This window comes from Astatotilapia calliptera, chromosome 18, assembly GCF_964374335.1.
Source record: "Astatotilapia calliptera chromosome 18, fAstCal68.1, whole genome shotgun sequence".
Taxonomy (NCBI): Eukaryota; Metazoa; Chordata; class Actinopteri; order Cichliformes; family Cichlidae; genus Astatotilapia; species Astatotilapia calliptera.
In genome coordinates, this window is record NC_137439.1 from 22555816 (window position 1) to 22610840 (window position 55025).

Here is a 55025-nt window from a genome sequence, read left to right on the forward strand (position 1 = left end):
TTGAATTTGAAATTGTATTCCATCCTTCTTTAAATTTAGCTCTTGAATGCTTTCAGTTTCACTTTGCACCATTCAATTTCAGTTCTTAAATTCAGTTTTTTGGGTCATACATCCTGGAAGCCGTGTGGAAAAGAGTACCAGATTCAGTAAAAAAAAAAAAAAAAAGTATCCATAACTCCAGATTTCGACTTATTTTCTCGACATTTCGACCTATTAACTCGAACAGTAATTCAAAATTTCGAGTTAGCTCTGTCAATCAGTAATCTACGTGAATGACGTAATTTTCCTGTTACCCGGAAGGATATGACTCAGAGGAACGCGCACGCAAAACCGGATGGCGAGCTACCAATGTATAGCAACAAATTGGCGCTTTCGAGAGTACCTTTGCTGGTGGTAACACCACGTGATTCAGCTAATAACACAAGGATTTCATTATTTGTGAAACCAAGCTGAAAATACTCAGCAATTTGTGCATTCATGACTGGCTGTAATACTGGTAGCTTAGCGCTTGTAGCTGAGGACTTCAGCTTCCGGGTAACAAGGAAATGACGCAATTCACGTAGATTACTGATTGTCAGTGCTAACTCGAAATTAAAGCTTTAAAATAAAGCTTTCGATACGGTAGAACATTATTTCTTATTTAAAGCACTCAAAACCTTTGGTTTTGGTCCAAACTTTGTGTCAACTATCGAAATGTTTTATAAAAATATTGACAGTTGTGTTATACTATATCCAAATACTACTAAAAGATTGCCAGTCATGAGATCTGTTTGCCAGGGTTGCCCAATTTCACCCTTTTTATTTTTGATTGTGGCTGAACTACTTTCATTACACATTTTAAATAGCCCAGTCATTAAAGGTTTATCTATTTTTGGTAAAGAAATCAGAGTGACTCAACTAGCAGATGACACCGTTTTATTCTTAAAAAACAAAGATCAGATTGAAAATGCTATTTCATTAATAAATGATTTCTCAATTGCCTCTGGATTAAAACTAAATAAATCTAAATGTGAAATTTTATGTTTGTACCAATCAAATGTCAAATCCTTACACAATATTCCTGTCAAAAACTGTGTTAGATACCTTGGTATTCATGTCTGTAAGAATGACACAGAGCGTCAACAACTCAACTTTTCTCCCAGGATGGAAAAAACTAAAACTATACTGAACTTATGGCTCCAAAGAGACCTATCAATTTTTGGTAGAATCCTTTTGACTAAAGCTGAAGGTGTTTCCAGATTTGTGTATCCAGCCCTTTCCCTTAATGTGTATGATTCCACATGTAAAAATGTTAATAACTTATTTGTTAACTTTGTATGGAAGAATAAGCACCATCATCTAAAAAAATCATTGCTTTGTGGACCTAAAGATAAAGGTGGTTTTGACCTTCTGGACTTCATGGACCTGAACTATACATTTAAGGTGAAATGGCTAAAAGAATGCTTAAAATCTCCTGGATCATTATGGCATTTCATTCCACATAACATTTTTAGAAATGTTGGAGGTTTACAGTTCCTATTGTCTTGTAGTTACAGTATATAAAAGTTACCAGTTAAAATGTCTGCATTTTATCAACAGGCATTGTTGGCTTGGAAATTATGTTATTCACATAACTTTTCTCCACATAGATCTATTATCTGGAATAACGAATGTATTACTAAGAGGAACAAATCACTATATTAGCAGAATTGGATTGATAAAAATATAATCTATTTAAAAGACTTATTTGACTCTGAAGGCCAGCTACTTAGTTACAATGACTTTATTACAGAAAAAACATTCCCTATCAAATTTAAAGATTTTAGCTCTGTAATAAAGTCCGTTCCCAGCGGACTGACTGAGTTGATGAAAAGCTACAAAAAACAGAACACACCACATGCATCCGTTAACACTCTTTATATAAATGGTATTGATTTCTTAAGCAAGAAATGCACCAATAAACATATTAGAGAATGTTTGTATAATGCGAAGAAAATAACTCCAAGAGGGAAGTTTTTTTGGAATGCTAGTTTTGATAATATCAACTGGGATAAAGCGTGGCTTGTTCCTTTTAGATTTTGTATTACAAACAAAGTTAGAGAATTACATTTGAAGTTATTACATAACATATATCCATCCAACATGTACATTTCAAGATTCTGTGACATTGATAGAAAATGTACCTTTTGTAAAACTGAACTTGAAAGTGTTACTCATTTGTTTTATGGCTGTTCATATAGTGCTACATTTTGGAGAGAGCTTGAAAATTATATACTGTGCAAGACAACATACGAAATCAAAATTGAAGGGAAGAACATTATCACTTATTTTGAAACTAAAGAAAAAAAATATGTGCCATTGTCATTCTTTATATCTTATTAGGGAAATTCCATATACATAAATGTAAATTTCAAAACTCAATCCTATCATTTAATTTGTTTTTGATTGAAATTGAATATTATTTAAACTCTCTTAAATTAACTTCCAATAAAAAAGGTTTATCATTGATTGAAATTCATTCTGAAATGTTTAACAAATGAGCTGTCACGACTTTCAAGTACTAAATTATGAAGTCTGTCACATTCCCCCCCCCCCCCCCCCCCCACCCCCCTTTATTTATTTGTCCTTATTTCATTGTACTGTATATTGTACTTTTATTTGCCTTGTATGTCTACTGTTCAGGCTGAACTGGAATGACTGGCTGTTCACTTTGTAATTTTAATAAAGTTTGAGAAAAAAAAGTGCTAACTCGAAATTTCGAGTTTCTTTTCTTTAAAACGTCAAAATTTTGAGCTACTTTAAAAAAAAAATTTCGAGTTAATAAGTTAAAATTTCCACAAATATGACTCGAAATTTCGAGTTATGGATACTTTTTTAGTGGCGGAAAGGGGCTTCCATAAAAAATATGGAAACCTTGCATGTTTGTAAAGTTGGATAAAATCAAAAGGAAAAATTTACAGTTTACTACGAAACCCATAGTCCTTTGCGCGCTATGCGTTCCTCTTGGTAGTTGTAGTCAGCAAATCCGTCTCGTTTCCGTGTGTCTTGCTTTAGGTGGAGGAATCTGCTCTGCAAAGACAAACACGTGAAATTATTGATCAGGTAGGGCAAACAGCTTATTTTGCTGGCTCTCGCCTAGTGAACTAGTCGACCACAGATGTAATATAAGCTATTTTTTCATGTTCAGCCCTTATTTTTTCCGGTAATCCAGAAGCTGCAGACAGGGTGCGAAATCAGCGCTTACATGGCGATGCATTTCCTTTTGTTCAGCTAGCTTACGTGCAGAAATACAGAAGCCAAAATCTTACAAATGTTTGTCGTTTAAAAAAATGAAAGGTGACTGAGGGGATTTCCTGGCGTTAACCACCTACGTGGTCCAATTTTAGACACACTGTTGCTTGGCATTTCCGACGGCACTCCGAACGGCGGCGTTTATTCAGCTAGCCTCGGCGAAGTTACACATTTATTAGCCATAAAAACTTAGCTTTGTAAATATGTAACCCGTAGTCGTGTTAGCATTCTTAGCGTTAGTAGCGGGCTTGTCGCAGTAATGTTGTTTACATCCGGTAATGCTTGTTCGCATGGATGTGGTTGATTGAGGTGAGGGCTGTAAACCTACCGGGGAACTTGAGTTTGCTCCTCTTTGCCAGAAATATTCTGATTATATGATCACATTTCATCAGGTCCTGTTACACTCATCAAATGACTTGTCTTGTTTCTCACAGGGTTGTGTGAATTTATGGAAACATGTCAAAGAAACGGGGCAGGTAGGCTCATTAAGCAAGTCAGATTTAACACCTTTGACCCTGCTGTTACAATGTGACACAGTACACACACACACACACACACACACACACTGTAGTAACATATGGTCAGATCATCAGTCAGCACTTAAATATAAGCTTAAACGTTTACTGACCTGGAAAAGATGGCCAGTGGTGACCAGTTGTCTGTAACCAGTCCATCCAGAGTGCTTAGATGCTAATTATAAATATTGTTATTTGAGCTTGTTTATCAGCATAGCAGGAGCTTTTAATTATTAACCTGGCATATTGTAATCTTGATAAGAAAGCATATGGGCCACTTAATTTTTTTTAAATGTTTTTGCTGTCTGTTTATGGTATAGATACAACAGCCAACCCTCTACATTATTTTCACACAATATCTGTGAAGTTAAAGGCTTTAAAGATTCAGTAGTGTAAAAGACGACAGCCCATGGCAGATTTTACTTTGAAGCTCGACTTTGAAGTGATGGCTTTGAATATTAAATTTAAAATAGTTTCACACTCATTTGTTTATGTAACATTTTGATAGTTCTCATTGTTTGGGTTGACTGAACTCTCTGTCATTAGAGGTAACGCAAACAATATACTGATGGAACAGCTTAAGTTCATCATACCCGCACTAACGTATGAATGCTAACGTGGCGCTTGCTCCATTCCTGTTTACAGGAAGCGCAGCAGTGGAGAGCTGAGTGAGAGCTCGGCGTCGACCCTGAGTCCGGACCCTGACAACCTACTGGGCCGCAGGATTCAGCACACCTGGAGGGAGAAGGGCAACGTAACCAAATGGAAGGGCACAGTTTTGGAGCGCCTGTCTGTGAACACCTCCCTCTACATGGTCAAATATGACGGCTTTGATTGCGTCTACGGAATCGAGCTCTTCAAAGACAGCCGGGTATCCAACCTGCAGGTCCTGGCAGAGAAAGTTGGTGAGTGTCATGATGAAGCTCTAATCACTGATACTTTGCTTGAGTTTAAATGTTTTATAGTCAATTATTGAAATTTAAATGAACTTTGTCATGTCTGCAGTGCATCACGCTGCATGTCACGTTTTTGTATGATTCCCTGTTGAATCTCGTGTTGGTGTTTATCTCATTTAGGTCTGAGGGGATACGCTGTGAAGCAAATTTGCCATAGCTGTGCATTAGCCGCCTCGATTAAACCTAAAATCCCAGTCGAGGATAATGCGCATCACGCTGGTAGACACGAACTTTGTTTCCCCTCTGAGGTTTATTGCACATTCTCACTAAGGGTGTGGATTGACGCATCATTTGACTCCACTTCTGCTTCAGTCAGAGAAATAGGCATCATCGAATGCTTAAAAATAAATAGCAAGAAAGAGTAGAGAGGAATACTGGAAGAAAACCTTTAATGGTTAAAATCCATGTATTTATTTTGCCAGTCGTACACTTACTGAGGCTCTTTGTTTCTGATGTGGCGGATGCACATTTGAGCCATTAAACTTGATTAATTTAAACACGATACATCATTCAGTGCACCTCTAACGTAACAGGTTGCTGAGAACATGTGCTGCTATGACAGGAGAAAGCTACATGATCCACTCCTGCCAAGAGTATGCTTTCAACATTTTATGGTGCCACGTTTTTGTCTGTTTGCACCGATATTTGCCTTGCTAAATGCAGGCTTGTTTGTGTGCAGCCTTCCAAAAAACCAGCAGGGCATAGCTATGAAGCTGTAGAAGGCTTATTGGTTGAAAAAAAAACACTCGGCTGGCTCCGTGTGTGTGTGTTATAATTTAGTGCTTTTCTTTGCTGCCTGAACACGAGCAAGAGTAGGCCACTCGTGGGTTTTAGTGGCACTGCCCTCTGGTGACATTACATAGCCACAGCATGCAGATGACCGTCTGTAAAGCTGTGCATAGGCTCTGCATAGGAGCCGTTATTTACCCTGGTGATCTAGTCAGGTAAAAAAGAAAAAAAAGAGCCACCTTTGTAATGTTGAAAACTCTGGCTTTAGGCTCTACATGACTCGCTAATCTCTATTCATAGCACACCCTCAGGTGTGGTGACGAACTTTGTGTATTTAATAGCAACATAACTACTGCTGGTTACACAAAATACACCTCTCTCTTTTTACTTGAGGACCGTATTAAACAGCATAATAATTTACCAGCATATAAAATGATTTAAATTTCAGTGGCTTATTGGTTTATATCAGGATACCTTATTTTACATGGTGAGATGTTAATATGTTATAACTGCACATTTAACCCCTGAGATATTTTAACACAAGAAAAAAAACAGTAAAATTTCTGCAGTACATCTCAGTTTTTATACATGAAATAAGAAATGCTGCTTAAAATATGTCTGCGAGCATGACTCTGGGCTTAAATTGTAAGAAATAATTGTGTAAAAGTTCTGGTTGCTCATTACCCAGACTGTCCTATAAATATAAAACAGAAACTTTCTGTTAATTCACAGAAATCTGACCATAGAGAAAACAGAAATTTCACCAATTGTTAGTGTGAACATTTTTTTCTGTCTTTTCATTGTTTATCCATTAATAAATTACTTTGGTGTATTATGAATGCCCACCAGGGAGTCTTTATCTGCAAGAAAACCTGTAAAACGTATAAAAATACGTCCAGTGAACCAGATTGGCATCTTGGGCACCCGGGGCCTTATTTTTGACACCCCGGCTGAACATGATGACAATCTTTGTCGTCCTTTACTAAGAAATAGTCTTTTATTATCTAATTGAAAATGTAAAGCTGGCAGCATCAGAATAAAGCATTGGGGGAATTATAATGTCATATAAAATAGATTTTAGTGTTTTCATTTATCCTGTCGTCTTGGGTCTGTAAATGTTTTGGATTGATGGACTCATTGAAGTGTCTTCTCATTTCCACAGTGAACAATAAGATCAAGGTGCCTCCTGGGGCGGAGGAGCTGGTGGGTCGAGCAGTGGAGCATCTGTTCGAGAAGGAGGACGGGGAGAAAAATGAGTGGCGAGGCATGGTGTTGTCCCGGGCCCCAATCATGACCCACTGGTATTACATCACCTACGAGAAGGACCCGGTGCTCTACATGTACCAGCTGTGGGACGACTATAAGGACGGGGACCTGCACGTCCTGCCGGAGTCAGGTATGGTAATGTGAGCTTCGCTGTCAGTGTGCATAAAACTGTCAGTGTTTTATATTTCCGATCCTCCTGGAAAAGTGGGAGGAAGAGAACAGGACAAATTTACATAGTCTGCATTGCAAAACACTCCAGCATCTCTGGCTCGTTCTTCTCCTCCTGAACATTTTGTTCAGAATTTCTGCTTAGTTAGGAGAGTATGATCTGCTGCTTTAGAGGAATTTATTCATGAATGAACTGTGGCAAGCACAGGTGGTGGGTTAAAGGTCATGTTCAAACGACAGGTAACAGGCTTGGAAGCCTGTTGCAAATAAACGTATGTGGCTGAGTAAATGCTGTCCAGCACGGCATCATGTGGTTTTTCTGTTTGCCATCCAGAGAACAAACACCTGCTGCCAGCGGACAGGAAGCCAGGTGAGGAGCCAGAGAGCCTCGTCGGGAAGCAGGTAGAGTACGTCACAGATAACGGTCTGAAGAGGACGGGTTTAGTCATCTACCAGGTCCCGGCGAAGCCCACCGTCTACTACATAAAGTATGACGACGATGTTCACATCCACGTCTACGACCTGGTGAAGACCACCTAGTACTGACTGTCTGGTTTCATCTTCAGCTGTTGGCTCAAGTTTTACCCCAACAAGTCGTTACCTGTTAAAGTGTTAAAGGTTTCAGCTTTCCTCCAGTGGGAGGCAACATGCCGAAAAGGCCATTTTTTTTCTCATCTTGTCCCATATGGGCCTGCGTCATTCTATGATAACAACACATCTTTGTTTTGATTCTGAATTTTAAGTCGAACTTAAAATATGGCACTTAAAGTCCTCTTCCGTGTAAATAAAGCAGATCTGAGATCAGCTGTGTAGCCCAGCAGGTGAAATCGTAGGCGTTGCTGTATGGTGCGACTCCCAAACTCAACAAAAGTTCATACAACACATCAAACTAATGTTTTTCTTTTCTCTTTCTGCTTGTGTTATTTATTTGAATCTGGAATATCTGGCTCTGCTGCTGGTAAGGAAACAAAAAACAACAAAGAAAACTGTGTCTGCTGTGTTTCATGTGTGTCACTTGGTAGGCCTCAGTTTGTTGAATATAGAAAACCATGTGTGTTGATTTCCCATCGCAGTGAACTCAGATTTCTGTTGACTTGTATAAGCATTAATGAGACTGGTGTCTCACGTGAATATAAAAACAGAATAAGTGAAAAATCCATGTATGATATTTCTGTTCCGTTTGATCATTCAAACTGTCAGTTTTTCTACATTAAAATATATCAGAAACACTGATGTTGATGTCAAGTTGTTTGAGACGGTGTTTGTGCTACGCACTATTTATGTAGTTCAAATTGGCGACCAACAATGTTTAGTATTTTGGACTGAAAGTCTTCATTAGTTGCCAAAAATGAATGAAATACTGTTCATTGTGACCCTAAATATGTTTTGTTCTGTAAATAAAAAAGACATTTTTATGAACGTACAACAAAGCTGGTTGTATTTTCTTTTCCAGATGTTTCCTATTAACACGTTCATCTTGAGCGCTGTTAATATTTATGTCCAGGGAGCATGATGCATGAGTTTAGCCAAACAGAAAACACTCACTACTCACTCATAAAACAAGTCAGACTTGAGATTTTAGAGATGAAAACTCTGGTTAAATAACCCGAGACACCAGAGCTTATAGATGGAGCGGTTGACTTTGCAGGTAGCCAGATTTTAGCTTTATTCATAAGGAGAAGCCTCTCTTTAACCCACAGTTCACTCTCATCCTGTTTATTGGAAAAACAGACTCAGTAGCTACTACACACTGGTGAATCAGCTGTACTTTATCCATTGAGTCACGTGGTTACCATGGCTGAAATAACAAATATCTGTGGATAAAGTTTAGTTCTCCTGAGCCAAATTCCTAATTAGCTTCTATTTAAAGGTCAGGAAATCAGGGAACAGTTATTGACCTACACAGCTGATCATTTAGGATGAATAGAATGTAAATATTCATTTATCTTACAGCTAAATGTTATTATAATCCCTAGTGTTTATCTTAAAAATGTTAGTTTTTTCCCCATAAATTGGACTTTTAAAGCTTCCTCTGATTTTCTGTGAATATACTGGGAATAACTGTCAGCAGACATTCACACACAGTCCCATCTGCATGTTTTAAATGCAAACATTGTTAAGACTACATGACTAGAAGATTACTTACAACTTATCAGTTAATCATCTTTTGCTGCTTGTGTTTCGTTACTTAAATGTATATCATGCTTGTAAATTTTTCATCACCACCAACAACAAGAGCATTAGAGAAGACCCTGCACAAATATTTGCACTTATTTAATTGCCAGACACAATTGTTCTGTGTCTGCTGATCAGTCGTCGGGCCCTGATCTTCTTGACCACACATGTAGCTCACTCTTCCTCCCCCGGAGTCTCTCCGAGGTGCCAGTTCTGTGGTGATGGGTGCCAGCACAGACATCGGGGAACAGTTGGCATACCATCACGCCAGGCTTGGTGCCCAGATAGTAATAACAACGAGGAGGGAGTACATGCATTGCGCAAGGTCTGTGCTCTTGAGAATGTGTCTAATGCAATTTGTCACCTGTTGTGCACTTCCTTTTACACATCCATCACTATTTTTGACCATTTTCTTTCCTCGTGAAACCATCTGCCTTAGTTGTTGGCAACAGTTTTTACTGTTTAGACATAATGATTACTCTCAAGTATCTTAGATCGTGACTCTGACTTTTCTCTGCTACAGTGTGCACTAAGTGCTTTCAGTCTTAACTCAGGAGAATGAGAAAGCATGAAGTGTCGTGGTATCGCTGCTGTGCCAGTTTCTGTCTGTGCTGTAGGTGTGAGATGTTTTTGAGGGGTTCATGGGCTCAATCAACGAGAAAGACCTTTAAATGTTGTTGTTATTTTTTAATCAGTAGGAATCAGACTTTTTTATTTCTCTGTCTCATGTAACCTACAATAGCGATCACACCAGAAATACAGCTAAAAAGCATTTAAAATAGCCACAGTTGCTGCTGAAAGCTGCCTCTTCCATTAGATTAATAAATATTTTTCTTTTTCATCATGGGCCTAAAATTAAGAGGCTGAAATGAGCTACATGAGGTTGCATAGCACTATCCATACACTCAGTGAATTATATGAAAGGCTGTTGTGAGAGAATCCTCCGATCTATTTTTTTTCTTCCTTTTATCATTATTGCAGTACCTTCCTCAAAAACCTTGAAACTTTGTCTGCATTCTTATTGGCCAATAAACAAATGCACTTGACTCTTTTGTGTTGCTTAGCAACACAAGCCAGACCCTGATTTTATATATGAAAAAGCAGGATTCAGCCAATCTGGAGACTACAGGGTGCAGAGTGATGGAGACCAGCCATGGTGCATTTTTAATTAAACCATTGCAAGCATTTATGAGTGAAAAGGGTGGAAGGCATTGTCTGTGGTCAAGATTATCAAAGCATGGTGACATGGTGACTAATTTCAGTTTCAGAGACAAAGATGAATGTAATCTGCATGACGGTTACATGTCAGCTTTGGATTTTAAGCAGTCCTTACTTTGTACTGATCTGATTCAAATAAAGTGAGTTTTAATTCATTTTAGGTGGGCTTGACCTTTCTGTCATAAGCACTTTGTTAGCAACGAATGGCAAAGATGGGGATTATTCAGGTCAACCGTGCAGGTAAAGAGAACAACAACAACAAAAAAAGATAAGTCTGTCTCTACGTTTTCATGTCTGTCTTGTCTTAATTGTTTTTACAATTTATTTAGTATAGATTTGTCTGCTCTTGCCCCTCTCTGCTTTTATTCAGCAACTGTATGCAGCTTCTCATGTTAGAATTTTACATAATGTGTGCTGGTTATTGTGATTAGTGTGACTTGATTATGTCTCTGTCTCTTATTTTCTCCCCTCTGCATTAGTTCAATTCTCCCATGTGTCTGAATATGACAAAAAGACCAAAGTGCAGTGGAGCACAGAGCAGGTCTGGTGTCTTCCGTGCTGTGTGAACACGCCTCTCAGTTTTCTTAGTGACTGTAGATATCTTACATTTGCTCAGGTCTGTTTGCTGATATTAATCCAAGCTCAGAAAAGGATCAGAGTCCACCTCATATACAGACCAAATACTGGCAGACAAAAAAAAGAAAAATCTTATTCTATAATTATTTTGGACCTACTGGGCCCAAAGAACTGCGAGTACGTTCACAAGTCAGCCTACCGACACTTGTTATAATATTTGATGTGTGATAACTATTAGAATTGGTTTTGTGGCGCTTTTACCCTCTGGAGTGCATTAGAAAGCACACACAAGGCTACACGACTGTAACGACCTCTTCTGGTGGATTCACTGTCTGGTCACTAAGTAGGAGCTCGTATTTTATTCAGTGGGTCACTCACAACTTTGATACATACTAAAAAAAACTACAGGAAGTAACAGCCTGTTCACAGAAGGATTTAGAGCCTCCTTGTTGATTGATTGGCTTATATTCATTCCTCTGTCTCAGCTGAAGACACTGTAGTTAATTGGACACAGTGATTCCTCAGGGATCTCCTCTGATCTTAGTGTGTGTGAGAGAAAGAGTGAGAGCCAACCTGTTCAGTGGTGCTGATGTGACAAAATACAGAAATACAAGGATCTTTTTTTAAAAAACAGGTTTTATTTTGCGGTGTAAATAAAAGAAGTGCCATTTATTCCCATGTGTACAGATTAATGATCAATAAACAGTATGAACAAAGCACAACGAGAATGAGCAAGCCCGAAAATAGACGTAGAAAAATAATACTGGGCAATTTTTTTATTTTTTTATTTTGTTTCTTGTACAAAGGGCTTTATAGCATTGTTATTACAGCATTTCCCTACGTGGCTTTTATAGTGTGTGATTCACTCGCTTAAATGATGCTTTTGATTGCAATTCTGCTGGAAATTAACATTACTGTGCAGCGAAACTCCTTCACACGGAGCGTGAATCAGAACATTTTACGTGATGTTTAAAGGGCAGGCTTCATATTGTTGCCTGCTGAATAAACAGGAAATTTCATCAACAGTGCCAACAATGAAACGTGAACGGCTCCTGAGCTGAAGAGCAGGTTCACATTGACGTGAAACTGAAGTTCACTGCTTGTGCTGAGAGGCAGACTGGGACTTGTTGTTCTTTGATCAGCGTCACAACAAAATCACTAGTCTTCCACTCAGCACCACCAGCACCTTCGACTCTTTTTTTTTTTTTTTTGGTCACATCCACATCCCCTGCTTCCGCCTGTAAAAGAAGAAAAAGAAACAGAGGGGGCCTTTAGATGCTTAAAAAACTTCCCCTTCACTCTACAATTGTTGAACATGAGGTATTGATTTGGCACCATTAGTGACACGGGCTTCAGAGCTGAAGAAGGTTTCAGGACATGCATGTGTCACAGGTGTTGCAGGACACCGGCGAGTGGCGTGCTGGTAGGTTGCGAACTTTAGATGTCGGAGATAGAAACACAACATGCATTTCCCATCTCTGTGTTTCCCCCCCAACCCATTTCTCTCTGAAGCCTGTTGACATTCCATCCTTCCTTTGTTGTTGTAATGCCAACCTTTCAGCTCCTCTCAAAAGAGGGAGACAGGAGAAGGGTGGGTGGGGGGCACAGAGAGAGAGGGGGGAGAAGAGCACAGCACTTAGAATAAACGCTGTTCAATGGAAATGTGAACGCAGGGCATCAACTCAGTGATTTGTGTGTATGTGTGCGTGTTTTCCCCCTTTCTAATAGGTCATATTTGGGGTGGAAGAATAAGAGCGAGAGAGAGAGACATACAGATTGTCCTGCATCCCCAGTATGTTTTTGAGCTGGTAGCTATGCAACAAGACTGGGAGTCAGTGGAGGAGGGGGATGGGAAGATGGGGACAGTTAGTGAGAGGAAGGAAGCACGGGAGGAGAGAAAGGGGGCTCCTTAAGTGCAAACTAGAGAAAAGAGGAGTGCTGAGCGGAGACAGCCCTCCATTTATACCCAGAGGAGACCCTGGAAGAGATTGTCAATAATGTTCATGGCACTAAATCACTTCATTTGCTGTTGCTCTTTGTTGCCCTGGCGTTCAAACCATTAAAAAAAAATCATGTATTTAGTTTCTAAACAGCGACTTAATTGAATGCACGCCGTCAGGTTGCGTTAATATTCAGCGAATGTGCCGACACGGTTTAAAATTAGCTCTAAAAGCCACAAATAAACCTGCTCTTCCTTCCAGATCGCAGCTAAATGGAAACGATTAGCCCTCGACGTGGGAGCTGTCCAGTGTCTCGGTGCTGAATGACGCCCTACTTTTTTTTCTTCTTCTTTTTTTCCCACGTCCATCTCTTCCTCAGCATCTCGCCTCGATTCCGGCCCGGGAAAAACATGCCACCTGTTGCTGCACCGAAGTTTTCTCTCTGGAGGTTATAAAGCCAAAAGACCTCTGATATCTGACTCATATAATCGCCAGCGATCCCAGTTTTGAAGTGTAGTAAGGTCACTTGTCTTCCCCCCACCTCTCAAATCACGGCAACATGACGGCATGATAAACATTTTCCCTCAGGCGAGGCAGGAAGAGGAGGAAGGGGTTGTCATTTAATTTCCCTTAAACGCAGTCGCTATTTTTTCTTTTTCTTTTTGTCTTTTGTTTGTTTCCCTTGTAAGCTACGACTTATAGGATTTCACATCATCTCATTTGCTTTTCAATCCTTCCAACTGAAGGTGGAGAGAGAGAGAAAAAAAAGACAGGCAGCTTAAATAAACGATAGCAAACAGCACAATAATTAATACCCAGCTAATAAGCATTGGTTTAAGAAATCCACTCACCGTTCATCGACGGGAACAACAGGTGATGCCGACATAACATTCGTGCAGCGTGTTCTGGATGAGTAGCCGAGGCTGCACCTCTTTCACTGTTGGCTTTTCTATTGAAATCGGCCACAATCGGAGCCTGTGCGCCCTCCCATCTGAGCGCCACGTAATGGTTATCGTGATGTTACTGGGTAAGCTCGAGGAAGATGGATCAGTGTGTTTATATACGTCTGCTGCCTGGAGAAGACAAGGGGGAGGTGGGACGATGACGAGTGACGACTGCGAGTGGAGACCAATTGACGTGATTTTATTTTTCTTTTCTGTTTTTTCAGACCTTGTTAAGGGTGCGGCTTAAACCAGCAGCCAAATTACATTATGTGAAGGTTAGAGAACCATATGAATAAAACATATGGCGGGTGGAGATGTATGTCGGTGGAAAATAGTATTATTGCTGCTACTATTTTTATTTAAGGGAACGCTTTTGCTTGATTTGCTGTGAGTCGGTGCAATTTTGTGGCCTGATGTCAGCGCGTAATTCTAAAAACCCAAACGGTGCAATAAACTTCACCTGAGCCGGGCTTTGGTGGAGAGCACAGATGTAATGAAATTAAATCTGAACGGTGAGCTCGAGATTAACATTTACTTAATTTGGAAAGGTGAGTTAGTGGTCGTGGGGAGGGCTGTGGAGATTACATGCCTCGAAGCTCAAGTGGTGTGCTTAGGGGAACAAAGCTCAATCCGGTTTAAATTTTGAGAAATTTATGTGAAAATACAGAAAACTGTGACCAATTAAGTGGCATTTTTTATGAATATAATAAAGAAAATACAGCTTTCAATTCTAAAGTTTTACATTTTGGGGTATGATGAAAAAAATGTAGCCCTCATGAGGTTCTAACATTTTTTTAATACAACTTCAAATGAACAGCTATGTATGACATATTGGACCTTTTTTTTAATACAATGTTGCTTCAGTTAATCAAAGTTTGTGCACATTTCAGTCCATTGCAGCACCTCTATTCCTTGATTTGACTCTAGAATACTTTGGTATGCGGAAGGGTTTATGCTCAATTCAGTGACTGTAAGGTGCAGAGGTCCTGTGGCTATAAAACAAACCCGAATCATCAGCAATCCACCACTGTGCTTGGCACTTGGCATGAGATGTTTGTGCTGTGTTTAGTTTTCTCCAAACGTGGTCCATTATGACCACATACTTCCATTTTGGTATTATCTGTCCAATAGACTTTGTTCGGATACAACTTTGCAAACCTAAGTCTGCTGCCAGGTTCATTTTAGAGAGAGGAAAGGCTTTCTCCTGGCAACCCATCCAAACAAATCATACTTTGTATGTCCTTTTCTAATTATACTGCCAATTAGAAACTTAGAAACATATTAGAAACAATATGTCCTGCATTTACTTAATTTTAAGACCTGCTAAGGACCAGATTTGTTTTTTGTTTTTTTAATTTTAATAAAGAAACTGGATTAGGTGTAATTTTCTTTTTCAACAACTGTACAAATGCTAATGTTTTTCATTGTATAATAGTGTTTTTCTTTCGTTGACAAGCTTAAAGACTGATGGAAATGAAAATGTTCAAATCTTAATGTGTGAGTGTTGTGATCGTTAGGCAGTTTTAACTCACTGGTGTTTCAGCTTTGATTGTTGTGGATGTGTGATGTGGTTTCCAGTGTTTGTGTGGCTGACAACGGTGTTAAGGTTCAGCTTGCAGTGGGGCATGAGCAGCGTTCACCTTCAGGCTAGTTGTTAAAATGTTGATACAGTTCCTGTAATTATGTGCTGTGAGGAGTATGGGGAATTATAACAAAGCTGAAATCTTGTCATAGTTCAAGAAAGAAACAAAACTGGAATCGGGGTACATGTTTGAGGACATGCAGTTAGATTTTACAGTAATGAGCTGCTAGTTGTGATTTGAATAGAAACACTAAGTAAAGGAGTATAATAACAACTACACATTAGGATTAAGCTACAGTCCCATGGCATGTTTTAGTGCTGTTGTGCTTTATGGTAGGCATACTGTAAAATAACGGTGTTGCCACAATGTACTCTGTTTTTCTGTAATGCTGAAATTCTCATACAATAGCTGATGGGATTTTGCATATGGTATGTATTAATAAACATAAAGTAAGTAAACCCTGTGATGTGAAACAATTAGCAAAAACGAGAAATGCCCGCAGAGAACAATATGCATAAAAGTTTTAAGATTACAGAATTGGTGATGTAGATGGTAAATGAACAGGTTCGTATACAGTGCTTTTCTACTCTACCTGAACACTCAAAGCGCTTCATGCAACTTGCCTCAGTTACCCATTCACACAGGCACGTTTCACTTTGTTTTCTATCTTACATTCACAAACATTCACACTCCAATCGATGCATCACAGAGCAACGTGGGGTTAGTAGCTTGCCGAAGGATATTTGGCATGCAGACTAGACAATCCAGTGATCGAACCACCAACCTTACAATCACCTGCGCTAACCTCCTGAGCTACACTTTTAATAAAAGATGTAGTCTATGGGAAATGCTCTTTTCAACCTTTGCATCCTAATAGTTTCTTAAAAGAAAAGAAGATGTCAAGGTTAGCAGGATGAAACAAAAAAGGAGTCTTGTATCCGTCTTTGAGGACAACCAAATCAAACACAGGTTCCCAGAAGACCTCTCATAGTCCATACTGTAAAACACACCCAACCCACCTAAACATAACATGTTTATCATCTTAGAGACACAGCAGAATGCTTGACAGTCATTTCTGCATTAGAGCAACAGTAAATGCAAATGGCATAAGAGTCAAATTATCCAATTACTCACAGTTTTTGACCTACTTAATAGTTCAGTGTCAGTGAATAGGCTTGTAGGGGTCGAACGTGATTTCAGTTTGCAATCTTTTTTTAAGTTTTGATGTAATATTGTTTGGTTTTGCCGCTGTAATGATTCCAAAATTGAGCAGCTCTCTGAGTCAGCATCAAGCAGCAATGGTCCCGTTTGTCTTCATGCCTCCTCGCGCACCTTATCTGGACCAGAGAAAAACTGCAACGCTCCTCACTGAAGCTATTAAATAAATACATTGGAGCATCCATAATTTGAGGCGACTTTTGTTGTGATTTGGCGCTATATAAATAAAATTGAATTGAATTGAATTGAATAATTTTGATCTGCGTAAAAGATTCCATTATACCCACTGTGAATTATATTTGATAATTAATAACTGTTAGTAAACCTCAGCGTAGGCTATTAAGAAGCTTTGACTGTAATTAGACACTATTACCTTTTTATGAGAAAAGGGAGAACTATTATCGTGCAACCAGAATGATTTAAAAACTGCAAAAAATCTTGAGCCCTGCTCATAAGTTTGCATGTTATCAAATCACGTTGACAAGTTAAGTTTCTCGCTCTACTTTCACATGAACTATAAAATACCAAAAATGAGCACAAATTCTCATTTCAGGTTCCCAAAGCACAGTGATGTCTGGAAATTATCTTGTCAGTGTTTTGCCAAAACCCCCGCCTAAAATGTGATATTTACAGTGACATGCAGGGAAAAGGAAGAAACTTTACTTACTGAGGAGCAGTTTATCATCAATCCATCTTTTCTTTTACTTCCTTTATCCAAGTTAAGACCACATGAGGCGAGAGCCTATCCCAACTGTCAGCTGTCATACTCCCTCCGCTGGTCACCAGTCTGATGCAGAGCAGAAGCCTATCCCAGCTGTCATAGCATAAGGTCTATTGCAGGACAAACACATTCATGCTCACCGTCTCACCCATGGTCACTTTTGAATCACCAGTTATGGTAACGCCACGCGTGTCTATGGACTGTGGGAGGACGGAGAGAGAACCATCACAGACACGTGGGGGAGCATGTAAACTCCACACAGAAAGGTTTCAAATCCAGGACTTTCTTGCTGTTATTGTCCTAATTTAAACTGTTAAGAAATAAAGATGTTTAAAACTGGCACTTGCTTATTTTAAACAATTTCACTCATTCATTATTTGATTAATATTTTCCATTAAAGAAATCTCGAACGCCAGTCCGAGGATGTTTCCTGATTCCCCTGAAAAACATTTCATCAAAGTTTTTAGGTTGCTCGATTAAGCTCTCCCCCCCCTCTCCCCCCCCCCCCCAGTGAGATACTGAAATAATAGCATTTTATCTGACGCTCACCATCTGACAGCTGGTCACACTTTACAGGCTGAAGAAAACCATCCTTACCCATCCACCATCATTTTATGGATACCAAAGTTCTGCTGGGGTGACTGACGAGTGTCAGTGGGACATGAGTCACATGAGTGACTCTCTGTGCTCTTTTCCTTCTAACAAAATGACCAAAGAAGAAACCTGGGTGGCTGCAGCTATCACACGAGCTTTGTTCCTTTGATATCCCTGTAAAGACTGCTTATCAATGAAACTCAAGAGTCAAGCTTAGGGAGGAACCTAGGGGAATATCATGTTCGCTGTCTTGTGAGGCTTTGGTTGTATAACGAACCACGCGCTCGGTGCCTCTTGATAGAAACATCAGGAGGTAGGATTATGCATATTAGCGATCTCCCTCTGTTCTCCCCTCTGCTTTCAGGGCTTAATGTTAACATCTGCACAGTGAGCGAGAGCCACAGATGAGCTGGAAGACTGTGCTGAAAGTCTTCCATTCAGATGATATAATGAACTATGCATGTTATTTCGATGACATTATAATAGAGTCTGAAAGGGAGAGAGGCTTGGGCTCTTTGGTGTTGATAGAGCTGAGTCACTTAGGCCTACACTACTTGATTTTCATCACAGAAAAAAAGCAACCACTTCACGAAAAAGACCTTTAATTTTTGAAGCCACTCAATTAGCAGTGATATTTTTCTTTCTTTCTTTTTTTTTTTTTTTATCTTTGTTTGTTAAGCCCTACTTATTAATAGTCAAATTCCAACAAAGCTGTGGATCATTTCAGTTTTTTCAAATTAAAATAAAACCAGAGCAACATAATTATTCAACATCAGCCATCATTATTCATGCATTTGGACCCTTCAGCTGTTGTTTACACTGATAAAATCCATTTGCTGTTTGAATGTGTAAGAGGGAGTTTGGATAAGCAACAGGGCACAAGCAGAGGTGTGGGAGCTTTGGGAGGCAGTGAACATTCATTATTTTTCATGCTCTGGGTCAAAACTATGCTTGTGTGGGCTGGGCTGGTAATATGATGAAAATTTGCACACTTCCTGGAAACCAGGTGAGGCCGCGGGATGTTTTCTGGCTGTTAAAAGCTCCCGTTTGAACAAATATGGTTTTAAACTGAGGGTAAAATGAAACCACATGCCCCGTGGGGTTTGTCTGGTCAGATTTTTACCCTTTCCAGAAGCTTGTTATAAAAACAACCAATGCTGTTAATATCAAATTATTCCTCTTTTGAATGTAAGATCTGATCCTTACCTTTGAGGTAGCTTTGTTCAGGTAGATTCTGCTGTATGGTAGCGTCACTGAATCACTCAGTTTGGACCAGCTCATAGGATGGCTCCCTCTGGTGTTCACTTTTAGTTCTGACATAACTACAAGACAAATATGTTGGGAGGTGTTTGGATAAGTGACAAAATAAGTGAAAACCCAAAATAAGAGAGAAAAACACTGAATCAAAACACAAAATCCACAGACACTTTGTTAGGTACAACATTTCAGGTGATTTAAGTGACTGTGGCGTGGTTGTTGGTGCCAGACAGGTTAATGTGAGTATTTCAGAAACTGCTAATCTGCTGGGATTTCTGGTCAGCAGGAGAAGACCACAGTGGTGGCACTCTTCTCATCTAAGAACAGGAAACTGAGATTATATTGCTATAGCTCTATTAAAGTTTTAACTGTCCCGAGGACCTCAACAGCTACAGGCCGGTGGCTCTGACATCCCACCTGATGAAGAACCTGGAGCGGCTGGTCCTAGCTCAGCTTCGCCCCCTGATGAGCTCATCACTGGACCGAATTCAGTTTGCCTACCAGCCTGGCACTGGAGTGGATGATGCTGTCATTCACCTCCTACATCATTTAATCTCTCACCTGGAGACCACTGGAAGCACTGTGAGGATTATGTTTTTTGATTTCTCCAGTGCGTTTAAGACCATTCTTCCCTCAGTTCTGAAGGACAAGCTGGAGAACACAGGAGTGGACCATCACCTCAAAACATGGATACTGGAATACCTCACCAATCGACCACAGTATGTGACAACTCGGGGTCTGACAGGGTTGTCTGCAGTATGGGGCCCCACAGGGAACAGTTCTGGCTCCATTCCTCTTCACCATCTACACTGCAGACTCCTCTCACAACTCCACTCAGTGCTTCCTGCAGAAGTTCCCTGATGACTCTGCAATAGTTGGCCTCATCACTGATGGGGTCGACAAGGAATACAGAGTGCTGGCCCAAGGCTTTGTGGACTGGTGCCAGCAGAACTACCTCCAGATCAACACTAGTAAAACCAAGGAGCTGGTGGTAGACTTCCACAGGCACAAACATCCTCCACTGCAACCACTAAACATCCAAGGTATGGACATTGAGGCTGTGGACAGCTACAGGTACCTTGGTGTTCATCTGAACAATAAACTGGACTGGACTCACAATTCAGATGCTCTCTACAGAAAAGGGCAGAGCAGGCTGTACCTGCTGCAGAGGTCTTTTGGAGTGAAGGCCCGGACCTTCTATGACTCTGTGGTGGCCTCAGCCATCTTTTACGGTGTGGTCTGCTGGAGTAGCAACGGGCCAACTCTGTTCTAGGATGCCCTCTGGACCCAGTGGAGGTGGTGAGTGACAGGAGAACGGCGGCTAAGCTGTCATCCCTGATGGACAACATCTCCCACCCCATGCAGGAGACTCTGATAGCACTGAGAAGATCCTTCAGTGGCAGACTGCGGCACCCACGACGTGGGACGGAAAGATTTCGCAGGCATTTCCTTGCTGCTACTGTCGGACTCTACAACATGGTCTTTGCAGATGACCCCACACACACACACACACACACACACATCCCATACACAATTGTAAATTTCACTCTGTCTCTCCAATGTGCAATAGTACCAAGTGCAATCTTCCCAATATAAGAAAGTATTTTATTCTATTTTTACTGCTCTGGTACTTTGTGCCATGACCAAAAAATTTCCCACATGTGGGACTAAAAAGGTTTAATTTATCTGTTTTAACTGTAAAACGGTTTGAAAATGTTCACATCTCAGTTTAGAAACCAGAATCAAAATATTTTGTTCTCTAAAAATTATATGATAAATAAATTCATATAAAGGATTCTTCTCCAAATGTAACCAAACGTGTAATAACTGAGAATACCTGCAAACTAAAGACACCCTTTAGTTTAAACAGATGAATGTTTGGTTGGAGCACAAAGCAGGAACGTAAAGTATTACTAACAACTTGAGGAGTAGTTACAGTCCAATAAAACAGCACTAAGTTACAAGATATGGCAATTTAATTGTTGTTCATGTTCCAGTACAGAAATATTTTTTTCTTTTTTAAACATTCTTTCAATAACTGAAGTTGCCAGCGTTGTCTTTAAGTGACATTAAAATTTAGAGTTGACCGTCAGCTCCCTTCAGACAACCTCGCTAAGCAAACCTTTTCACTCTGTACTCTAAACTTTCACAAGACAAATAAATAGCGCTTGTTCAAAGGTAGGTGACTGAAACATTCAAAGAAAACGTGGCAGAGGATATGAAATATTTCTCCAGATTAAAAAACAAAGTTCAACAGCATGACTGCCTGACACAGAAGAAGTTTGAAGTAGCAAAAAAATGAGCGCCCCAAGCTTGAATATGTTACAGACATAGCACAAAGCAGAAGTTCTTTACACAGCAGCATTTCACCATCTGGTTTAATCACAAATGTTTTTACTGTGCGCTAGCGGTTGCTGTAAACTACAATGATAAGCCAAAGCTATTTCCTTTTAATTTTCCTTGGCTTGCTTTTCAATTAGGAAAAGATAATCTCCCAAAAACAAATTGTTTTGGGGAGATAATGAAGTAATGCTTGCCATGTTTGATTATTATTTTCAATAACTAAAATAAAAATGTCATTTTTCTTAAAAAACAAAAACAAGAGAGATCAGGCTCTTTCACTGAATCCTTGTTAACTATTAGCAAAATGGCACAAGATTATGAATCTTTTCATCAGTGTACACGAAACATTATTGCCCCTCAGGAAAAGGTAACGCAAGCTTGGAATTTTTTTCTGCAAACCTGAACAAAATCAAACTTGCTCCACAGATCAGACCAAAAAACTTCAGTTATGCACATGAAATTAAGTCAACCAGCCTTTGCAGCAAATACGTCGATAACATATGTTAAAAATGTAAAAAAAAAAAAAAAAAAGGAGGAGGAGCAAAAAAACATACAAACAACAAAGAAACTAAACAAAAACAGAAAATAAATAAACGATCACAAGGATAAACTCAATATTTGGCAGGTATGCACAACGTCTGTTTGCAGACACGGGGAGATAAAGGCCCCGAAACTGGAGGCGGCAGTGGCTCCATCATTCAGGAAGAAGTGGAATACTGTGTGCATCTCTTCTACCCTCGATACTCGGTCTATGTGTCTCCTCTCATCTCATCTTCTGCTACAACTTAACTAAGGCCAGTCGAGGAGGACCTCTGCAGAGTACTGAGGAGAGTGTTCAAAGAGGCCCCATTTACACCAGGAGACATGCAAAGACAAATTCCCTTCCTTTTTTTATTCCCCGTACAGTGCAGACTACCGGATCCTGGTGAAGAGGTTTAACACAGAGACTGATTCCTGAAAGAAGGAAGGTGGACGTTAGACAGAGACCACTACAAAAATAACACGCAGGTGATGAAAACTGCATTCAAGGAAGCCCAACACAGAGAAAGTGAGAAATGGGAAGAAAACATGCCTTGGTGGATCTCATCTTGCTAAAGACGTTCCAGAACCTCAGAGTTTCATCTCCAGCCCCCGTCACGATGGCCTCCCCATCAGGTGACATAGCCTGCATGCAAGTTATTATTAAACACTGAATATGCACCACTATAACAGCTACATCATTTGCTCTGGGATTAATAAAGTATTCTGATTCTGATGTAATTACAGGAATCTGAAGTGGGCACAGGAAGGATTTTATCATTTTAGTTTGCTTTAAGTGTAATTATTTATTAAAATATAATTTTTATACTCCTATCTAAAGTTCACTATATTTGCTTTCAGCACATAAAATATTAATTAACATCCTTCTTAAGTTTACATGTGCATTCCTATGTATTAATTGTTGGTGTAAAGCCAAAGTGATGCACAGAAATCACTCACAACAGCACTTACACAAAACATCAGAAAGAGGTAGAAAATGTCAGTTTGACTCATTTTTTTATTTTTGAGAAGCTCTGTGTCAGTGTCACCCTTTTACCCTGGGATATCTAACAGCGACACTTCTTAAAGGGTCAGTCAGTGAGTCTAGTTTTATAGGATCATTTCCTTACACTTATTTTTCTGTGACTATTTATTTCTGCTTTACAGTTTTATTTTAAGTTAAGATTATCTTTAATTTAGTTATAAAGGAAAAAAATATACTGACCAGGTAAAGTACTCTATAGGAATGCCCCGTAAGCTTGGCCACTTGAGTTAGAGACGGATACTTCCACACGAGGATCTGGTTCTGGGAATAACCGTGCGTGCTGACCTGCAGAGGAGGAACAGTTTTTTCCACTTATTTAGCTGGCAGGTTTGTCTACCATCGGATAAAAATCAACAATTCCACATCACTGCTTCCATCGTATTTTCCAGCCAAAAACACACGCACAAAAGAGAAAAATAAATAAAAACTGAGTTGAATGCTACTGAATAGCAAAAAAACTCCTCACCAACAGCCCTAAAATTAACCTTGGTGTATGTCCGTATTTAAGAGCAGATGCATGTATTCTATTTCACAGGAGCAGAGTGCAGTCAAAGACATGGGGTGTCTCACCAGTTCATTAGTGTGCTTGGACCAGGCCAGGTTGCAGACCTGAGAGCCGGTGTCTGTGCACTGCAGAGGCTGGCCAGTCAGAGTGTTCCAAAAGCGGATGCAGCGATCGGCTGTGCCTCCTCCAGAGGCCAACAGGCCGTGTTGGTGAGGAGACCAGGCGATGGCCTTCACTGCAGCTAAGTGCTCCGTGTACTGCTGCACTGGGAGGACACTTGAGTGGTTCCACACGAGTAACTGCAGACAGCAGGTTGCAATAACAAGAGGACAGAAAATTTTTGGCGTTTTTTATAAAAAAGGGACCCCAATAAAAATGTGGCACAGACAAAGGCATTGGGCGAGATTCTCTGCATACCTTGTTATCATTTCCACCCGAGGCTAGAAGCTGGTGGTCTGTGCTCCACTTGAGCCCGCAGACTTCCTGTCTGTGTCCTTGGAGCCGACGTTCTGACTGGAGAGGCGGTGCCCTGATGTCCCGCTGCAGGATCACCCGATCACGACTCCCAGACGACAGCTGGTCGGCATTCCATGCTAGAGCACCTAGAAGCAGGGAATGACGACCAGGGGAGATGATTCACCGATCATGAATGAGAGATGTTGCTAAACAACTGTTTGAAAATCAGTGAAGCTTGAATGACTGTCTCTGCCTTCATTTCCATAGACTTTCAACTTACCCACTCTGGCTGTGTGTCCTTCTAGCACAGAGAGCTTCTTCCCTGCTGCTGCATCCCAGATTTGTACATAGCCTTTGTGGGTGCCTACAGCTACCAGGTTACCCTAAAAACAGACAGCACACTTTGAAGATGACACTGGCAAGTAGGAGTCTAATCTTACAATGGCACAAAAACAGGAGCAAGTGCAAATACCCTCAAGCCTTTTCTTAGTTACAGCACAGGTTAAAAGCCTGAAATCATAAATAAGCTTGAATTTCTTTGAAATATCCAGACATACTCTTGTTTCATGGCAGACCTTCAAAGTGAACCAATAATGCTTTTCCTTACTTTCTGTCATATATTTCATATATACCGTTGTGATGGTGAATTCTCAACCTTGCATAAACATATCCAAAGAATCGATAATTAAAGTCATATTTTTAAAAAACAATAACTATGAGCCCAAACCTCAGGCTGTAGAGTGCTCTGAACACTCAGTTTCTGGCAGTTTTTCTGCTTTCAGAAACTGTAAAAAAAAGGCCAGCTGTGCAGGCTTTATTACAGCATTGTTTAAAGTCCTGGACGAGAGCTTGCAAAGACAAGAATCAATGAAAGAAAAACACACCCTCTCTGACCAGCCCACTGACGTCACAGAGTCTCCTTCTACAGAAAGGTCACAAAGACGAGTCACCTAAAGTTTCGAAAAGTGCCAGACAAAGGAGACAGATTAATACGAATGTACCAGGAGGTAGTTCAATTATGTCTTTTTCATTAAGTATGACACACTATCACAGGTTTTCTCAGCTAACATGTCACACACACCTGGCTGGTACAGGCACTCCACAAGTAGACACAGGTACCCAGTCCCACACTGAGCACATTCAGAGAGGACCAGTCCACTAGGTTAAGGTAGAAATCATCTTGAAGCTCTGGAGCGTCCAGAACTTTGAAAGGTATTTTAGAAATCTTGCGTGTTGGTTTTCGTGGCGATCGAAGAAGTTTCTGACTGTAAAGCCCAATAACATGTAAGCAACACAGTCAATTTTTCTCCCCATATTAAGAAATGGCACTTTCACGTTTAGCTGGAAAATTTAATTACCTGTTACTACTGACGGGTGATAGTGAATAGGGAGAGACTGTGTTTCCATCCTCGTCGGGAAGAGCTCTCTTGGTACTTACAGAATACTACAACAATCAAACAGATTATTTCTAACGCAGACAAAACCCACCGTAAAACAAAAAACACTTAGCCAGTTACAAAAACATTATTATTATTTTTTTTACACTAAAAAGGCTCCTCTTGGCAGGCGTAGATGGCTGCAAGCGACGATCTTCTGACTGGGGGTCCTGGACTTTCTCAATGCCTGCTCCTAGTAGCTCATTTTTCAGCAGAGCTGAGTAAGCCAGACCGTCCGCTGAAGACAAAGGAACAGACAGAGGGGAAATCAAACCAGGCTGTCGAAATGATTAACTTCAAACCCTGTGCTCCCTTTGCAGTTTCTCAGCTCTCGCTCACATCTCTGAAGATCAGGGAGAATTTTCCACTAAGCTTTGTTTAGCCCTTATCTGCAGTCTCCATAAGCCTGCCCAGGCTTAGTAAACAAGAGAAGGTCAAATTATCAAGTTTGACTGGAGCAGAAAGAGATACCTGTGGAAATGAACTGAAAATGGATAAAACTCACACCTAAAGCACATCTACAACACAGAAAAACATATTTCACTTGGGGATGGGAAAGCGAGTAACTCATAATACATGACTATCATGATAATTATTCAGTAACTAAATATCATGATAAAATATAGGCTAAAGTTTTTTTTCATCATCTTTTATCCATTACGATAGCCTTGAAAAACAAAAAACAAAAACACACACCTAAGTGTGACATATAACCAACCTTATTTTGAGCAAATTTACAGCACCATTAAGAGCTTTCACTCTAATACTAAAGTCTGAATGAACAAACACAGGGGTGAAACTAAATTCCAACTACACAAACATTCAGACAGAAGATAAAGTAAAGAAAACTGAACACAAAGAAAATGCAAAAACAGATTTTGTCTCATTCACAATTTAAATGCTTGTGACAAGAGAGGTGCAGGTGGAAACACAGTTTGTCATCATTCAAGAGAAAAGCAATGGATTACCTTTGTTGCTGTCAGTGGTGCCATCTTTGGTTTTCCTATTTTGATTGTGCGACTTTTCAATTTCCTGTGTTAAAATAATCATAATCAATAAATGATCACTCTCAACCAATTCTGTAAACTTAAGTATTAGAAAAAACAAAGCAAACACTTTAATCTTGAGAGCATTGTTCTTTTGGTAGGACAGGCAGAAGAGTGCTTGGTGTATTTGCTGTTGTGGCAGACTCACATTAATGCGATGGAAGTTGACACTCCAGTTGGCTCCAGCCCGGGAGGGAATGAAGCGATCACCATGCTTGCTAGGAGAGGACAGGGGGGAGCTGGTGGGTGTCAGAGATCGCACTGCTCCTAGAGCTTTCTGCACAAGGGAAAAGAGAAGACAGCATTGTGGGTTTTTTTTTTTTTTAACTCTACGGCAAACAAACAGGCCTCGGAGTGGATTTGAAAACTCAATAACGGAACAGGAACATAATTTAGATGGCAGATGGTGTGTTTTTTTGAGGTGATAACAACAGGAGGCAACATTCACAAAAGCCAGTCTTTTGGCCAGTAAGGTCTTGTTTTTACTCAACAGTGGTGACAGTGTCAATAGACTGCCATGTGAAACCATTTTCCCCTTATAATACATGGAAAGCACTGCCCTCATGTCCCTCCTGGGAGGGGATATCATCATTTAAAAATTAAGACAATGACCTTATTCAAGATTACTTGCAGATTTGACTAGTCTTAATTAGACAGCAGAATTAGCTTTTGTTCAGAGGATGAACATTACTTTACATACAAGGAATCAGACAGAATAGACAAAAAAAACTTGTTTTTACTTACAATGGGACTTGCATTCTCATTTTGGATATTGATCTGTCTGAGGAGCCTGCACTCATAGTCCTGATCCATGATCCTGAGAACAGGACAAGACCACAATAAAGTTCATTCACAAGATGCGTTCATTGACGATGTGTTTATTCTATATAGGAAATGGCACCGTGTATAAGCTACCTGTCAAACATCGGCATACACGGTGTATTTGTTGTTAGATAAATAAACCCGTTATTCAACTGATTTAAAACGCTTTGAACTTACCGTTTATCAAACGACAATGCTAAGAGTCACCGACATGGAGCAGTAATCCCCAGAGGAACTGCTTTGTATTGATCAATGAGGCAATAAAGCTACATTAAAACCCTCCGGAAGAATTACAAAGATAAACCAATCAATAGTTAAAATGTAGAGTTTTTTGGTTTCATTCCATCTCCAACTAACTAACTAACCAACCAACCAACCAACCACCGACGTGTAATTAAATGACATACCAGTACCTATGATCAGCTGCGACTGTGGACTCTGACATGCTAACAGCACTTAAATTATCTTTATGAAAACCTTAGTCTTGTAACTTTGAAACGCAACCCAACAGCAGTCATTTACTTGCATATCCCACAAAGCGAAATACTGCTATCTCTGGTGATTATCGCTGAAATACGAATAAAGAAAATCTAAATAATCCAACGACCCAGCACAGAAAGCTAGGCTAATGCTAACGCTAGCTCAGCTGTGTAAGACAATTTATCGTATTAGCACCTACCTTTCCCCCAGTAAACGCTTCCCCCCGTATGCACTGTTAATTTGGTTCTCGTAGTGTTTTCTAACTCAGTTCAAATGTGTTGTTTTGTGCTTTTTACCCGTAAAATCGACACACACAGAATACAAATGTTTTCTTTTGCCGAGCATTCAATTTAGGCTCGCTAAGCATCACGGGAAGTGCGTGACGTCGCTGTTTTTGAAACACACATTTTCCGTTGTTAAGGAAACGTGTCCGACTCGACTGAACGCTGTCGGTAAAACCTGACCTCTGGGTTTAACCGGCAACCGAGGCTAAACAAGATTATAGTCTCACCAGTTTATAGTCAAAGATTTAGCACAGGTTTCAAAATGAATAGCAGTTCAGGTCATGCCACAGAGAACAGAATCTCAAATGCAACAAAAATGCGATTAAAAAACATACATTTTACTTTCTTACATTGTGGATTCATGTTTGAGCATCAGCGTTGATACTAAAATTTATTTTATTTCCACTTTCAACGGTGATGTATTTGCACGATAGTTAAAAAAACAATATGACAAAACATCAAACACCATTTAGTGAACAAAAAGGTTTAATTCAATATACTCAATAAATAATTATTTATATAATGTGTGTGTTTCCAGAGGCCTGTACTACAAAGCCAGTATCTTTCCATTGTCTGGTTTTTACTCACCTTAACAACAAAAGAGATGATATATTTGTAAAGTTTAGACTGGCAAAGTGAAGCTTATATAACCTTTATCTATCCAGATAAAACGTCCCATTGGCATTAAAAATATACTTTTTTGTAAGAGAGATCTGGCCAAGAGGGCAGCAGAAATTAAAACAAATATAACACAGTTGTATAAAAATATTTTCAGTGGTTGAAAAAGGACTGCATTAATTACAATGTATAATGCAGTCATAAAGATACCAGCAAAAACCATATTCTCTTTTTTTATTCATAACTCTTTCATAAATGCTGTTGACTACTGTCTGTTTACAAGTATAAACCATTACACACACACACACACACACACACACACACACACACACACACACACACACACACACCAAAACACAGAAACATCAGAAATCACTTTCTGGCAGTTCTTGACTGTCTAATAATCCCGACTGTGTAAGTTGACAGACTAATCAATATCACCATTTAAGGGATGGTCCAATCAGGATTATAATTATGAATGAGTATTTCAATATAGTAATGCTTGAAGGACAGTTTTAGATTTCATTCTTTCAGGCGTGGCCTCTGTGGTCTCTTACTAAAGAATAAATTCATGCAGACCTCTGACTGTGAAGGACAAGAACAGTCACACGCATCAAAAATAAAGAATTCTGTGCCTAAATAATGAGTTGTGTGATAATTATGCATTTGTAAATTTATTTACAAATTTATTTTTAATTATTTTATTTGTTTAAACATTACTAAAGTAATTTATTATTTAATTAAAAATAAAATATTTCAAATATTTCCATATCCTGACAACTGTCAGGCATGGTGGTGGAGGGCTGATGATGATTTAGCATTGTTTTGTACCCACAAAGGACATTACTGGCACAAGTTTTGCAGAGTCCAGTGAAAATCACATAAAAATGAAAACTTGCTTTGAGACTCTGCTAAAAACAACAACAACAAAAATAAAAAAAACCAACCCGTCTGCTGTGCTGATGTTGCATGCCTCTTCTCACTTCATTGACTTTTTGAAGCCTCAGCTCCCTGTTCACAACTCCTCCTTTGCTGGTGTGTGGATTCAAACATCAAAATGACAAAGGAAATTGTGTCGTTTAATAACAGAAATTGGCTTATGGAAAATTGATACACAGGCACTTCTTTACACCAGGGAAATACGAAAGCTCAGTCTCTCGCCTTAGCTGAAATTATTTGCCTTCAGCATCAACTTTCCTTTTTGTTTCATTTTGTGTATTTGTAGTAGCAGTGGAGGTGTGCCTGTCTGTTTAGTTTAGTGTGTGCACAGGGGCTCCAGCTGCACCCTGGCAGGCCAAAATGTATTAAGAACCTATAGAACCTAAGCTACAGACTATTTACAAGAGCTGGATGTAGCCACCGACACACATTACATTTTCTGTGTGTGTGTGCGCGTGTGTGCGTGTATGTGTGTTATCAAATGCTTTCACTTTTGGTTGACAGATGACACACTGGATGAATTTAAAATTTCTTTCAAATGGCTTTATTAGTATAAAAAAGAGATGCCAGTGAAGCAGATGTTGTTAACTAAAAACAAAAGTTCTATGTGCAAAACATTTAAAATGAAGATACATTCAATGACATGCAATTACAGAGAGACTCTTGAAAAACAAAGATTTCGCTAATTTGAAAGATGCAAAAAAGTCTTACAGGAAACTTGAGTTGAGAGCAAAATGTCAGCTCTCGTTTTCACAAATATTCACGTGATTTGTTTATTTTTATTTCCTGAATCATGCCAAGAGCCTGGTTTTTAAACACATGGTTCAACAGCTTACATAAAGGGATCTGAATCAAAGTGCCACAGAAAAGGTACAGTAGGCTGATCAAGTACGATAGTTGTAATAAAAGAAACAACCCTCAACACCCAATAACTGTGCAAAAGTATTGTCTCAAACACTAAAGGAATCTAACAATGAGGCATAACATGATAAATACACATCTGGACAGCTTTGCCTTTTTCACAGACACTAAGTAAAATATGTGGCTCAACTCAGCAGCTCAAAAGACTCAAAAACAGTTCAAATCAGAGCAGGAATACTGCCAAAGGTTTTCTAAATCAGGCACGCTATCAACTGTAAGCTTCTTTTAAAAGGCTCCATTAAAACAATGGTTTACGTGTTAATATGTCCTCAAATTAGATATTTTGAACATAGTTCTACTCACATTACTAATAGTCCTGAATGAAAGTCGCTCTTGAAATCACATTGTCTGAATGTATAGCATCAACAGTAGAAAACATAAAATGTTTATACAGGGAACTGATTAACTGGGCCAGAAGTCTAAAAATGACACAGAAAAGGCAAATGAGAATGCCCCGAAATCACAAATATGATAGTGTTGACTTAACCAAAGCATTGCGTTGCTTGTAATGACTGACAAAGACGCAGCAGGACTAAACTGAGGATGGCTTTACATTACCTAAGACACCTGCATAGGTCTGAGGCAACCCGAGATATAATAAATGCAGCGCAGTAGAGCTCTAAGGAGCAAGATTGTGGGCGATAACGCTGTGGTTTTCAAACCAGTGTGGAGTGATGCTGGAATGGCAGAGTGAACTAATCAAAATAAAACAGAATGTGAACACAGGACGCTGGTCTACAGGGAGGAGGTATCTCTAGCCACAAGCGGCCGACCGTTGCTGACCTGGAAACGAGCTTCATCGGATATACCATACTGCTCCAAGGGGTCCTGTGGAGAAAGCAGGCAGTGAGTAAAACAGTGTACAGGGAAAATTAGCTGTTACTGAAGCAGAAGCAGAGTTTATATGAAATGTTTACTTCAGCAAAATCAGACTCAAAGAACCAAACAAATAGAAAAGCACTCAAACCTAGAGGTCAGAAAGCCTGGCTTTTACTTAGAGATTTTTGAGATCTCCAGAGGTTAGTGGGATTTCAGCTGCGGCTCACACTGCAATGAATAATTATATGCACAATCAAATGTACAACACGAGGAGAAAAGCTTTTGCAGCCTGTCTCATCCCGAGTAACTAGGAAATTGTTTCTAGAGAGACACATTGCTAATTGAGCTTTCTCTGGCATGTTTCGTTGTGCGCTTTGAGAGTCATCATGAAATTCCACAGTGTTGTTTACATGAATCTTAGCAGCCGAGAGAGCTCAGCATTGCCGAGCAAAACCAAAACCATCCCCCTTCATTAATCTACCAGTCTGTCTGCTATTGATGATGATAATATGAACTCCAAACCGCACTGTAACCATCCCACAGTATGAACGCTGCTGATTAGAAGCACCATCTGTGTGGCATTTAGCGCACTGGCGTGCTGCTGCGAGGGGTCTCACCTTCCCTGTGAGCCTGTGGATTTCTGTTCGATAGAATATAAGATTCTTCCTCATGAACTCGTAACTGCAAGAGATTAGACAACAAATGAACTTGACATTTAGGGAGAAATAATGTTAGACAAATACAGTAAAGATCAGAGCTGCAACTCAGCTTGTAACATTAAACACAGTCACAGGAACTTCCTCTGGAGCAAGGATCGACTTAAAATGTTCTGTAGAGGAACATTTTAATTGTTTGTTGCTCGTTGACAGGTAGCTGGGCCATGCTAGCTACGTTACGCAAGCTCAGGGTTTCCACCAGTGCGTTACAAACCCGGCAGTCTGCCTGGCCTCGGCTGACCTCCTGTCAGCTCTAAGCACAATGAATTTTACACTCCGCTACCAAGATGGACAACTATTTATTTTCAATACATCTGTCTTGCAGAGACACAGTTTTTCATAGCTGATTTTGTAGTATTTTTATAGCTCATCTTATTAATATAGTTACTATTATTACTGTTACTATAAAAAATGCTTAAATAAAAAAGTTAAATAAAAGTTAAAAGTGGAATAAAGAACAAATGTTTTTGTTTCATACCATTTACCTGTTCAGCTGATCTGTGTCTACTTCTTGTCCACTAATAAAATCTCTTATTGGTTTATGTAAACAAGCTAAAATATGAATGGGTGCTCTTTTGCTAGGCTTCTTACTGATTTTAGCAGACAGCATCATATGACCCCTATCCTGGCTTCTTTCTGCTTGCTTCCTCTATGGTTTAAATCTGATTTTAGGATTTTACTGATTAGCTCATCCTTGTCTGGGTTCATAGCAGAACTACTGACCCCGTATAAGCTTGCTCACAGCCTTAGATCCTGTAATGACCTTCTTGAAGACAGCAGGCTTACAGAATCACTTCCTCTTTCTTTTTATAGACTTGCTTCTAAGTCAATCCTTGCTCCAGTAGTTCATTCATTTTATTCACATTTTTAGTCTTTTTTGAATATATATGTGTGTATTTATGTGACTTTAATGGCTGTGTACCCCTGGCTGTCAATGCACTTTGTAAACTGTGTTATATTAAAATAACAATACACTATAAAAATATAGTGTATTACTGTTATTATGATGATTATTATTTGTGAGAAATGGACTCTGCGGGTCTCTCTGTCTCCCATCTTCTCTCCGCCTGTCTGCTCACATGAAGCCCAGCAGGTCTGTCTGAGCTACCACTCAATTAGCAGTTAGCAGATACATTAATCAAGCACAATATTAAATGTGCCCGACGCTACAGCTGCCAGGTCTGACAATTTTTCCGGCAGACTCACTGAAGCCCAAAGGAGAAGTTAGAGCGCTATGATCCTCCTCAGATATCCTCTGCTGTTTGGGAGTATTATGCATTCCCAGTAAGCTTTAAAACAATATGTCAGAGCTGTTATGGATCAGACTGAAGCCGTTTAACACTCACATTTCTAACACTGTGCCTCTGAAAACAGCAAAATCATTCATTTGTGACAGTTTCACCCATGTGAGTCTGTTACTCTGTTACTATGTGAGGTGTCACTTGTTCTACCCACACTGTTCAAATGGCATAGATGTGTAAGCATATTCAGCTGTACAGAACACAGCTTTTCATTATTTGGTTATTAAGTTAGAAAACACATACAAAATGCTCTTCTTTTAGACTTTATGAGCATATGTAGTCAGTACAGCTCTGTGTTTTTAAATACGTAATATAGCAAATTAAACAAATACAAAAAACAAAACTACTCACTGTGGGGGGTTAAGGGTTTTACTTTTTTTGTCTTGACCATCACCACCTGCACCATGCTTAGTTTGAACTTCAGCAGATCATCATGACTGTGTTTACTTGGCTAACTCCAATGAGTTTCTATCACGTGATTGGCTGATTAAATATTTGCTTTAAAGATCAGTTTAACAGGTGTAACTATTGGAGTATGCAGTGAGTGTGTTCTGACCTTTATGGGATATTATTTGATACCCGGTCAAAAAAATACATTTGGTTTAAAAGTTACGTTTTTCTCCATTTATTAATCACTTATTGACGGCTGTAAGTGTCTGTAAGCTTCTGTGCTTCCTGGAAAAAGAAAGAAGAAAAGTCAGTCCTACCTTGCTTTGATAATGGAGTCTATCCACTCGGCACACTGCTCTTCAGTATCACATTCAAACACATATTTCCTCTCTGCTTCATCCAGAAATGCTACAGCAAACAGAGGCCATTAGAGATCAGAAACACATGAAGGAAACAAGCAGAAACAGCAGAGCACCAGTGAGAAAGTGAAATATACAGTTAGGTCAATATGGTTTTGTAGTTTTGCTTCTATATACCACCACGGTTCATTCTGCATCAAACTATTACAATATTACAGAAGTGCAGACTTTAGCTTTAACTCAATGTAGTTAACAAAAGTAATGAACTGATTGTTTAGGTATTACAACCATTTCTTACACAGTCAAACACCTGACTGCCAGTTTCATGACCAGGTGTTTCCTGTTTCCTTGTTCAATGACAAGATAAGCAGATAAAAAGTATGGAGTTGATTCCAGATGATGTTGATGAAGGCGCAGGAGGCCGAATAACCAAAATAAACCTAAATGAGAGACAACAACAACAACTGTAGGAACAGCCAAATGAGCAATCTGGTGCATTCTTAAAAAGGAAGAAGAAATGCACTGGCCAACTCAACAACATCAAAGTCTAGAATGAAGAGACACCTTCATGAATGGAAATGCTGAGAGTTTACAACAAGGTGCAAACCACTGGTTACATTCAAGAAAAGGAAGGCCAGATTAGACTTTTTCAGAAAACATCTAACAGAGTCTGGACAGATCAAACCAAGATGAACTTGTACCAGGATGATGGAAGGAGAAAAGTACAGAGAAGGAAAGACACAGCTCATGATCGGAGGCATCACACATTATCTGTCATACATGGGCATTATATGGCTGCCAGTGGAACCGGATCACTAATATTTATTTTCCCTCCAAAGCGACGAAGTATGTAATCGGTACCATTTGTCTGTCTGCTTGTTAGCAGTTTAGTGTCCACAGTTTTCATGATATAATTTTCACATTTGGTGTGATGGTAGATACCAATACAGCTCGAGGTGATTTCATTTTAGTGAGAATTGTGTCAATGTTAAAGTCACACAGAATATGAAAAATAAAGCTGTAAACTTTATATCATCCACAATTTTTTTAATGGATTGTCTTCAAATTTCACAACAAGAAACTAGACCATGGGGTAAATTAAAACTAGGTTGGCTAAGCATTTGACCTTTATCTTCATTTCTAGCACCCAAGGTCAAAGTTGACCTTGAAAACCATTTTAAAGAAATTATATTGAGTAATATATCATATGAAAGCACATGGAGAGACCAGTACAACACACTTTCAATTTTCTCAATACGACACCCGATGATGTCACAATGATGCCATTAACAGGTTGATGTCAGCATGTTGTAATAAAGACATCATAAAATATAACAGTTTTAGCACAGCCCTTGCTCTTCGGCGGGAGTTGCACTCTGTGACTGCTGATAGAAATATGAGCAAAAGCAACTCAAGAGTTTTTTAAACCAAAGAAATGGGATCGTCTTCAACTGAAGTTGGTCACCCGATCTCAACCCAAAACTAGTAACTAAAGGTGGCTGCAACAAAGACCAGCACAGAGGGTTACAGTTTATAAAAATGTGATATTGTTGTTATAGCCCTTGAATAAAAGCTGGGAGTCTGCGCTTCAAAGGCATGTTCATTGTTTGATGTAAAAACCACTGGGGTTGTGTACAGAGGCAGAACTACCAAAAACAAATCGGTCACTTATAGACTTACAGTCACTCCTAACTGTACCTCTAAAGGATGCTGAAGCTTACCAATAGAGAAAGTCTGGCTGTCCTCCCTCTCCACCCTACACTGCTCCAGCAGCAAAGCTCCAATTGGCTGCCAAATAAACACTCAGTTAATTTTGACCCCACTTTTGAAAAAAATTTATTCAATTTATCACAGAAAATGCTGTGACAACAAGCATACTGACCTCTTCCTCATCAGTCCGGAAATAAAAGAGGAAGTTGACGACAAGTTTCACTAGCCTCTTCTTTACAACTGCAAGGCCACAAAAGGGAAGTTAGACAGACAAACTCGTCTCTACAACAAACACAAAGCAGCCCAGCTGTCGCATGAAGTACACAGAGAGAGATATGTCTAATATCTGATGCTGACATTAGCTGCTGTGCCCAAATACACGAAACGGAAGTGCGTCTGAATGATTGTCCTTACCGTCTCCTTTCTTGGGACCTCTCATCCCCAGTTCAGCTGCTCTCTCCGAGGGCTGGCGGCTCAGTAACACCAGCTCCTTCTCGTTGAAACGCATCGCGGACACACACAAACACTCACAGGCTTGACAAACAGACGGACACACGCAGGTACACGGATGCTAAAGAGGACCCGTACCCCCAGTCGAAAGCATAACACAGGAGTTAGCTAACGGTAGTACGGTGCAAAAACTATACTGTATACACCGCTGAGTCCACGTCGCTGCTTCGTTAACTAACGTCCCCGAAACCTGTCGGACTGCGTTTGATCATTTCTGAGGGTCAACTGAAAACAACAGCTCTGGACTTCATGTCACACACCCACACCTCTAGTAGTAATGACACTCCTCTCTGCTAAGGTTGTCTTCTTCCTCTTCTTCGTCAGGCGCGTTACTGCCCTCTGCAGGTCAAAAATGGCTCCTTTGCTCTGTGCCCTTTCTTCTTGATATTTACAATTGAACATGTGTATATATTAGTGCTATTTCTTACATTTGTAAACTTTGTAATGTATTATATTATTTCATTACTTTAGTCTGTTACTGTTATTGTCTTGGAGCAACTGAAACCCATATAATTTCGTTAAGGATTATTAAAGTATTCTGATTCTGATTCTCTGCTGGTATTACAAATCAAATCAAATCAAATCACTTTTATTGTCACATCACATGTGCAGGCACACTGGCACAGCACATGCGAGTGAAATTCTTGTGTGCGAGCCCCACAAGCAACAGAGATGTGCAAACACAACAACACAAACGAGCAAAATACAAGAATGGCCAACCTGAAACTAATAAATATATGTACAATATATAATAGTGTATGCATTTCTGGATGTGTATACTAAATATTTTCCTACGTGTGTGTGTGTGTGTGTATACACATTTTTACAAATTAAATAGTAAAAAAAAAAAAAAGAATAATAATAATAATAATAATAATAAAATATATAAAATATACAGAGTTGAATATGTGCAAAACAAGTGGCATTTATATACAGTGTGGAGTGCATAATGTTGAAGTTCCAGTAGTGAAGCTGAGGTGTCTATGACGTGTTCAGCAGTCTGATGGCCTGATGGAAGAAGCTGTCTCTCAGTCTGCTGGTTTGGGACCGGATGCTGCAGAACCTCCTTCCTGATGGAAGCAGTCTGAACAGTTTATGGCTGGGGTGACTGGAGTCCTTGATGATCCTCCCCGCTTTCCTCAGGCAGCGCTTCCTGTAGATGTCTTGGAGGGAGGGAAGCTCACCTCCAATTATCCGTTCAGAGCACCGCACTACTCGCTGGAGAGCTTTGCAGTTGTAGGCGGTGCTGTTGCCATACCAGGTGGTGATGCATCCAGTGAGGATGCTCTCAATGGCACAGTGATAGAAGGTCCTGAGGATGCGGGGGCTCATGCCGAATCTTTTCAGTCTCCTGAGAAAGAAGAGGCGCTGCTGCGCCTTCTTCACTGTTTTGTTTGTGTGTACTGACCACGTAAGATCCTCAGCCAGATGTACTCCAAGGAACCGGAAGCTGCTCACTCTCTCCACAGCAGCGCCGTTGATGGTGATGGGGGTGTGTACTTCTCTGCACCTCCGGAAGTCCACTATCAACTCCTTTGTCTTTGCGACGTTGAGGGTGAGATGGTTGTCTTGACACCAGTGGGTCAGGGCGCTGACCTCCTCCCTGTAAGCCGTCTCATCACCGTTGGTGATAAGACCCACCACTGTAGTGTCGTCCGCAAACTTCACAATGATGTTGGAGCTGTTAGTGGCTGTGCAGTCGTAGGTGTAGAGTGAGTACAGGAGAGGGCTCAGTACACACCCCTGTGGAGCACCAGTGTTCAGTGTGATGGGGGATGAGGTGATGCTGCCCAGTCTGACCACCTGGCGTCTGTCAGACAGGAAGCTAAGGATCCAGCTGCAGAGGGAGCTGCTCAGTCCTAGATCCTGCAGTTTCCTGTCCAGCTTCGAGGGAACGATGGTATTGAATGCTGAGCTGTAATCTACAAACAGCATCCTCACATACGTGTCTCTCTTCTCCAGGTGTGACAGGGCAGTGTGTAGTGTCAGGGCTATGGCATCATCAGTGGACCTGTTGTGGCGGTATGCAAACTGTAGAGGGTCCAGTGAGTCGGGTAGTGCAGAGCAGATGAAGTCCCTGACCAGCTTCTCGAAGCATTTGCTTACGATGGGGGTCAGGGCTACAGGTCGCCAGTCGTTCAATGAGGAGATGGTGGAGGATTTGGGTACAGGGACGATGGTGGCCATTTTGAAGCAGGCTGGGACTACAGACAGAGAGAGGGAAAGGTTGAAGATGTGCGTGAACACTCCAGCCAGCTGAGCCGCGCATGACCTGAGGACGCGGCCGGGAATCCCGTCCGGACCAGTAGCTTTGCGTGCGTTCACCTTCCTGAAGCACTTCCGCACATCCTCCTCAGACACAGTGTGCGCACTGACGTCATCCGCGGTGCGCACACTGTCCGGTCTCATGGTGTTCGCTGTGTCGAATCTAGCGTAGAATACGTTTAGATCCTCACACAGAGAGGCCGTGGTCTGCGGTGTGCTGGTTTTCCCTCTAAAGTCTGTGATCGTGTTTAGTCCCTGCCACATACAAATGTATTTGTAATGTCTTTCTAATACTAGAGGTCAGCGGAGAATGGCCAAGCTGGTTCAAACTGTCAGGAAGGCAACGGTAACTCAAATAACCAGTGATTACTACCAAAATATGCAGAAGAGTGTCTCTGAATGGGCAACACATTGAACACTGAAGCTGATAGGATATAGCAGCAGAAGACCACATCTGGTGCCACTCGTGTCAGTTACGAAAGGGAAGCTGAGGCTACAATTCACACAAGCTTATGAAAATTAAATAAATTAAATAAAATTAAATAAGCATATTTATTGGTGCTGCCACATTTGAATGATAGTGTCAGAATTTGGGGTAAAGAACATGAAATTATTGTTCCATCCTGCCTTAAATGCTTCAGGCTAGTGGTGGCTAGCAGAACTTTTAGGCCTCTTAGCACTACAGCTTACCTGAAAATGAAATCGAAACTAAAAAAAACTGTCAAGTACAATGAAAAAAAATTAAGAAATTAAGAAAAAAAAACTAAAAAAAAATGCAAAACTTTAAAAATTGTGTTTTAGAATTGTGTTTCTACTGAAAATGAAATAGGAAAAAGGCCAGAATTTCTAAATGAACCACTGAGCAGTTTATCTTTTTTAATTAATTATTTTTTACCTCCTGTGTCTGCTGCTGTGAAACAATCAGAAATTTAAGAACACGAAGGCCCCCCTCATAGGTCCAGCCGTCGTGTTGGCTGGAGATCCAGCCCAGCAGGTGGCAGTAACACACCAGAGGGATTTTTACAAACCACCAAAACCCGGGAAAAAGAATCTACTGAAGCGCATGCGCGCAACAAATCAGATGAGCGTGTCGCTGTCGTTGTGAAACTGGTGAGTGTTTTGATAAAGTAATCTGTTTGTAGTCTCCTAAAATGTTTAATTTTGTGGCTAACGGATGTGGTCATTTTGCATTTTTAATATTCACTTTAATCATCTGTATTTGTTAAAAGCTTTTCATTTTTATTTGGTAGCACCATTAGCTTAGCATTAAAATTGCTAGCGCATTTAGCGGCTTTTGTATGCTAAAATGCTACAGCTAGCTAGATGTTGTTGGGATCATACAGAAGAATGGATTTCTTTTTTAATAACGGGAAGAATCTTTTTTTGCTCGCTGGTAAATTGCCACCGATAACTTAACTTGGTCCTCTAAAAACCGCTGTTTGGGCCTTACTCCGCAGTGTTCATGTTGACTCTTTGTAAGGACGTTAGCATTGGGAATCTTCGTATAGAGGGGATTGTAATGACGAGTTGCTTTTAAAACAGGTTATATGACCCATATAGGTTTGAGCAATAAAAATGTGTCCAGGTTAGAGCCTTAGCTAAAACACAAGTAATAATGCAAATCTACACATGATGCTGTTGTTGTGCTACAGCCCTGGAGTGCAGGGTTATTAATGTGGACCTTCACTGGCAGTACTTGTTAGGGCAATGTAATATGGCCAAAAACATTTATCACGATATATATTTGAAAATTTGCGATAACAATATAACTGACGATATAATTGACGCGAGACAAAATATTTTAGAACTCCACAACTTTATCAGTGCAAAAAAAAAATCAATGTATTTTCACTTAAACAAGCAGCTGTTTTTTATGTTAATTAAAGCTATATAAAAATTTAACAGTGCAAATGCAAATTCCTTCCTGACAGTTTAACCAAAAGGCATTACCAGTGGAAATTTGCCGACATATCCTGAGCATAACCATGTATAATATCCATAAAACTTAAAAAAGAGGTTATACACACAATGCGGTAATATTATGTTGAAGCACAGTACATATTACTCTGCGAGGCTCCTGACTACGGTACCTGCTCCGACAATCCATCAAGTGGTGCGGCTTCGTAAAGTCGTACTAAAAAATTTTTTGACAGATTTTTGAGCGCCGCGTACTGCATAAAATCGGTACGGTAATAACGACGGCCCACTTGCATTCTCTACCAAAAAATGTGCTTTGGTGTGTATCTGACGGATGAAAGCCAAACCAGTTCCACACCACTGAAGTTGCACCATTTTTACAAACCAATTCTGGTTCATCTGTTTCATTCAACGATTCGCTTTCGCCCTTCTCATTCTCCGTCACCACCATGCTTTTTCCGCCATGTATGTATGAAAACAAAGGCACTGCACATGCGCGTTTTACCCATATTCTTTTGCGATATTTCATTTTCTTATCATTGCCTAACATTATTATGAATGGTATGATATGGCCCAGCCCTAGTACTTATTGTTTTGTTTTTCACCAGGTAATCGGGGGAATCTATTTGGAGTAACTGTCAACGTTCGTGTGACTGTTTAAGTCCAAAACCTTACAAAAATGGATTTCCAGCATCGAGCTGGAGGGAAGACGGGGAGCGGAGGGGTGGCATCTGCCTCTGAGAGTAACCGTGACAGGCGAGAACGGTTACGTCAGTTGGCCTTGGAGACCATTGATATCAACAAAGACCCCTACTTTATGAAGAACCATTTAGGATCATACGAGTGCAAACTTTGTCTGACACTTCACAACAATGAGGTGAGAGACGCATAATGAGACATTTCTCTGTTAACTGAATTTGCTTTTATTTCTTGTCATCGGGGTGTCTTATTTGAAAAGAAAAATTAAAAAATGTCTCTCTGTATTTCAGGGAAGCTACTTAGCTCACACACAAGGAAAGAAACACCAGACCAATCTGTAAGTCCATACATTATCTGTGCTACAACACAGAAGTGCAATAGCTGTAACTTTATGTTCTGATTTAATTAAAGTGGCTGTTTAACACAAATGAGTCCCAATTTAAAACTTCTGGAGAAATTTAAATTTAAAGAAATGTAATTTTGAGGAAAACCTTTTACATACATTTTTCAGAGCACGGAGGGCAGCCAAAGAAGCAAAAGAAGCTCCTGCTCAACCAGCTCCAGCCAAAGTGAAAGTTGAGGTCAAGAAGTTTGTCAAAATTGGTCGACCAGGATACAAAGGTAGGCAAGCTCTGGCATTTTATATGGTAGTCACGGTTTGGTTTATAATACTAGTTTCTTTAAAAAATGCATTGTTAAAAAAATTAACGTTTTCTTTTTCTTTTTTTTTTTTAATTATTCACAGTGACCAAACAGAGGGATCCAGAGATGGGACAGCAATCTTTACTTTTCCAGGTTTGTATATTTTGAAAGAATGCACATAATCCAGTATCCTTTTGAGGCCACGTAAATAAGTTATTATTTGTGTGCTTCAAACCAAAGCAAAATGCTCACTTATTCTTTGGATAATCTGGTGAGTGTAAAGGGGCTTTACACTGAAACTGGGTCACAGGAACAAATCATAACCTCATGCTCTAACCTGCAAAGTTTCACAACACCACAACAGTAAAGGCCATGTGTTACTGACCTTCTTTTCTTGGCCCATCAGATTGACTATCCAGAGATCGCTGAAGGAATTGGACCCAGGCATCGCTTCATGTCTGCTTACGAACAGCGCATTGAGCCTCCCGATCGTCGCTGGCAGTACCTGCTTTTTGCTGCTGAACCATATGAGACCATTGCTTTCAAGGTGAGACCTGCACTTTTCTCTTCCCCTTATGTTTTTTTTTTTCTTTGTCATTTTTTCCTTCACTCATGTAATAACAAGATGTTTGCTGTTTTAGGTACCCAGCAGAGAAATTGATAAAGCAGAAAACCGCTTCTGGACCCACTGGAACAAAGAAACTAAACAGGTACCATGTATGTTACAGAGTGTCTGCCAGTAGAGTTATTGGGTCCAGCAGCCAGAACCAATGGGAGGGGTGAAGCAAAGTGGACACACTGTGTGTCAAAAACGGAACAGCTGAGGTGTAGATTTAGCTTCTAGCTGTCTGATAAGATGCGCACCTTGGGGAATTTTCCCTGTCTTTCCGTATGAGAAGTCAATAATGTGCCGCAGAGTGAGAGAGCTCTGAATCATTGTTTACCTCATTTACATGCAAACCTGATCTAATTAGTAAACAAACGTGGGTGAATGTCAGCCCGTGGGTGAATGAAGGTAAAACGGTCGCTTGAACTTGTTTATATTTCAAATTTTTTCAAGCTGTTATGCACAAATAGCAGTTGATGGGAACAGTGAGTCAATAAAGTGACCTTAATATTTGTTCTATATGTTTACCTCTTCATCTTAAAAATCCTTGTAAAAAGTTTCTGTGATACACTAGTTTGAACTAGTGGAACTCGTATATTAGTTTTCCTAAATTGTTTCTAATAGTGGAAACATGTCTTTAATTGTTCTTTTTTTGTTGTTCTATCCAGTTTTTCCTACAGTTCCACTTCAAAATGGAGAAACCTGTTACCCAGTCGAGCGGCCCAGCACCTGCTGCCACTGTGAAGCGTCCTCCTCCCCTTATGAGTGGAGATCACCCATCAAACGACTCTCTGCCCCCTCCCCCTCCAGGGGGAATGTCCATCCCTCCTCTTCCGCCTGGTGCCCCAGGAGCCCCTCAGATGCCCCCACAGATGCCCATGCCCCCCATGCCAATGAGGCCACCCCCTCCGGAGGGCCTTACATTAGCTAATAACTGATCTCTGGCCAGTGATCTGTTTTTAGTGATTTACCTTGATTTCTGTAATGGTGTGTAGTCGCACTGCCCTGCCTGTTTACAATGTCCATCTCCTTGTAGATACTGCAGTTATGTTTAGTTTTATTATTTCTGCAAAGGGTTAAAGTTCATGTTTATTGGAGTTTTCAGTCTTTGTTTGGTTTATGTAAATGTGCAGGGCAGTCTCTTACTGCAGCATCATAAATATGACCACACTCTTTTGTAATAATATCCACATTCTGGATATGGAAGTGTGATTGGAAGTTCGTATTTTAGGATTATGGTTTTGTAATTAAATGCTGTGGACAAACAGAAAATGTTTGTGTCATAAGAGTCTTTGATTTTATAAAGATATTCCACCAAAAGATTTCTTGAGTGTTCTTTAAATACTGAATCTCAGCTTTGCTTATCAGTGTGAAAACCTGAATTTACTGAGAGGACAGTTTTATTTAACTGGGCTCTCTTTAGTGGCTCTACAACAAGCTAAACTGGACAAATGAAGTCACTTGACACTTGAAGTCACTTCTAGCAACACACTGTTGACATTTTAACTACATTTGAATGGATGGGCATAATTTATTCAGTGCCACCTTTCAGAACCAGAAAAACAAATTTGTTAACAAGATGCCTCGGTTTGAAATAAAGGATTTAATACACCAAACCACCAGAAAGCATCCAAATCTATAACACAGCACAAAGTCATGTCAGAAGATTTAATTGCAAGCACACTTTAAGGCTCAGATTTTGACAAAATTGCCACCTTTTAATAATGAATAAATCATACCAGCTGATGAGAAAATAGCTTCTACTAGAGTGAAATTATTCTTCTGGACTCTTTTTCTTTGCCTCTGACCTCTTATTTTCCTGAGCAACAGCCTCCTCATCTCCTGCATCTTCAGGATCACCTTTTTTGTCTCCACCTTTCTTTACTTTGATTTCTTCATTTCTGGCTTTCGTGGCTCTCCTGCCCTTTAAGTTCTTATCTCTTTGCTTTATGAGTTTCTTATCTGGAAGTGGTTTGTTTCTCAGAGCTCTTAATCCTCGTGCTGTTGCTCCTCTCTTTGATTTTCCCCTTTTAACCTCTCCATCATCATCGTCCTCTTCTTCCTCGTCATCAAAGTCAGGCAGCCACCAAAACACGACTTCCCACAGAGATGTTTCAGGCTGCCGGGGGAGAACAATCAAACAAAATGTTCACGCCACCTATGTTGATCAGCGATCATTTTTAATCGCCAATTTACCTCCGGCAGTGGTCTTCTGTGTCGCAGTGAGCCTGATCGCCTCATGGTCAGTCCAGTTTCTTCCTCTTCAACTGCTTTGTGACCACGTAAGGTTTCTGTTTTGGTTACAAGAAAGGATCACTCACTCACAGTAGATGTGCTATTTTCATACCTGAGTTTTCACTTTAGTTCACTGGTTTACTTGCCATTGAGCCTCTGAAAACCTGAGGTGAGCACCAGGATGGTAATGGCCACAAGCAAACAGCGGTTCAGGGTGACGTTCTCCCACGGGGTTTCGATCTGAGTCGGATTCTGAATGGACAAGGTTTTGTGCAAGGATGCTGAAAGAAAAAAGAAGTTAACAGGATGCACGGATCAGGGAGACAAGGGTAGGGGAGAAAGATGGGACTCACTTGGTTTGGGGAAACTGACTTCTCTGGTTATAGTCTTGGGTTCTGGTGCTGGCTGCTGTGGAGCTGGAGCCATTTCCTATTTAAGAACAATGTGAAGGTTAATAAAAAACGTCTGTGAGCTGTGAGGGCTGGCAGCTGAGTGAGAAATTGTTAATGCTGGTTGTTTTCCAACCTACCTCCCTGATTTTTCTGGTAGCGTACATTTCTGGAAGGGACAGATGGAGATTTAATGAAGGGTGATATCATACACCATTAACAAAAAAACAAAACCCCAAACAGCCATGCACTCAATCTGGAACTGGTTTGTTTACATCTATTAACATATATTCATATACTTGTGCTGGCTGAACACATGTTTTTCAATTTTATTAACTCCTCTGTAGATAAACTACAAGTCATCAGTGAAAAATACTGTTCTGGTTGAAAAGACTGCAGGCATGCTGGGAGCTCCGGCTGGCTTTGAGCTGAATGTTAAATGCTATGTTTCCCCATCTCAACATGCACTTAGCACAAAGTTCAGGGTGAGGTTGATGCACTTGATCATTAACCAATAAAAGAACAAAAGCCCAGATTTTTATGCCCAGCGCAAAGTCAGATATGAGTGTGAGAAGCAAAACTGTCATGAAGCTGTTGGTGCTATTGTTTTCTACAGCCATTGGTGCTATTTGATAGCCTAGCCTGTTAGCCGCGCAGAGAACAATTCGACTTCTACACTGTCAAGACCAAACCAGCTAAACTGTGCAATAAACTGTGACAATGAGTCTGAAAAATGTTTCTCCAAAAAAAAAAGTTTCCAGAAACTCCTGCTGTAGAGGCCTCATAAACATATGACATGAAAATATGATACTTTCCTTTTTTTGTTTAGATTTATGTTTCAGAAGATGTTATTTTTGTGGAAATAAGCGCAGTGCACCCCACTGCACTGAGAAATGATCCATCCAGCATGGCTGTGGCTCATTATCACTGTGTTGCTTTCCACCAGGAGTCAGATTTCGGTGGCTCCTTGTGCTGCTGTTCCCTAGTATTTATAGAGTTGTACGCATATCCTGTATTTGCAATGGAAGAAATCATTTATGCATAGTCATTAACAATTCAGTGCGTGTGTGTGTGTGTCGCCACCTGGTTTGCGGATCTGCCTAACAGGTTTCTGTGGAGGAGGATCTGCTCTTGGTGGCCATAACTCCTCTTCAAATGTTTCATAGCTTTCTTCCATTTCTTCCCTGAGAGAGATGGAGGAGAAGGAACATGGGAGTAGCAAATCATTTAAATTTTTCATGTTTTAGCAGACAATCACAAAAAGATCACAAAAGCTGCAGAGGCCAGTTCAGCTTTTTTAAGGGATGTTCTTGCTTTTTCTTAAGTTCTGAATGCGAGATAATTCATTGGATCGCACTCTTATCACAGTTGTTCTTATCACTATTCCTTCCCCCATAAAAAAATAAATAAATCCTGATGTCTCATTGGGATTCAGTTTTGACTGCATAAAACGATACTAGTAAAAGGTCAACTTTGCCACTTTTGCATTAAATTAAAGCAGTTTGCTGACCTTAACATTTACAAATGAATACAGTAAGGGCCTTATGTGTTGCATGACATTTCTCAACAGACACTGAGGTAATGCCCTTCCAGGCCTATAAATAGATAAAGCAATGGTACCAGCAGACAAATGGATACACACTATATAAATACACAAAAAAATTAAAGCCCTAATGTTTCTCTTATATTCTTGATCAATCTTTTCTGTGTTTCAGCTGTAAAGTCAAATCCCAATTGAAAGAATACCTACCTGCCTCAACATTTGGGGTCCCCTGGGCAGTGCTGGGAAGCCTTTGTCACAGAGCTGTTGTTCCTCCACAAAGATGGCAGCTGAGTATTACTCTGAACTGTCTGATAGCCAAGAACAGGTGGCGGAGAATGAAAAAACAAAAAGGTATTAGGTGTCAGGCGCTGACTGAGGGAGGGCTGACATTAACATGCTTTATGCAACCACTAGATCACAGAGTGATGAGGGTGGGGGGAAATAACCAGTTCTGAAAAACTCTGACCCATTTTGGATAAATATCACTTTGTGTCCAAGGAGTCAAGGAGGAAAAATGTCAAAGTTTTTGAACAGCAACGTGCTGCAAACAGTGATTTTGATATTTTTAAGCAAATGGTCAAAAATGCTGCAAAAGAGAGGTGAGTGGGGTTTGAATTTTGTATTATTACTCACCAGCAGAGAGCGCTGCTGCGCTATTAGGGAGATAGAGTCTGTGGCACTTTGCTCTGCAGATGAGGCCTGTGGTCTGTCAGCCATATTAGCCGTCAAACAGACAGAGGGTCTGCCAAATTTCTTTTTATGAAGCTACATCTGCGATGCCAGCACTTCAGACACATTAGGCCATTTTGTCTGAGCAGATTATATTCATGCAGATGCTTTGCAGCATATTTCCTCTTTTTTCCCCTTGTTAAATTAATAAGACAAGTAGGTATTGTCATTCTGTGTGTGATGTGAAGCCTGGAGGCAAACTCATCCTTCTATGTGACATGGAGGCCACTAACAAGAAGCCACGCGAACAGATGTAAATCTGATTAGGTTATATCAGGGTTAGGTGGTTGCAGGCCACCTTTATGTGGGAGGGGAGAGGAAGTGTTGATAAACAGACTTGTGGCGATGCTGATGAGTCATACCTTTGCTGGTACTGTGCCCAATTCCAGTTGAATCGCACACTGCTTTAGCTGTCAGTTATTAAAATTGGATGTTTGCTCTGTAGCCTTTGAAGTGAAGAGACTGACCTAAACAAACCGGGGATATACTCTTTGTTTTCCAATGTAATGCAAGCAGCCTCTAGCAGACCTCCACATATACTTCATTCCCCAAAAATGTGTTAATTGTTTGTCGATCTAATCCGCAGAACTCCGACCAGCATTTAGCTGATTTTCAGCTTTTTATTGCATTCTTTTTTTTTTAAATTCAAAACACTCGGCATGCTTGCTTATAATGAGCTTGTCTGTGGCCTTAATTGACCAAATGCACACTCTCACACCGCTGATTTGTCGGTACTTATTAGTCCCAAGGATGCTCCTTCACCGCATGCTAGAGTGCGTCATCTGTGTGAAGAGTTCTTTCTATTATCACTGATTGAAAGCTCATTTGATCTGGATAAAAATAATTCCACCAAGTTTCAAAATGAACATAGAGATTTAAATTTTTTTCTTTCTCAGCACTCTGTAATCTGGGGTTCTCCTTTCATCCTTTATTGAGCACATGTCAAGGTAATAAAGTGAAACTTTGCAAGTTTGGGACAAAACCTTAAAGAATGTTTCAAGGGCAACTCTAACCCTCCTGTGGACACATTTTATCCAATATAAACGAGCAAACATTGCTCACGGACATGTACGTTCCAGATTCGGGCACTAGAGAGATCTTAGCTGGGTGAAGCTTTCTGTCCCCTTTTGTCCTTACATAATGGGGACTGTGCTCAGAGAACAAGCTGCCTGTCCAGCACGCAGTGGGAGCTGCTCTGTGCCCTCTCTCACTGAGTAGCACGAAGAAGCGTGAAGCAGCATTAGTTGTAGTCTGTCTGGAACATAAAGGCTATGACGCCTTGAATATTGTTTCAGTCTTTGATTATTTTAATTGCTTTTAATTACACTGTTACATTGCTTTAGTTTGAAATCACTGGGGAAAAAAAGACCTGATATGGCAAACCTTACAATTAAAGTAGTTTTTCTGGTGCTGTAGCCTCAAGACGTCACAAACCAGAATATGTGACCGCTCAGAGACTTGATATATTAGAGTCTCAACTCCCTAAAGGCTTGGCTTATTAAAAATACAAACACACTCCTGAAAAACCCCCTGCATATCTAAACTTTCCCTCTACTCCAAATGTATTTTTATCCATTTATTTTTTTCCAGATGGAATATTTTGGAATATTATTTTACTGTGTATAACCATATACAGTAATGTGTTGGTCATATCACTGACCGTGTATTTTTTTTTCCAATAAACTTCATGCAAAGTGAAGTAAACTAATAAGTATTAAAATCAGGAATTAGTGTGACCTTTTTAAAATGTTGTTCTCAGCACATTTGCACACTTTTTAAGGTGCTTGGTACACAGATGGCTCCAAGCATCGTGGAGAACACGCCACATTTCTTCTGTGTAGGTAGGCTGTCTCTGAGTCTTCATGTAATCCCAGACTCATGCTATGAAGTGGAATCCAGGTTTCTACAGGGGACCACTGTAGGTGTTCTCTTCGTGTAACAGGTGGGTGCCTGTAGTGTCGAGGCATCCACGCAAAAAAGAGGATACATGAAGCTGATACTAAGGCAGGTTGTGGCATTTAAACAATGTTCAATTGCTCATCAGCAGAAGACCACATCAGTGAACTGCACTCTCAGGAAACTGAGGTCATAATTCACCGGCAAAGTCTCCTGCTGTATCAGATCTGCTTCAAGTTTCAGTGTATTAAGAGATGCTCTTCTAGATACCTTGGGTGTAATGGGTAATTATATTAGTTAATGTTACTTTCCTATCAACTTCAAGTAGTCTGGCCAGTCTCCTTGGAGTTTTTTGGACCATCCTCTGTAAACCCTGGAGATGGTTGTGTAGAAAAATCCCAGTAAAGCAGCAGTTTCTGAAATACTTAGATCAGCATGTCTGGGACAAACAACCATGTTCACCGTCACTTAAATCATCTTTCTTCCCCATTCAGATGCTCAATTTCAACTTCAGTAGGTTGTCATAATGATGTCTTAATGCCTAGATACACTGAGTCGCTGCCATATGAAGTGGTCTGTGAGTTTATAAATACAACAGTGCTGTCCATGTCCTTCAAAAGTGTTTTAGGTGAGTACACACTGAGTGCCAGTCAGTGAAGTACAGGATTGTAAAATGATTGCTTGACTGCCTTATGTACCATGCATACAGAGTGTTTCAATTCTGTAGCGAGTCCAGGTGAGCCTGACGCTGTAGTGCGCTCAATGAGTAGGTTTTCCTTTCTTTTTTAATAGCTTAAATTCATTCTAAACATAATATTCCCAATGAAAATGTATTATAGGAGAAAAATAACAGCTGAAGGGATTTTAGGCATCGTGTCTATTCAGTAAAAAAGAATGACAACACTCTGAACAGAGCCTCACTGAACAACTCAGGGTGGACTTGATAGACTTTACCAGGGCTTTCAGTCTTAGTCCTTATCAGTAAATGGATTTTAATTTCCTGTCATGTGGTTATGTTGACACGTGAGCTCAGTGGCTGGTGTCATCCTCAATTCAATTCAATTCAATTCAATTCAATTCAATTCAATTCAATTCAATTCAATTCAATTCATCTCGTCCCAAATCACAACAACAGTCACCTCATAGTGCTTTATATTGTAAGTAAACATCCTACGATAATAGAGACAAAATCCCAACAATCAAACTAAGAGTAAGCACTTGGCGACGGTGGGAAGGAAACTCTACAGCCAATACTTGTACTAATAAAAGTATTAACACTAATTTGAAAGAAGAATATTCAAATATTTTAATACCAAGCACTGAGATGTGGAATAAAAAGAGAGATTAAGAAACTTGCAAAAGACCTGATTTGGTCTTAAATTTAAGGGATGTGGACGATTTACAGTTTGTTGAGACAATATGATGCTGGATCCTGGAGATGGAGAATTAAGACAATGTTTGATTAGTGGGTAGGGCTTCCTAACAGAAGCAGAGCATGATTTATCCTGCATAGATCCACCAGAAATCTTATAGACTGTTTTATTCAACTGCTTGTGCTTCTTTGAATGAAACCTCTGTCTCAGTCTCAGCACTCCTAATTGGGTTTGTTCACATATGGAGGTTGAAAGTTTGAAATACACATGCTTAAAAAGACCTGAGCATAAGTGGTGACTTTGTGTTGTCTGTGAGGCTGAATCATTTTCAGTTTACAAGCACTAACAAGGCACTCTGTGGATGCAGTGTTGCTGATGTAGCAATGCAGCTCTCCATACAGACTTAATAATATATGTACAGAACAAAGTGAATCCATAATATGTCGCTTATTAAACTCAATCTCTTTACTAATTACACTTTATTATTCTCTCATTAACTTAAGTGTCCATTTGCAGTTTTATATATAGCTGCTAATTCCTTAAATGTCTATATGGTTACAGCCATACCGTACCAGCGGTTACCAGCCTCAGAGTAAGTCAACAGCACTGACTGAGGAGCCCTCATTTAGCAGGCAGCCTCATAGGACAACCTGCCCGCCTTCCAGCGCAGATATCTGCCTGTGTGTTAGACATCATGTTTCTCAGATGTGCTGAAAGTGTAAAACTAGCATTTGAAGATGAATGACACTGGATCAGCAAGGATTCAGTCACATGTCTCGGTGCTGCTTGCCTTTCACTTTAAATCTCAAACCAAAGCCTTCATGTTCTCCTGGAGCCACCGTGGGACTCGTGTGCCTCTCTGCCACTCTGTATCTCTTCATGCAGCCCTCCTCAGCCTTTGATCTTTCAGAGACCACAACAAGGAGCTGCCCAGATCGTGACTGTGAGTTCTGCACCTTGGGGGGGCATTTTTCTGTAATTCAGACCTCACCCTCAGGCAGATAAATGCACAGATGTCCAGACAATGTGATAATCTGCCCATCATTTTCACATCCTCGGAGATGGAAGCAGCGGTGTAACATCCACAGAGAGAGATGCCTGAAAAAGGAGTTTGACGCACAGGAACGCTGGAATATGCAAGATGATGACTCTGACTGGGGCGGTTTAAGAAGAATAGCACAGTTGAAATTTTCATTTTGTGCAGGTTATTTGCGATCACTTTTCTTCAAATATCTCAAAGCCATATTTCATCATTATCGGAGATCGATGGATTGTGAGGGAAGAGAAAAGTGAAGAAGATGGAAGAGTAATTTGTTAGAGTTGTTGGATTTCTTTAGAGACGATAGAAATCTAATTACTAATGTTTGATTATAATATGCCTCCCCCTTTCTACAGACCTCATTGTCTATTTTTATGTAACTTTGATGCTTTTCACTGCCTATCATACTGACCCCACCCCTCACCCCAGTCCCTGTTTCAAATTGTGTCTGTGGGCCATTTTATTGATGGACTAATTTGCCCTGAGATTGTACTTCACTCTCCCGGGTGCTTTGTGTATTAATTACCATCTATTCATTTGAGACTGTTTAGCCTTTGAGCATGCTCCAAAGCAGCGATTCCAGGCCAGTGCTTCACAGCTTCTGTCACAGCCCTAATGCTGCATGCGCCCACGGGATACGAGTAATGTGAAACCTCATGCACTGAGGAAGCGTGTGATTGACTATTACTGCTCTGCAGTTGCTAAAATCGGCAGAAGAAAACGCAACAAAACTTGCAAGATCCCAAATCTCTCACAACTGAATAGGCAAATTATAATTTTGTGCATACAGGCAATGACTTTAACTTTAGAACGAATTTGCGAAGGTCTCACTAAGTTCCAAAGGAGATTTCACTTGGAGATTTCAAATGACTGCAGGGAGTTTTTGTTTTGTGGCAATAATAAACCAATCACAGGCCTCATGCTCACGACCTCTCAGTCTCTGTTTCCTGCTCTGCTGTCTTTGACAGGTTTGAGCCTGTGACTCTATCCTTTTTAAAGGAGACTGTTGGTCATCTTAAGCCTGCAGGGTCTCCAAATGATGCTGTCCCTCCTCGACTTTTAAAAGAGGTGTTACCTACAGTTGGTCCTTTGGTGCTTGAGCTGGTAAACCATAGTCTGATGTCAGGTGTTGTCCCTAAAGATTTTAAACATGCAGTAGTCAAACCCCTGATTAAAAAACCTGCTCTTGATCCTATGGTTCTTGCAAATTACAGGCCTATCTCCAAACTACCTTTTCTTTCCAAAATTCTTGAAAGGGTAGTTTACAACAAAATAATGGCCTTCCTGGAAAAGCAAAATGTTTTAGAGGTTTTCCAATCTGGTTTTAAACCCTTTCATAGCACTGAATCAGCCCTTTTAAAAGTTTTTAATGACATATTTTTAGCGACTGATGCTGGGGACTGTGTTGTTCTTGTGCTTTTAGATTTGACAGCTGCGTTTGATACCGTGGATCATGCCATTTTATTCTCTCGTTTGGAGCACTGGGTGGGCATTAGGGGCACAGCACTGGAGTGGTTCAGGTCCTACTTGACGGGGCGAACTTTTTGTGTCAGCCTTGGTGACTATGCGTCGTCCTCCGCTCCCCTCTTGTGTGGTGTCCCACAGGGCTCAGTTCTAGGCCCCCTCCTCTTCTCTTTATATCTGCTTCCTCTTGGTTCTGTACTGAGAAAGCACGGCATTGCTTTCCACTTTTATGCTGATGACTGTCAGATCTATGTCCCTCTAAAGAAAAAAGGCAGATACCTTACACAGCCATTACTTCAGTGTCTCGATGACATTAAGGCTTGGATGTCTGTTAACTTTTTAAAATTCAATGATAAAAAGACAGAGGTGATGGTTTTTGGTAGCCCCACTGAGACCCCCAATGTGTATGTAGATTCCCTGGCACAGTATGTTAAGCCAACTGTCACAAACCTGGGGGTCAAAGTGGACTGTGATCTAAAGTTTGATAATCAAATTAAGGCCGTGGTAAAATCTAGCTTCTTTCACCTCAGGCAGCTGGCAAAAATAAAGCCAATTCTTTCACGGCAGCACTTTGAGACAGTGATCCACGCCTTCGTTAGCACTCGGCTGGATTACTGTAATGCACTTTATATAGGGGTCAGTGCATTATATATTAGTCATCTACAGAGGGTGCAAAATGCCGCAGCTCGTCTTTTAACTGGCACTCGAAAGTTTGAGCACATTTCCCCTGTTTTAGCTTCACTTCACTGGCTGCCCATTTCTTTTAGGATTCATTTTAAAATTCTTTTATTTACTTTTAAAGCTCTCCATGGCCTAGCTCCATCTTATCTCTCTGAGCTGCTACAGCCTTATACACCCACCCGCTCTCTCAGGTCAGCTGATCAGCTGCTCCTGAAGATACCCAGGACTGGGCGTAAACTTAGAGGAGATCGTGCTTTTGCTGTAGCAGCTCCCAAACGGTGGAACGAGCTTCCTTTAGAGATTAGACAGGCCACTTCTTTATCTGTTTTTAAGTCACTCTTGAAAACCCACCTCTTTACCTTGGCCTTTGACACCACGTGAGATGTTGGTTTTTTATTTTTATTTTTATTTTAGTTGTTTTTAGGTGATTCGATGCTGTTTTATCTTGTTTTTGCTTTAACATAGGGCTGTTTTAATTTTATGTCTTATGTGTTTTATTTATTTAATTTGCTGTTTTTTGTTATTTTATTGTTTTAACTTATTTTCTGTACAGCACTTTGTTCCTGTGCTGGGTATTTTAAAGTGCTTTATAAATAAAATTGGATTGGATTGGATGAAGGAAGAGGCAGGAGGTGTGGTTTGGACTGATTGGTGTTAATTTACTTATGGGTAAGACTGCTTGAGGCTCATGCTGAAAGAGAAGCAATATGCTGTCTGATTTCCACTACCCTTATGTCTACTCTATGCACACAAGAGCTTAGAAATGTGTATATTTCATATGAAAGACAAGCTCAAGGTTCCTCACAAACACATTCCTAAAAACTGTGGCCTTAATCCTCCACTCATATGTCAGTCTTATGTTACAGCTGTTAAGAGAAATGAGTGCTGCCTGACAACATCATAAACCCCCTCTTACTCACGTGTCATCCTTCTTCTAATCAAGGTTTCTTTCTGCCCGTCTTAGTCATCAGTGGCAGTGCTCAGTCTGTGCTATTAGGGATGTAATCTTCGAGACCTTCTAAGATTTTGGATTTTGCAGGCTTGCGAGGGTTACAAAATATCTTGCAAACAAGGCAGGCTTGTTGCTCTTCTTCAATCCTCTAAAACACAGTGCTGCACAATGAGCTTGCGCCACCACTTATTTCTTTATACTTTGCTTCAAAGGAGGGTTTCTTGTAAAATTTTTCTAAGTGGCCT

The 55025-nt window shown here is 40.2% G+C and overlaps 5 protein-coding genes and 1 long non-coding RNA gene across 10 annotated transcripts; 2 read left to right on the top strand and 4 right to left on the bottom strand.

The window, feature by feature from the left end:
• Positions 1–2964: 2964 nt before the first annotated feature.
• LOC113011201 (spindlin-Z-like) lies at positions 2965–8334 on the top strand. 2 transcript variants are annotated; one of them, XM_026150634.2, is made up of 5 exons: positions 2965–3081; positions 3705–3746; positions 4431–4690; positions 6633–6866; positions 7239–8334. In XM_026150634.2, the coding sequence occupies exons 2-5, from the start codon at positions 3727–3729 to the stop codon at positions 7442–7444; spliced, it is 720 nt and encodes a 239-aa protein (XP_026006419.1). In that variant the 5' UTR covers positions 2965–3081; positions 3705–3726; the 3' UTR covers positions 7445–8334. The 2 variants fall into 2 exon arrangements, with proteins under 2 accessions (XP_026006419.1, XP_026006420.1); XM_026150635.2 differs by lacking the exon at positions 2965–3081 and adding an exon at positions 3244–3579.
• Positions 8335–13180: 4846 nt separating this feature from the next.
• LOC145421867 (uncharacterized) lies at positions 13181–13848 on the bottom strand. The gene is made up of 2 exons (XR_013903241.1): positions 13665–13848; positions 13181–13553 (listed from the first exon to the last, which is right to left on the bottom strand). It is a non-coding gene; the product is annotated as an uncharacterized LOC145421867 (long non-coding RNA).
• Positions 13849–21088: 7240 nt separating this feature from the next.
• Positions 21089–28166, bottom strand: fzr1a (fizzy/cell division cycle 20 related 1a). Of its 4 annotated transcripts, none has more exons than XM_026150536.2 (14): positions 27982–28166; positions 27225–27297; positions 26629–26757; positions 26403–26466; positions 25542–25672; positions 25357–25442; positions 25080–25263; positions 24883–24948; positions 24279–24381; positions 23960–24144; positions 23608–23841; positions 23218–23322; positions 22546–22638; positions 21089–22427 (listed from the first exon to the last, which is right to left on the bottom strand). In XM_026150536.2, the coding sequence occupies exons 2-14, from the start codon at positions 27291–27293 to the stop codon at positions 22386–22388; spliced, it is 1491 nt and encodes a 496-aa protein (XP_026006321.1). In that variant the 5' UTR covers positions 27294–27297; positions 27982–28166; the 3' UTR covers positions 21089–22385. The 4 variants fall into 4 exon arrangements, with proteins under 4 accessions (XP_026006321.1, XP_080149498.1, XP_026006322.1 ...); XM_080293372.1 differs by having other exon boundaries at positions 28079–28164; XM_026150537.2 differs by lacking the exon at positions 27982–28166 and adding an exon at positions 27480–27560.
• A 1985-nt stretch (positions 28167–30151) lies between these two features.
• Positions 30152–36683, bottom strand: plekhj1 (pleckstrin homology domain containing, family J member 1). The gene is made up of 6 exons (XM_026150716.2): positions 36254–36683; positions 36012–36079; positions 35851–35917; positions 34088–34178; positions 31981–32044; positions 30152–31372 (listed from the first exon to the last, which is right to left on the bottom strand). Exons 1-6 carry the CDS (start codon positions 36345–36347, stop codon positions 31280–31282), a joined length of 477 nt encoding a protein of 158 aa, XP_026006501.1. The 5' UTR covers positions 36348–36683; the 3' UTR covers positions 30152–31279.
• A 2902-nt stretch (positions 36684–39585) lies between these two features.
• sf3a2 (splicing factor 3a, subunit 2) lies at positions 39586–43799 on the top strand. Its single transcript, XM_026150484.2, has 8 exons — positions 39586–39724; positions 41140–41408; positions 41521–41567; positions 41742–41851; positions 41976–42025; positions 42279–42419; positions 42514–42582; positions 43148–43799. Exons 2-8 carry the CDS (start codon positions 41211–41213, stop codon positions 43415–43417), a joined length of 885 nt encoding a protein of 294 aa, XP_026006269.1. The 5' UTR covers positions 39586–39724; positions 41140–41210; the 3' UTR covers positions 43418–43799.
• Positions 43800–44063: 264 nt separating this feature from the next.
• Positions 44064–46983, bottom strand: LOC113011105 (uncharacterized). Its single transcript, XM_026150486.2, has 7 exons — positions 46854–46983; positions 46187–46287; positions 45244–45272; positions 45068–45143; positions 44861–44995; positions 44676–44770; positions 44064–44598 (listed from the first exon to the last, which is right to left on the bottom strand). Exons 2-7 carry the CDS (start codon positions 46278–46280, stop codon positions 44254–44256), a joined length of 774 nt encoding a protein of 257 aa, XP_026006271.2. The 5' UTR covers positions 46281–46287; positions 46854–46983; the 3' UTR covers positions 44064–44253.
• Positions 46984–55025: the final 8042 nt, after the last annotated feature.

Bases quoted from the DNA above. Each gene is read 5' to 3' on its own strand.
- LOC113011201 (XM_026150634.2), top strand. From the start codon at position 3,727: ATGTCAAAGAAACGGGGCAG. The intron at 3,747-4,430 runs GTAGGCTCATTA...TCCTGTTTACAG, and splicing joins ATGTCAAAGAAACGGGGCAG to GAAGCGCAGCAGTGGAGAGC. The intron at 4,691-6,632 runs GTGAGTGTCATG...TCATTTCCACAG, and splicing joins GGTCCTGGCAGAGAAAGTTG to TGAACAATAAGATCAAGGTG.
- fzr1a (XM_080293371.1), bottom strand. From the start codon at position 27,072: ATGATGATATCCCCTCCCAGGAGGGACATGAGGGCAGTGCTTTCCATG. The intron at 24,949-25,079 runs GTGTGTGTGACA...TCGAAACTTTAG, and splicing joins GGAGTGCCTGTACCAGCCAG to GTGACTCGTCTTTGTGACCT. The intron at 23,842-23,959 runs GTATGCAGAGAA...TGCTGTCTGCAG, and splicing joins CGGGTGGAAATGATAACAAG to TTACTCGTGTGGAACCACTC.
- plekhj1 (XM_026150716.2), bottom strand. From the start codon at position 36,347: ATGCGTTTCAACGAGAAGGAGCTGGTGTTACTGAGCCGCCAGCCCTCG. The intron at 34,179-35,850 runs GTAAGCTTCAGC...TGTTTGCTGTAG, and splicing joins CAGCCAGACTTTCTCTATTG to CATTTCTGGATGAAGCAGAG. The intron at 32,045-34,087 runs GTAGGACTGACT...AATCTCTTGCAG, and splicing joins GACTCCATTATCAAAGCAAG to TTACGAGTTCATGAGGAAGA.
- sf3a2 (XM_026150484.2), top strand. From the start codon at position 41,211: ATGGATTTCCAGCATCGAGCTGGAGGGAAGACGGGGAGCGGAGGGGTG. The intron at 41,568-41,741 runs GTAAGTCCATAC...TACATTTTTCAG, and splicing joins AAGAAACACCAGACCAATCT to AGCACGGAGGGCAGCCAAAG. The intron at 41,852-41,975 runs GTAGGCAAGCTC...AATTATTCACAG, and splicing joins TGGTCGACCAGGATACAAAG to TGACCAAACAGAGGGATCCA.
- LOC113011105 (XM_026150486.2), bottom strand. From the start codon at position 46,280: ATGGAAGAAAGCTATGAAACATTTGAAGAGGAGTTATGGCCACCAAGA. The intron at 45,144-45,243 runs GTAGGTTGGAAA...GTTCTTAAATAG, and splicing joins CTACCAGAAAAATCAGGGAG to GAAATGGCTCCAGCTCCACA. The intron at 44,996-45,067 runs GTGAGTCCCATC...TTTTTCTTTCAG, and splicing joins AGTCAGTTTCCCCAAACCAA to CATCCTTGCACAAAACCTTG.